The sequence below is a fragment of the Triticum urartu genome, chromosome 6A, assembly GCF_056163025.1.
Source record: "Triticum urartu cultivar PI428250 chromosome 6A, HENAU_Tu73, whole genome shotgun sequence".
Taxonomy (NCBI): domain Eukaryota; kingdom Viridiplantae; phylum Streptophyta; class Magnoliopsida; order Poales; family Poaceae; genus Triticum; species Triticum urartu.
In genome coordinates, this window is record NC_141878.1 from 190,332,576 (window position 1) to 190,404,664 (window position 72,089).

General features: G+C 44.4%; 2 protein-coding genes across 2 annotated transcripts; both read right to left on the reverse strand.

Moving 5' to 3' along the window:
- Window positions 1-27,696: 27,696 nt before the first annotated feature.
- On the reverse strand, window positions 27,697-37,511 carry LOC125517537 (cyclase-like protein 1). The gene is made up of 6 exons (XM_087527426.1): window positions 36,957-37,511; window positions 36,690-36,734; window positions 34,499-34,571; window positions 34,312-34,409; window positions 28,248-28,318; window positions 27,697-28,031 (listed from the first exon to the last, which is right to left on the reverse strand). Exons 1-6 carry the CDS (start codon window positions 37,411-37,413, stop codon window positions 27,906-27,908), a joined length of 870 nt encoding a protein of 289 aa, XP_087383552.1. The 5' UTR covers window positions 37,414-37,511; the 3' UTR covers window positions 27,697-27,905.
- Window positions 37,512-59,781: 22,270 nt separating this feature from the next.
- LOC125515832 (desmethyl-deoxy-podophyllotoxin synthase-like) lies at window positions 59,782-61,498 on the reverse strand. The gene is made up of 2 exons (XM_048681331.2): window positions 60,575-61,498; window positions 59,782-60,461 (listed from the first exon to the last, which is right to left on the reverse strand). The coding sequence occupies exons 1-2, from the start codon at window positions 61,496-61,498 to the stop codon at window positions 59,829-59,831; spliced, it is 1,557 nt and encodes a 518-aa protein (XP_048537288.1). The 3' UTR covers window positions 59,782-59,828.
- Between the last annotated feature and the right edge of the window lie 10,591 nt (window positions 61,499-72,089).

The window sequence follows — 72,089 nt, forward strand, 5'->3', positions numbered from 1 at the left end:
AACACTTAAACTAGATGGTCGTCTGCTACTTATTTGCCACCTTGTTTTGCGAAGATAAATTCCGCATGTGCGACGATAAATTCCGCACTTAGCTCATTCTGTAGACGTCCATTTTCCATTATGCATGTCATTATCTTCATATACTTTCACATGCATAGTGGATTGTCATCATAAGTTGAAGTGGATCTCCACAAGTACTTCCATGTGCATTTGCATTCCAAAAGCAAATTAACTCATATGCACATCTTCAGGGGGAGCCCTTGCAACTTATGAAGACAATTCCTTATTCTTTACAATTTCACAAATTATATTCCCCGTTGAAAACTTCAACTAGTTTGTCATCAATCACCAAAAAGGGGGAGATTGTAAGTGCATCTAGTGCCACCCCTAGTTGGTTTTGGAGTATTGACGACAAACCTAGTTGAGGGACTAATGTGTTTGTGAGAATTGCAGTATAACACAGGTAGAAGTCCCTCATTGATTCGGTTTTACTACCAGAGATGACCCCTAAAACTTTATGAAGACATTGAAGTCAAAGGTGGTATATGAAGATATTCACATTGAAGACTATGACAAGAGAAGACACGATATGAAGCCTATGGAGCTCGAAGACTTAGATCTTTCGTAGTTCTTTTTATTTTGTGTTGAGTCATAGGAACCACCGTACTGTTAAGTGGGGTCCAAGAGAACCAGTCAGAATGACTGAAGTGATGCCTAAACCAAAAACCTATGTCTTCGAGTGAAGACTATGAGAGCGAATCTTGTCCAGAGTCGGACAAGTCAGCTTTGCTTGTAGCCCAAGTAAAGTTGCCACGTGAGTTTGAAATCTGACCGTTGGGACACGTGTCAGTTCCTTAGTGACCCAGGGTCATTTCGGACAAATCAGGTCGGGTTGCCAAGTGGCTATAAATAGCCCACCCCCTACAACCATAAATGGTTGGCTGCTCAGATTGAAAGTACGGCTTTTGTCGTTTGAGAGAAACCCACCTCGAAGCCTTTGAGAGAGAATTCCCTGCGAGGATAAAGCCCTAACCACCAAAGCCAGAGAGAATTGGGCATCACTTAAGTCTTCTTGTCTGTGTGATCTGAAGACTTATTACACTTGAGGACTGTGCATCCTCCAGCCGGTTAGGCGTCACGCTCTGAGCATCCAAGAGACATTGTGGATTGCCGGTGAACGAAGTCTGTGAAGGTTTGGGAGTCTACCTTAAAGACTTACCAGAGTGATTGGGCGAGGTCTGTGTGACCTTATCTCAAGGAGAATACAGTGAGGACTGGGTGTCCTGAGCTGCGGGTTCAGGACTGGGTGTCCGGGACTGTGTGTCCTAAGGTTTAAATACCTAGCCGCTCCAACCAGACGTACAGTTGTCACAGCAACTGGAACTGGTCCAACAAATCATTGTCTTCAACGAGTCACTGGTTTCATCTTCACTTCCTTTTACTTACTGATTACTCATTGTGAAGTCATTGCATGTCTGTTCTATCTTTTGTCTTAACAACGTGAGTGTATGATCTGTTTGGCTTCATAATATCTTCCTACCTGATCCTTATTACACTGCAGCTATTTGTCACTGTGCTTTCACTCTGTTGATACTTGACCATGGCTTGCCTAGTGTAGTCTAACTTCCGCTGCATAGTAATAGGCATATCTCTACTGTTTGTCTTCATAACTTCCACGTTTTGAAGACTTTCATAAAAATCGCCGATTCACCCCCCTCTAGTCGATATAACGCACTTTCACTTCTCTTATGACTTCTCATCTTTTCTACTCTTTTAGGATGGCGGATGCAAGGAACAAGTTCACACAACCGGATGAAGATACACCCTTTGGACGTCACTTGAAGGAAGTCACTAGATACCTGAATATAGGAGTACCCAGCTTCACAGGAACCTACAATGCCACTTTACCTAAAGAAGAGCGTTGGATGATTCAAGTTCAAGTTCCAGGAAGAACGTTCATGCCAGTCACTGAGCCCATAGAGTTTTCTTTTGATGCACCAACTTGGAGTCTAGGAAAGAGCATGGCAGCACACTTCGCCATGGGACGCATTGGAGAAGTCTACCGCAATTATCTCAAGGATACTATCTACCAGATTTGTGGGTGCCGAGATGAACACTGGGAGATGATCAGCACCCGAAAGGATAGATCAATTGCAGCTTTTATCCAGGAGTTAAATCAGCACATTTGATGACAAGAGAACCAGATGTGCGCCGACATGATAGATCTGAAGAAGGCTAAGACAAGAATCAAGGAACTGGAGGAAGAACTCAAGGCTACACGTGAAGATTATGAAGAGGAAATTGAAGTATTGGTGGACAAGAATGCCGACTTAACAATGAAGATCGGGATATTTATGGGAGGCCCTACACCAGTAGATGAAGATAAAGAACCCAAGGAGATTCGCCCGGAAGACTACATCATCATCGACGACACCGATTCGGATCCAGATGATAGCGATGATGATTATGTTGATGAAGCTGGAGCAAATATCATGGAGTTTGCAACCGAAGAATATTTCTAGTAGACCACCTCATAAGTAGTAGTAGTCCACCATGTAAATATAGTAGTCCGAGCACTTTTGTGATAGTTAGATCGATTGTATGCCCTTGTTTGATTGAATGAAGTGAATTGTTTGCTTTTGCCTCATGTGCATATGGGTAGTGTTTTCTCTTTAGACCCCCTCTATTCTTACATCTCATCTTTTCTAAACCCTCAGATGCCTCCGAGACGTGACCCCGGATTTACCTTCCCACCGGAGCTCACCCAGTTGATCCAGCAGCAGAACACATTGATGCAGTTTCTAGTCCAGAATCAGAATCAGGGGAACAACAACAACAACCCACCACCACCACCACCACCTGTTGATCACTTAGCCCGTTTTCTTAGGCTGAATCTGCTGGTGTTTTCCAGTAGCACCGAGCCGATAGTAGCAGATGATTGGCTCCGCAAGACAGCTAGAGAGTTGACCACAGCAAGATGCACAGATGCGGAGAAGGTGAAGTTTGCCGCACATCAGCTTGAAGGACACGTAGCATCATGGTGGGAGAATTTCACAGCCACTTTCCCTGTCGACACTATCACATGGGACCAGTTTCAGCAGGCCTTTCGTACTGCCCATGTTTCAGCAGGAGCTATGGCCATGAAGAAGCGTGAGTTTCGCAACTTGCGCCAAGGAGGACGGACAGTTGGCCAGTATGTGGAGGACTTTAGTAAGTTAGCACGTTATGCCCCAGATGACGTCGCTACGGATGTAGCGAAGCAAGAGAAGTTTCTAGAAGGACTGAATGATGAGTTAAGCATGCAGTTGATGGTAGCAACCTTCAACAACTATCAGGAGTTGGTAGATCGAGCTCTTATGATTGAAGGCAAGCAGCAGCAAATTGAGAACCGCAAGAGGAAGTATGGACAAGGGAAGTATAATTCAGGAGCTCAGCAGAAGCCATGTTTTACCCCTAGACCGGGAGGACATTTTCAGCATACCCATGGAGGAGGTAGCTCGCACAATCACAATGGCACCAGAAATGGTAATGGGAATGGAGGAAGCAATGGCCAGAATCGCATCAACCCATCAACCCCAGCCAAGAAGGACCTGAGCCAAGTCACTTGCTTTAAGTGTTCGAAGACCGGACATTATGCCAATGAATGTCCTGAATTACAAAATGGAAATGGCAATGGAAGCTCTGGGAAGAATCCGAACCCTTTCAACAGGGGACAGGTGAACCACGTTAACGTGGAGGAGGTTGAAGCTCAGCCTGATGCGGTAATAGGTAAGTTTTTGGTTAAGTCATTTACTGCACTCGTTCTTTTTGATACTGGCGCATCGCATTCGTACATCTCAAGGGGATTTGTGGATAAGTATACCCATGTTAGTAACTCCGCCTGGAGCAGAGTATATGGCTAGTCGATGGTGTGATCGGTTACCATTAAGGATTGGTAACTATGTTTTTCCCTCAGACCTAATAGTATTGGAATCCCAAGGATTGGATGTGATATTAGGCATGGATTGGTTATCAAAGTATGAAGGGAATATTGAATGTGCTAGTAAGTCAATTTTGCTTACCACCCCAGAAGGGAGAAGGATCAAGTATGTATCCCGACATGTGCCAAAGAGGGCTCAAGTAAATTGCTTAACAGGAGTTGTGCAGGAGGAAGTACCAGTGGTAAGGGATTTCCCTGAAGTATTTCCAGAAGAGTTGCCAGGCATGCCACCGGATAGAGATATTGAGTTTTTGATTGAGCTATTGCCAGGCACCGGGCCAATATCAAAGAGACCATATAGGATGCCAGCAAAGTATTTGGTGGAAATTAAGAAGCAGATTAAGGAGTTACTAGATAAAGGATATATTCGCCCAAGTTCTTCGCCTTGGGGATCGCCAATACTTCTAGTGGAGAAGAAGGATGGATCGTTAAGGATGGTTGTTGATTATCGAGGATTGAATGAAGTAACGATCAAGAACAAGTACCCACTACCAATGATCAATGATCTGTTTGATCGATTGCAAGGAGCTAAGGTATTTTCCAAGATTGATTTGTGATCAGGGTACCACCAATTGAAGATTCGAGAACAGGATATTCCTAAGACAGCTTTTACCACCAGGTATGGGCTGTACGAGTATACCGTTATGTCATTTGGTCTGACTAACGCACCTGCTTATTTTATGAACATGATGAACAAAGTGTTTATGGAGTTCTTGGATAAGTTCGTCGTAGTGTTCATTGATGATATCCTGGTTTACTCGAAGAATGAAGAAGAGCATAAGGAACATTTGCGATTGGTACTTGAGAAGTTCAGAGAACATAAGTTGTATGCCAAGTTCAGCAAATGTGAGTTTTGGTTGAACGAAGTAGGATTCCTCGGACACGTTATATCCGGAGAAGGAATAGCAGTGGATCCCACTAAAGTTGATACCATGACCAAATGGGAAGCACCGACCACGGTGGGAGAGATACGGAGTTTTCTGGGACTCGCAGGATACTACCGGAGATTTATTGAGAATTTCTCAAAGAATGCGAAGCCTATGACTGAGTTGTTGAAGAAGGATACCAAGTTCAAATGGACTGAGGAATGTGAGGCTAGTTTCCAGGAGTTGAAGAAATGTTTGGTTACATCACCAGTGTTGATTCTGCCAGATCAAACCAAGGACTATGAGGTGTATTGCGACGCTTCACGTTGAGGACTTGGAGCAGTGCTTATGCAGGAAGGGAGAGTTGTTTCATATGCCTCAAGACAACTTAAGCCTCATGAGTTGAATTATGCTACGCATGATTTGGAGTTAGTTGCCGTAGTGCATGCATTGAAAACATGGAGACATTTCCTCATTGGAAATCATTGTGAGGTGTACACGGATCATAAGAGTTTGAAATACATTTTCACGTAGAAGGAGTTAAACCTCAGACAAAGGAGATGGTTGGAGCTCATCAAAGATTATGATATGAGATTGCATTATCATCCCGGAAAGGCTAATGTAGTAGCCGACGCATTAAGCCGTAAGAGCCATGTCAATACAATAATGACGGGAGAAATACCAAGGGAGTTAGCGGAAAATCTTCGTGAACTATGTTTGGAAATAGTTCCTAGAGGCTATGTAGCAGCATTGGAGATTCAGTCAACTTTGATGGATAGAATCAGAGAAGCTCAGAAGACTAACAAGGAGATTGCTTCTATTAGGGAGAAACTTAGCAAAGGAAAGGCTAAAGGATTTCGTGAGGATGAACACGACACCCTATGGTTTGAAGACCGTGTTTATGTGCCCAATGACCCGGAGATTAGGAAGTTGATTCTGCAAGAGGCACACGATTCACCATATTCGATTCACCCAGGAAATACCAAGATGTATTTGGATTTGAAAGACATTTTCTGGTGGACCGGAATGAAGAAGGATATTGCGGAGTATGTAGCAGTTTGTGATGTGTGTCAGAGAGTAAAGGCAGAGCATCAGAAGCCAGCAGGATTGTTACAACCATTGCCGATACCCGAATGGAAGTGGGATAAGTTAGGCATGGATTTTATCACGAGATTACCCAGAACTCGTTCAGGCTATGACTCGATTTGGGTTATAGTCGATCGGTTGACGAAGGTAGCTCATTTCATCCCGGTAAAGACCACTTACACCAGTGCTAAGTTGGCAAAGATATACATGACCAGGATCGTATGTTTGCATGGAGTTCCGAGGAGTATCGTATCAGATAGAGGAACCCAATTTACCTCAAAGTTCTGGAAGTAGTTGCATGAAACTTTGGGTACCAGGCTAGAATTCAGTACAACTTTTCATCCACAGACAGATGGACAGACCGAGAGGGTCAATCAGATTTTGGAGGATATGCTGAGAGCTTGTGCGCTAGATTATGGATCTAGTTGGGACGACAATTTGCCATATGCAGAGTTCTCTTACAACAACAGTTACCAAACCAGTTTAAAGATGGCCCCTTTCGAAGCTTTGTACGGAAGGAGATGCAGGACACCGTTGTCGTGGGACGAAGTTGGAGACCGCCAGTTGTTTGGACCTGACTTGATTAAAGAGTCTGAACAGAAGGTGAAATTGATTCATGATAGGCTCAAGATAGCCCAGTCCAGACAAAAGAGTTATGCAGATTCTAAACGGAAGGAGACAGTTTACGAAGTTGGAGATAGAGCTTATCTTCGAGTATCTCCACTTCGGGGAAACAAAGCGTTTTGGAGTTAAGGGAAAGTTAGCGCCACGATTTGTAGGACCATATCGAGTTTTGGAGCGTATGGGAGAAGTGGCCTACAAGTTGGAATTGCCTGAAGGATTGTCAGGAGTTCATGATGTGTTCCACGTTTCCCAGTTGAAGAAGTGTCACGCGGAGATGGCTGACATACCCTTAAGAGATACAGTGCCATTGGAAACAATTCAGTTGGATAACGATTTGACCTACGAGGAGAAACCAATTAAGATTCTCGAGGTTGCCAGCCGAGTCACCCGCAGCAAGGTTATCAAGTTTTGCAAAGTTCAGTGGAGCCACCACACAGAGGATGAAGCCACCTGGGAGCGAGAGGAAGATTTGCTCAAGGACCACCCTCACCTATTTTCTAGCCAACCCGAATCTCGAGGGCGAGATTCCTCTTAAGGGGGTAGGTTTGTAACATCTCAAATTTTCAATTTGGAATGTTATACTTTAGATCATCAGTGCATATCATATTTTATTTGCGTTTGGTTTTGATCCTAGAATTTCTACGCAACTCAAGGACCCACGGAGAGAGTTGGGGAATTCATTATTTTCATATTTGAGTTTTCTCAAATTTTGAGAATAGGATCATTTGATTTTATTTATTCTATCATCAATTATTTCTATTACAAAAATATGAGAGAGGGAATAAAATGACTTTCCCAAAATAATGAAATATTGAGGATTTAATAATAAAATCAAATAAGATTTTAATTCGGAGTTTTTCGTTATTTTATTTGAATTTAGGAAAAATGTGCGTTTTTCAAAATTGCATTTAGGCCCCAAATAAATGTTCACCTTGTGCGGCTTGATTTTAGAAGCCCGGGAAAATTTATTTCGGGATTTTTGGGGTCCGTTTACTATTTCTTTTTTTTCTTCTGCACGTAATTATTTAAAAAAATGAACCGACCTAGGGCCGTGTCCGACTAGGACTCCCGGCCCGCTAGGCTATATAAGCCGGGGAGAGGCCCAGCCGAAACCCTAAGCCGCCCCAGCCCCAGCCCCGCCGCCGCCATCGCCGCCCCGCCGCGCCGCCCTCGGACGCCGCCGCCGCCGCACGCCACCCGAGGTTCGCCGCCTCGTTTTTCGCGCTGTTTTTTTTAAGAACCGTTCGGTTTTTCCGTCGGTTTTCGTCGGGTTTTTTAGATTCGGTTTGTTTTTAAATAGATCGGTTTTCCTGTTTATTTAAATAGCGAGCGTTCGTCCGTTCGTTCGTTCTAGCGAACGTTCGTCGTTTTTCTTTTTCTCGGATTTAATCCGCGATTTTTCTGATCACGATTCCTGATCCGATTTTCTTTTTAGTATAACTTTTCGCTCGTTTATCGGAATCAGGCGATTCAAGCGCCTAGAGTTTCGTCTCGAAACCCTCTATCCGTTTAACCAACTTAAACAAGTTTTTGCTACTGTAAAAATTGCCCTAGATTCAGATTAGTAGAACGAAGTTATTTTCTTTCGTCGTTTGACTTTCGTTGCTTCGTTCGATTTGATTCTTTTTGCAAACCGGAGTTCTTAAGTTGAACCTTTTGGTTAGATCTCTTATTTGAGTTTTACCTGTGCATTAGATGAGTACTTATTGTATGCTTGTTTGTTTGTTTGCGATAGAGTACCCGGATTGCGTCGCTTGTTACTTCGAATCGCTAGGTTTCCCGGATCATCAGCAAGGCAAGTAACACTTTGATCATACCTTTCCTACTACCCAGTTTTACTGCATTAGATCAATCCTCACACATTGCATGATTAGGATCTAATTAAATTGTGGGATGGGAAGTAGTTGAGGTAGTACCTATTACCTGTTTATTATCAAACCTTTGGGAGTTACTTCTGCGTTTGCTTATTATGCCATGCTATGCTAGTAGACGTGGATTGGGTGAGTGATATCCATGACAGATGTGAGTTTATTAATTAATGGTTTATTTAAGGTGGCAACTTAAACACACATCTGGGTGGATTGAGGCACCTGGGTATTCTAGGACTTGCCTATTTTCTTTTGGACCACCACCCAGGCTCAAAGGGATTATGAGACTATTCATACTAGAAACTTCTGTGTGCAGCCACAAGCTATTATGGGCTCTAGCATAGTTGACTAAGTCGTGCGAACTCTTACAGTGGTAGACTAGCAGATGTAGGGGATGTAGGTGGTACGGTCTACCCGATCGTAAGGTGCTAGCGCTTTTGAAAGACTATGTCTCGGTCACCCGTCTTCTCAAACACCATGTAGTGCGAGAAACCAAACGGAGGCGATCGAGTCTTGTGGGGAAAAGTGCGCAAACCTCTGCAGAGTGTAATAAACTAATCATGGTTAGCCATGTCCCCGGTTATGGACATCTTGAGTATCCAGTAGCTGGATTATCATGTGAATATCAACATGTTACTCTAAATTAATTTTGTTGGGTTTTGTTTAATGATGATGCTTAATTGGGATTGAGAATGCTGTCAACCATTCTCAATGTTTAACAACCACCATGATAGTAATTAAATTTATTCCTTTGAAGTAGGGAAAAATTGGCTTTATGCAAAACTGTAATCATAGAGCTTTCCACCAGCCAAATATGCATATAGTATAGCTGTTTCATTCCATTATTCTCTATGTGTTACCTTGCTAGGATATTCCATGTGCTGACCCGTTTCGGGCTGCAACGTTAATGTTGCAGACTTTTTAGACGACGATTAAGGAGTTTTTAGGTCGTGGTTCTATACTCGGTGATGCCGTTGGAGTTGATGGACTCATTTATCTTCCAAGCCTTCCGCTGTTATCGTTATTAGATGGCCTTAAGCCATATTTTTTGTAATAAGTTCTCTATGGAGACACTCGATGTAATAAGTGTGTGATTGCTACTCTGTTATAAATCCTCCGAGTACTATGTGGTGTCAGCATTACTGATCCAGGGATGACACCGGAGCACAGAGATCAGACTGTTTGAGGTCTGGTCGCTACAGTTTCGTACCCTACCATAATCTCTTCGTTTGTTCTCCGCTATTAGTGACTTTGGAGTGACTCTTTGTTGCATGTTGAGGGATAGTTATGTGATCCAATTATGTTAGTATTGCTGAGGGAACTTACACTAGCGAAAGTATGAACCCTAGGCCTTGTTTCCTAGCATTGCAATACCGTTTACGCTCACTTTTATCATTATTTACCTTGCTGTTTTTATAATTTCAGATTACAAATATCTTTATCTACTATCCATATTGCACTTGTATCACCATCTCTTCGCCGAACTAGTGCACCTATACAATTTACCATTGTATTGGGTGTGTTGGGGACACAAGAGACTCTTTGTTATTTAGTTGCAGGGTTGCTTGAGAGAGACCATCTTCATCCTACGCCTCCTATGGATTGATAAACCTTAGGTCATCCACTTGAGGGAAATTTGCTACTGTCCTACAAACCTCTGCACTTGGAGGCCCAACAACGTCTACAAGAACAAGGTTGTGTAGTAGACATCAACAATCGCCATGTAATTTCTTTACTTTATCACTAAGCGGTAGCGATAGTCGTAGAAGCAATAGTTGGCGAGACGCCAACGATGCTACGATGGAGATCAAGGTGTGAAGCCGGTGACGATGGTGATCATAACGATGCTTTGGAGATGGAGATTAAAGGCACAATATGATGATGGCCATATCATATCACTTATATTGATTGCATATGATGTTTATCCTTTATGCATCTTATTTTGCTTAGTACGGCGGTAGCATTATAAGATGACCCCTCACTAAATTTCAAGGTATAAGTGTTCTCCCTGAGTATGCACCCTTGCGACAGTTCGTCGTGCTGAGACACCACGTGATGATCGGGTGTGATAAGCTCTACGTTCACATACAATGGGTGCAAGCCAGTTTTGCACATGCAGAATACTCGGGTTAAACTTGACGAGCCTACCATATGCAGATATGGCCTCGGAACACTGAGACCGAAAGGTCAAGCGTGAATCATATAGTAGATATGATGAACATAGTGATGTTCACCATTGAAAACTACTCCATCTCACGTGATGATCGAACATGATTTAGTTGATTTGGATCACGTGATCATTTAGATGACTAGAGGGATGTCTATCTAAGTGGGAGTTCTTAAGTAATATGATTAATTGAACTTTAATTTATCATGAACTTAGTCCTAATAGTTTATGCATATCTATGTTGTAGATCAATAGCTCGCGTATAGCTCCCCTATTTTATTTTTGATATGTTCCTAGAGAAAACTATGTTGAAAGATGTTAGTAGCAATGATGCGGACTGGCTCCGTGATATGAGGATTATCCTCATTGCTGCACAGAAGAATTATGTCCTTGATGCACCGCTAGGTGACAGACCTATTGCAGGAGTAGATGTAGACGTTCTGAACGTTTGGCAAACTCGGTATGATGACTACTTGATAGTTTAGTGCACCATACTTTACGGCTTAGAACCAGGACTTCAAAATGTTTTGAACGACAAGGAGCATATAAGATGTTCCAAGAGCTGAAATTGGTATTTCAGACTCATGCCCGAGTCAAGAGGTATGAGACCTCTAACAAGTACTTTGCCTACAAGATGGAGGAAAATAGCTCAACTAGTGAGCATGTGCTCAGAATGTCTGGGTACTACAATCACTTGAATCAAGTGGGAGTTAATCTTCTAGATAACATAGTGATTGACAGAGTTCTCTAGTCACTATCACCAAGTTACTGGAACTTTGTGATGAACTATAATATGCAAGGGATAACGAAAACGATTCCCGAGCTCTTCACGATGCTGAGGTAGAAATCAAGAAAAGCATCAAGTGTTGATGGTTGACAAGACCACTAGTGTCAAGTAAAAGGGCAAGGGAAAGAAAGGGAACTTCAAGAAGAATGGAAAGCAAGTTGCCACTCCCATGAAGAATCCCAAAAGCCTGAAACTGAGTGCTTCTACTGCAAAGGAAATGGTCACTGGAAGTGGAACTGCCCTAGATACTTGGCGGATAAGAAGGATGACAAAGTGAACAAAGGTATACTTGATATACATGTTATTGATGTGTACTTTACTAGTGTTTATAGAAACCCCTTAGTATTTGATACTGGTTCAGTTGCTAAGAGTAGTAACTTGAAACGGGAGTTGCAAAATAAACAGATACTAGTTAAGGGCGAGGCGATGATGCAAGTTGGAAGTGATTCCAAGGTTGATAAGATCACCATCGCACACTCCCTTTACCTTCAGGATTAGTGTTGAACCTAAAATAAATGTTATTTGGTGTTTGCGTTGAGCATAAATATGATTGGATCATGTTTATTGCAAATACGGTTATTCATTTAAGTCAAAGAATAATTGTTGCTCTATTTACATGAATAAAACCTTCTATGGTCATACACTCGATATAAATGGTTTATTGAATCTCGATCGTAGTGATACACATATTCATAATATTGAAGCCAAAAGATGCAAAGTTAATAATGATAGTGCAACTTATATGTGGCACTGCCGTTTAGGTTATATTGGTGTAAAGCGCATGAAGAAACTCCATGCTAATGGACTTTTGGAACCACTTGATTATGAATCACTTGATGCTTGCGAACCATGCTTCATGGGCAAGATGACTAAGAATCCGTTCTTCGGAACAATGGAGCGAGCAACAGACTTGTTGGAAATAATACATACCGATGTATGCGGCCCGATGAGTGTTGAGGCTCACGACAGGTATCGTTATTTTCTGACCTTCATAGATGATTTGAGCAGATATGAGTATATCTTCTTAATGAAACACAAGTCTGAAACATTTGAAAAAGTTCAAAGAATTTCAGAGTGAAGTGGAGAATCATCTTAACAAAAAAATAAAGTTTCTACGATCCGATCGTGGAGACGAAATATTTGAATTACGAGTTTGTCCTTCAGTTGAAACAATGTCGAATAGTTTCACAATTCACGCCACCTAGAACACCACAGCGTAATGGTGTGCCTGAATGTCGTAACCGTACTTTATTAGATATGGTGCGATCTATGATGTCTCTTACCGATTTACCACTATCGTTTTGGGGTTATGCATTAGAGACAGCTGCATTCACGTTAAATAGGGCACCGTCTAAAATCCGTTGAGATGACACTGTATGAACTGTGGTTTAGCAAGAAACTTAAGATGCCATTTCTTAAAGTTTGGGGTTGCGATGCTTATGTGAAAAAGTTTCGGGCTGATAAGCTCAAACCCAAATCGGAGAAGTGCATCTTCATAGGATACCCAAAATAAAATGTTGGGTACACCTTCTATCACAGATCCGAAGGCAGGATCTTTGTTGCTAAGACTGGATCCTTTCTAGAGAAGGAGTTTCTCTTGAAAGAAGTGAGTGGGAGAAAAGTAGAACTTGATGAGGTAATTGTACCTTCTCCCGAATTGGAAAGTAGTTCATCACAGAAATCAGTTCCAGTGATGCCTACACCAATTAGTGAGGAAGTTAATGATGATGATCATGAAACTTCAGATCAAGTTACTACTAAACCTCATAGGTCAACCAGAGTACGTTCCGCACCAGAGTGCTACGGTAATCCTATTCTGGAAGTCATGTTACTAGACCATGATGAACCTACAAACTATGAGGAAGCGATGATGAGACCAATTCCGCGAAATGGCTTAAGGCCATGAAATCTGAGATGGGATCCATGTATGAGAACAAAGTATGGACTTTGATTGACTTGCCCGATGATCGATGAGCCATTCAGAATAAATGGATCTTCAAGAGGAAGACGGACGCTGATAGTAGTGTTACTATCTACAAAGCTCGAATTGTCGCAAAAGGTTTTCGACAAGTTCAAGGTGTTGACTATGATGAGATTTTCTCACTCATATCGATGCTTAAAAGTCTATCTGAATCATGTTAGAAGTTGTCGCATTTTATGAAATCTAGAAAATGGATATCAAAACTACATTCCTTAATGGATTTATTAAAGAAGAGTTGTATATGATGCAACCAGAAGGTTTTGTTAATCCTAAAGATGCTGACAAAGTGTGCAAGCTCTAGCGATCCATCTATGGACTGGTGCAAGCATCCCAGAGTTGGAATGTACGCTTTGATGATTTGATCAAAGCATATAGTTTTATACAGACTTGCGATGAAGCCTGTATTTTCAAGAAAGTGAGTGGGAGCACTACAGCCTTTCTGATAAGTATATGCGAATGACATATTGTTGATCGGAAATGATGTAGAATTTTCTGGAAAGCATAAAGGAGTGTTTGAAAGGAGTTTTTCAAAGAAATACCTTGGTGAAGCTGCTTACATATTGGGCATCAAGATCTATAGAGATAGATCAAGACGCTTGATAAAGATTTTTTAATGATTACATACCTTGATAAGATTTTTGAAATAGTTCAAAGTGGAACAATCAAAGAAGGAGTTCTTGCCTGTATTGCAAGGTGTAAAGTTGAGTAAGACTCAAAACATGACCACAACAGAAAATAGAAAGAGAATGAAAGTCATTCCCTATGCCACAGCCATAGGTTCTATAAAGTATGCTATGTTGTGTACCAAACCTATTGTGTGTACCTTGACATGAGTTTGGCAAGGGGGTACGATATTGATCCAGGAGTGGATCACTTGACAGTGGTCAAAATTATCCTTAGAAGAGTAAGGAGATATTTCTCGGTTATGGAGGTGATAAAGAGTTCGTCGTAAGGAGTTACGCCGATGCAAGCTTTTACACCGATCTGGATGACTCTAAGTCTCGATCTAGATACATATTGAAAGTGGGAGCGATTAGCTAGAGTAGCTCCGTGCAGAGCATTGTAGACATAGAAAATTTGCAAAATACATACAGCTCTGAATGTGGCAGACCCGTTTACTAAACTTCTCTCACAAGCAAAACATGATCACTCTTTGGGTGTTAAACACATAGCGATGTGAACTAGATTATTGACTCTAGTAAAATCTTTGGGTATTAGTCACATGGAGAAGTGAACTAATCACATAAAGATGTGAACTATTGGTGTTAAATCACATGGCAATGCAAACTAGATTATTGACTCTAGTGCAAGTGGGACACTGAAGGAAATATGCCCTAGAGGCAATAATAAAGTTGTTATTTATATTTCCTTATATCATGATAAATGTTTATTATTCATGCTAGAATTGTATTAACCGGAAACTTAGTACATGTGTGAATACATAGACAAAACAGAGTGTCCCTAGTATGCCTCTACTTGACTAGCTCGTTAATCAATTTAAGTTTCCTGACCATAGACATGTGTTGTCATTTTACGAACGGGATCACATTATTAGAGAATTATGTGATGGACAAGACCCATCCGTTAGCTTAGCATAATTGATCGTTTAGTTTTATTGCTATTGCTTTCTTCATGACTTATACATGTTCCTATGACTATGAGATTATGCAACTCCCGAATACCGGAGGAACACTTAGTGTGCTATCAAACGTCACAACGTAACTGGGTGACTATAAAGATTCTCCACAGGTGTCTCCAATGGTGTTTGTTGAGTTGGCATAGATCGAGATTAGGATTTGTCACTCCGTGTATCGGAGAGCTATCTCTGGGCCCTCTTGGTAATGCACATCACTATAAGCCTTGCAAGCAATGTGACTAATGAGTTAGTTGCGGGATGTTGCATTACGGAACGAGTAAAGAGACTTGCCGGTAACGAGATTGAACTAGGTATTGAGATACCGACGATCGAATCTCGGTCAAGTAACATACCGATGACAAAGGTAACAACGTATGTTGTTATGCGGTTTGACCGATAAAGATCTTCGTAGAATATGTAGGAACCAATATGACCATCCAGGTTCCTCTATTGGTTATTGACCTCTCAGATGGCCTCCTGGTTAAATTCTTCCAGACCTTCTGGAATGTGATCAAGCCTGAGATCATGGCCATATTCGACGAATTCTACGTTGGGTCCATTGACCTCAGGTGCCTCAACTATGGGATCATTTCGCTCATCCCAAAGGTGCCTGGGGTGTCCGAAATCCGCCAGTTTGACCTGATCACGGTGATAAATGTGATATTATGGATCCTAGCAAAAGGGTACGCCAATAGGGTGACCCTCCTAGCTGACCTCATTACCCACCCCAACCAATCCACCTTCATTCGAGGCCGGTACATCCTGGATGGGGTGCTAGTCCTTCATGAAGTCCTGCATGAGGTCCGCTCTAAGCACCTCAGGGCAGTTTCCTGAAGATTGATTTCCATAAGGCTTATGACACTGTTAGCTGGCCTTTCCTTCGTGAAGTTTTGCTACGGAAGGGCTTCGACGAGCGATGGATCACCAGAGTGATGCAGATGGTCTCCTGCGGTCGCACTGCTGTGAACATCAATGTAGAGATTGACCCGTACTTCCCTACTCTTTGTGGGGTTAGACAAGGCGACCCTTTCTCTCCATTCTTGTTCAATATGGTGGTCGACGCGCTTGCCGCCATCCTGGACAAGGCCAAGGCGGCCGGCCACATTCATGGCATCACTCCCCATCTGGCCGGCAGCTCTAGAATCTCCATGCTCCAGTACGCCGACGACACCATCATCATGGTTGAAGGCTCGGACTCGGACATCGCTAATCTTAAGTTCCTCCTCCTATGCTTCCAACAAATGTCTGGCCTCAAGATCAACTTCGACTAGAGTGATGTGATGGTAATGTGCTACTCCCCGGAGGAGGCTCTCGACATTGCTAACCGCCTCAACTGCCGCCTGGGATCCTTTCCCACGACTTACTTGGGAATGCACATTAGTGATTCTCGGCTTACCGTTGTGGACTTGCATCCAACTGTGACCAAGCTGCAAATGCGCATTGAGCCGTGGCAGGGTAGGTGGCTGTTGAAGGCGGCTCGAACGATTCTCATCAACTCCTCCCTCTCCAGCCTCCTCTTGTTCCTCATGAGCTTCTATAGCCTTCATGAGACCCTTCACCATGAGATCGCCAAAATCCAATCCTGCTTCTACTGGGCTGGCGATAACAATAAGTAGAAATACCATATGGTTAGCTGGCCTGACATCTGCAAGCCCTGGGATCAAGGAGGCCTCGGTATCATGTGCTCTAAGCACATGAATATTGCCCTCCTTTCCCGCTGGCTTTGGCGCATTTCGCAGGGCACGACGGCCTTTGGTTAGACATCATCCGGAACAAGTATCTGCGCGGACAACCCATGGCCTTCTGTCAAAGGTCCGGCGGCTCCCAGTTTTAGCGGTCGGTCATCCAACTACTTCCTGTCCTCCGCATTGGGACCTCCATCTCGGTTGGATCAGGCGCTGCGACTTTGTTCTGGTTCGACCGTTAGGCGGGCGACACCCCCTTCGCGGGCCGCTTCCCCGGCCTCTTCTCCATCACCGTCGTCCCCCCGATCTCAGTAGAGAGGGACCTTATTGACTTAGGGAGCCTCGCTTTCTGGAGGCCATTTGGGCCTCCGGAGGCCATCGCTTGGCAGGAGCTCCTTGACTGCGTCGCTCTCCATGAGTCGGTAGTGGATACAGGCCCGGATGAGGTGCGGTGGCATCTTGAGCCCTCGGGTCAATTCTCCACCAAATCCCTCTACATGGCCATTGCCCCCTCCTCCATCCCCCTTTCGGCGGTTTGGTCCATCCGCCTGCCGCTGAAAATCCAGAGCTTCATGTGGCAATGGATTCGTGGACGGATCCCGTCTGGGGTGGAGGTTCGCAAGCGCAATGGTCTAGGTTCCGGCCTCTGCCAGCTGTGTGGTACCCCGGAAGATTCAAATCACATCTTCTTCTCCTGCGTTTCTGCTCAATTCGTATGGAGCTATGATACGTCTCCAACGTATCTATAATTTTTGATTGCTCCATGCTATTTTATCTACTGTTTTGGACTATATTGGGTTTTATTTTCCACTTTTATATTATTTTTGGGACTAACCTATTAACCGAAGGCCCAGCCCAGAATTGCTGTTTTTTGCCTATTTCAGCGTTTCGAAGAAACAGAATATCAAACGGAGTCCAAATAGAAAAATCCTTTTTGGAACGTGATTTTCTTCTCGGATAAGACCCAGGAGACTTGGACCCTACTCCAAGAAGTACTGGAGGCGGTCACGAGGGTAGGGGGCGCGCCCCCCCTACAGGGCACGCCCCCCTGCCTCATGGGCCCCTCGGTGCTCCACCGACGTACTCCTTCCTCCTATATATACCCACGTACCCCCAAACGATCAGAACAGGAGCCAAAAACCTAATTCCACCGCCGCAACTTTCTGTATCCACGAGATCCCATCTTGGGGCCTGTTCCAGAGCTCTTCCGGAGAGGGCCATCATCACGGAGGGCTTCTACATCATCATAGCCCTCCGATGAAGTGTGAGTAGTTTACCTCAGACCTTCGGGTCCATAGTTAGTAGCTAGATGGCTTCTTCTCTCTTTTTGGATCTCAATACAATGTTCTCCCCCTCTCTTGTGGAGATCTATCGATGTAATCTTGTTCTTTTGCGGTTTGTTTGTTGAGACCGATGAATTGTGGGTTTATGATCAAGTCTATCTATGAACAATATTTGAATCTTCTCTGAATTATTTTATGTATGATTGGTTATCTTTGCAATTGTGGGTTTATGATCAAGTCTATCTATGCTCAATTCTGTCAATTGCTCAACAGTAATTTGTTCACCCACCGTAGAAAACTTATGTTCTCGAGAGAAGCCACTAGTGAAACCTATGGCCCCGGGTCTATTCTCATCATATCAATCTCCATCACTTTAATCTTGTTTTTTTACTTTGCCTTTTACTTTTCACTTTGCATCTTTATATCAAAAATACAAAAAATATTATCTATCGGATCTCACTTCCGTAAGTGAGCGTGAAGGGATTGACAACCCCTAATCGCGCTGGTTGCGTTGAGCTCTTTGTGTTGTGTAGGTACGAGGGACTTGCGCGTGGCCTCCTACTGGATTGATACCTTGGTTCTCAAAAACTGAGGGAAATACTTACGCTACTCTGTTGCATCATCCCTTCCTCTTCGGCGAAAACCAACGCAAGCTCAAGACGTAGCAAGAAGGATTTCTGGCACCGTTGCCGGGGAGTCTACACAAAAAGTCAACATACCAAGTACCCATCACAATCCCTATCTCTCGCATTACATTATTTGCCATTTGTCTCTCGTTTTCCTCCCCCAATTCACCCTTGCTGTTTTATTCGCCCTCTCTCTCTCTATCCTCCCTCTCTATTTGCCCCCTTTTGCCCGCTTGCCTTTTGTTTGCTCGTATGGTTGGAATAATTGTTTATTTATTACTAAACAGAGAACTTAAGATCTATGGATCCTCATCGGCTTGCCAATCTTTTTAAGGGATCCAATTATGATGAACCAATTCCTAGTGATTTGGATGCACTAGATTATCTTTATAAGCTTTTGCCTGAAATCCGTAAATCTGAAAATCGTAATGAAGTGCTTTATGAAGTGACTCATGATAGATCTTTGAATAAAAAGCATGATTGCAATGGTTTAACTATAAACTCTCTTGATGTCAAATGTGCTAATAGTATGCAAAACCCTAAGCTTGGGGATGCTAGTTTTGCTATGTCCTCTACTTGTTGCAATGATCATGATTGGGGTGATTCTTCTTATGATATTGAAAATTTATTTAATCCCCATGATGAATATGAGATTGATAATAGTGTTTGCAATATTACTGAAAGTGGGTTTGGAAGAGTATCAACTTTAGATCCCACAAATTTGGAGAATGATCAATCTTATGAAATTTTTGATAAAAGTGGGTCTGGAAAGGTCATGACTTTAGTTAATGTTAATCCCACTATTTTGAAAGAGTGTCAACTTTGCATGCATGTGGATCGTGTTGAAAATATTTTATGTGATAGCTATTTTGTTGAATTTTCTTATGATCCTACATATAATTATTACGAGAGAAGAAAATATGGTGGTAGAAATTTTCATGTTACTAATTTACCTCTCGTTATGTTGAGATTGCTATTATTTCTTTCCACTTCCTTGCATATGCTAGTTTTTGCTTGCTGTGATAATTTGTTTTCCTTTAATATGCCTAAGCATAGGAAGTATGTTAGACTTAGATGTGTTTGTCACATGCTTTATGATGCTCCTTTTGTGCTTCAATTCTTATCTTTCTTGTGAGCATCATTAAAATTACCAATGCCTAGCTATAAGGTTTTAAAGAAAAGCGCTTGTTGGGAGACAACCCAATATTTTTCCTTGCTGTTATTCAATAAATAAATTATTTAGCCTCTGTTTTGGTTGTGTTTTTTGTGTTTAATTAGTGTTTGTGCCAAGTAGAACCGTTGGGAAGACTTGGGGAAAGTCTTGTTGAACTTGCTGTAAAAAAACAGAAACTTTAGCGCTCACGAGAACTGCTGTAATTTTTATTTGAAGAGTGATATTTAGTTAATTCTTTTTGAATTTGATTAATAGATAAATTCCTCACGTCTAGAAATTTATTTTAGAATTTTTTGGGTACCATATCTTGTGCTAGCTACAGATTACTATAGACTGTTCTGTTTTTGACAGATTCTGTTTTTCGTGTGTTGTTTGCTTATTTTGATGAATCTATGGCTAGAAAAATAGTTTATAATCCATAGAGAAGTTGGAATACAGTAGGTTTAACACCAATATAAATAAATAATGAGTTCATTACAGTACCTTGAAGTGGTCTTTTGTTTTCTTTCGCTAACTGAGCTCACGAGTTTTCTATTTTGAGTTTTGTGTTGTGAAGTTTTCAAGTTTTGGGTGAATTCTTTTGATGGATCATGGAACAAGGAGTGGCAAGAGCCTAAGCTTGGGGATGCCCATGGCACCCCCAAGATAATCCAAGGAAACCAAGAAGTCAAAGCTTGGGGATGCCCCGGAAGGCATCCCCTCTTTCGTCCACTTCCATCGGTAATTTACTTGGAACTATATTTTTATTCACCAACATGATATGTGTTTTGCTTGGAGCGTCTTGTATTATTTGTGTCTTTGTGTCTTAGTATGCCACAATCATCCTTGCTGTACACACCTTTTGAAAGAGCCATACATGAATTAAAATTTGATAGAATACTCTATGTGCTTCACTTATATCTTTTGAGCTATGTAGTTTTGCTCTACGTGCTTCACTTATATCTTTTGAGCATTATAATTTTGCTCTATGTGCTTCACTTAGATATTTTAGAGCACGGGGGTGGTTTGTTTTAAAGAAACTATTGATCTCTCATGCTTCACTTAAATTATTTTGAGAGTCTTAATAGCATGGTAATTTGCTTAATATAAATATGCTTGGTATTCAAGATTTGTGAAACTTTCTTTTGAGTGTGTTGAATACTAAGAAAAGATTGAAGCATGATAATTGTTTTGAGATATGGAGGTGATAATATTAAAGTCGTGATAGTTGAGTAGTTGTGAATTTAAGGAATACTTGTGTTAAAGTTTGTGATTCCCGTAGCATGCACGTATGGTGAACCGTTATGTGATGAAGTCGGAGCATAATTTATTTATTGATTGTCTTCCTTATGAGTGACGGTCGGGTACGAGCGATGGTCTTTTCCTACCAATCTATCCCCCTAGGAGCATGCGCGTAATACTTTGCTTTGATAACTTCTAGATTTTTGCAATAAGTATATGAGTTCTTTATGACTAATGTTGAGTCCATGGATTATATGCACTTTTTCCCATCCTTCCACCATTGCTAGCCTCTCTAATACCGCGCACCTTTCACCGGTATCATACACCCACCATATACCTTCCTCAAAACACCCACCATACCTACCTATCATGGCATTTCCATAGCCATTCCGAGATATATTGCCATGCAACTTTCCACCGTTCCGTTTTTTTATGACACGCTCCATCATTGTCATATAGCTAGCATGATCATGTAGTTGACATCGTATTTGTGGCAAAGCCACCATTCATAATTCTTTCATACATGTCACTCTTGATTCATTGCATATCCCGGTACACCGCCGGAGGCATTCATATAGAGTCATATTTGTTCTAAGTATCGAGTTGTAATTGTTGAGTTGTAAGAAAAATAGAAGTGTGATGATCATCATTTTCTAGAGCATTGTCCCAAGTGAGGAAAGGATGATGGAGACTATGGTTCCCCCATAAGTCGGGATGAGACTCCGGACGAAAAAAAAGAGGCCATAAAAAAAGAAAAGGCCCAAATAAAAAAATGAGAGAAAAAGAGAGAAGGGACAATGTTACTATCCTTTTACCACACTTGTGCTTCAAAGTAGCACCATGATCTTCATGATAGAGAGTCTCTCGTTATGTCACTTTCATATACTAGTGGGAATTTTTCATTGTAGAACTTGGCTTGTATATTCCAATGATGGGTTCCTCAAATTGCCCTAGGTCTTCGTGAGCAAGCGAGTTGGATGCACACCCACTTAGTTTCTTTTGATGAGCTTTCATATACTTATAGCTCTAGTGCATCCGTTGCATGGAAATCCCTACTCACTCACATTTATATCTATTGATGGGCCTCTCCATAGCCCGTTGATATGCCTAGTTGATGTGAGACTATCTTCCCCTCTTTTTGTCTTCTCCACAACCACCCTTATATTCCACATAGTGCTATGTCCATGGCACACGCTCATGTATTGTGTGAAGATTGAAAAAGTTTTGAAAAAGTTAGAGTATGAAACAATTGCTTGGCTTGTCATCGGGGTTGTGCATGATTTAAATACTTTGTGTGGTGAAGATAGAGCATAGCCAGACTATATGATTTTGTAGGGATAACTTTCTTTGGCCATGTTATTTTGAGAAGACATAATTACTTTATTAGTATGCTTGAAGTGTTATTATTCTTTATGTCAATATGAACTTTTGTCTTGAATCTTTCTAATCTGAATATCCATACCACAATTAAGAAATTTTGCATTGAAATTATGCCAAGTAGCACTCCGCATCAAAAATTCTCTTTTTATCATTTACCTACTCGAGGACGAGCAGGAATTAAGCTTGGGGATGCCTGATACGTCTCCAACGTATCTATAATTTTTTATTGCTCCATGCTATATTATCTATTGTTTTGGACTATATTGGGCTTTATTTTCCACTTTTATATTATTTTTGGGACTAACCTATTAACCGGAGGTCCAGCCCAGAATTGCTGTTTTTTGCCTATTTCAGTGTTTCGAAGAAACAGAATATCAAACGGAGTCCAAACAGAAAAATCCTTTTTGGAACGTGATTTTCTTCTCGGATAAGACCCAGGAGACTCGGACCCTACTCCAAGAAGTAGCGGAGGCGGTCACGAGGGTAGGGGGCGCCCCCCCTACAGGGCGCGCCCCCTGCCTCGTGGGCCCCTCGGTGCTCCACCGACATACTCCTTCCTCCTATATATACCCACGTACCCCCAAACGATCAGAACAGGAGCCAAAAACCTAATTCCACTGCCGCAACTTTCTGTATCCACGAGATCCCATCTTGGGGCCTGTTCTGGAGCTCCGACGGAGAGGGCCGTCATCACGGAGGGCTTCTACATCATCATAGCCCTCCGATGAAGTGTGAGTAGTTTACCTCAGACCTTCAGGTCCATAGTTAGTAGCTAGATGGCTTCTTCTCTCTTTTTGGATCTCAATACAATGTTCTCCCCCTCTCTTGTGGAGATCTATCGATGTAATCTTCTTCTTTTGCGGTGTGTTTGTTGAGACCAATGAATTGTGGGTTTATGATCAAGTCTATCTATGAACAATATTTGAATCTTCTCTGAATTCTTTTATGTATGATTGGTTATCTTTGCAAGTCTCTTCGAATTATCCGTTTGGTTTGGCCAACTAGATTGGTAGTTCTTGCCATGGGAGAAGTGCTTAGCTTTGGGTTCGATCTTGCGGTGTTCTTTCCCAGTGACAGAAGGGGCTGCAAGACATGTATTGTATCGTTGCCATCGAGGATAACAAGATGGGGTTTATTTCATATTGCATGAATTTATCTCTCTATATCATGTCATCTTGCTTAAAGTGTTACTCTGTTTTTAACTTAATACTCTAGATGCATGCTGGATAGCGGTCGATGAGTGGAGTAATAGTAGTAGATGCAGAATCGTTTCGATCTACTTGTCACGGACGTGATTCCTATATACATGATCATGCCTAGATATTCTCATAACTATGCTCAATTCTGTCAATTGCTCAACAGTAATTTGTTCACCCACCGTAGAAAACTTATGTTCTCGAGAGAAGCCACTAGTGAAACCTATGGCCCCCAGGTCTATTCTCATCATATCAATCTCCATCACTTTAATCTTGTTTTGTTTTTACTTTGCCTTTTACTTTTCACTTTGCATATTTATATCAAAAATACCAAAAATATTATCTATCGGATCTCACTTCCGTAAGTGACCGTGAAGGGATTAACAACCCCTAATCGCGTTGGTTGTGTTGAGCTCTTTGTGTTGTGTAGGTACGAGGGACTTGCGCGTGGCCTCCTACTGGATTGATACCTTGGTTCTCAAAAACTGAGGGAAATACTTATGCTACTCTGCTGCATCATCCCTTCCTCTTCGGGGAAAACCAACGCAAGCTCAAGACGTAGCAAGCTACTTTAGAGAGGTGGTGGGAGGGGTTTGGTGCACTCCAGAACCCCAGAACCCCTCCCCCCACCCTCGCTCCATTAGGTGGCTTGATATTGGGGCACTCGCGTGGACCCTCTGGACGATCCACAATAAGCTTGTGATTCAACACATTCCTCTTCGACGGGCTGCTGACGCTCTCTTCAAACTGTCTGGTTACTTGCAGCTTTGGCGGCAGCTTAGCCGCCCACAGGATCGGGACGCCATCTCCCCTTCATCGCCCACCTTCGCTCGATGGCCGTCCTTCTGTCGCCGCCGCCTCCACCGGAGCTAGATTAGACGCCTCCCTAGCTCTGCGGCTACGACTGGTTCCTTTTTTTATGTTTTGGGCTTGTCGAGCTGTGCCATCAGCAGAACCTTGTACTCTTTGTGGTGTGACTTGGGTGTGTGTGTTCTGGACTAGTCCGTGTATGTGTGCTCTTGGAGGTTTGCTTTATTTATAAAGCGGGGCGAAAGCCTTTTTCGCCATTGGTTATTGACCGGAAGTGAGTCTCGGTCATGTCTACATAGTTCTCGAACCCATTGGGTCCGCACGCTTAATGTTTGATGACGATCGATATTACAAGTTTATGTGTTTTTATGTACCGAAGGTAGTTCGGAGTCCCAGATGTGATCACGGACATGACGAGGAGTCTCGAAATGGTCGAGACATAAAGATTGATATATTGGAAGGCTATGTTTGGACACCAGAATGGTTTCGGATAATTTCGGGCAATTACCGGAGTACCAGGGGGTTACCGGAACCCCCCGGGGAATCAATGGGCCTTAATGGGCCATGGTAGGAGAGAGAAGGAGGTGGCCAAGTGGGGGGGGGGGGGCAAGCCCAATCCGAATTGGGGAGGGGGCCGACCCCACTTTTCTTCTCTCCTTCCCCCTTTCCTTCTTCTCCTACTCCAACTAGGGAAGGGGGGACCTAGTCCTACTAGGAGTAGGAATCCCTCTTGGGGCGCGCCATAGAGAGGGCCGGCCCTGCCCTCCTCCTCTCCTTTATATACGGGGGAGGGGGCACCCCATAGACACATAAGTTGATTGTTTAGCCAAGTGCGGTGCCCCCTCCATAAATTCCACCTCGGTCATATCGTTGTAGTGCTTAGGTGAAACCCTGCGTCAGTAACTTCATCATCACCGTCATCACGCCGTTGTGCTGACGAAAATCTCCCTTGGCCTCAACTGGATCAAGAGTACGAGGGACGTCACCGAGCTGAACGTGTGCAGATCGCGGAGGTGCCGTGCGTTCGGTACTTGATAGGTTGGATCGCGAAGACGTTCGACTACATCAACCGCGTTACTTAACGCTTCCGCTTTCGGTCTACGAGGGTACGTGGACACACTCTCCCCTCTCGTTTCTATGCATCTCCTAGATAGATCTTGCATGATCGTAGGAAAATTTTGAAATACTGCGTTCCCCAATAGGGATGCGGTCTCGCTGGGGAGGACTTGGAGTAGTTGGAGACCTGTCAGGACCGGTGTGAGGATGAGGATGATTGGCACCTTCTTCAAATATTCAACATGTCGCTCAAGTTGTAGGAGCTCTGGTCCTCAAATGCGCCAGGTTCAAGATGAGACCTGCTCCTCCCCCATAAGGATTTTTGCAAGAGGCTTGTCCATTCACCGAAACTTCCTCACGTATCGAAGCTGGGGGTGTCACTGGTCCATAGTGACATGATTACATGCTCCGCTCAAATTTGCTTTCAACGATGGTATGGAGGTCCAAGATTCTAGATCCCCTATAGGGAAGGGGATTTGCCCTTCTAGCGCATCATCAAGCCTGAACACCAGGGCCTTGATGACTTCACATCGCTCTTTCTCTAGTTGCTCCTCCTCATCTAATGTGTTCGAGTTCACCTCCAAAGACAATGTCCCATTTATGGATGCCATTGCCCCTTTTAACAAGTATAGCCTTGAGCATTTCTTCTTATTGCATCTCCCCTACTCCCCAGTTTTAGCCTTCTTCACCAAGAAGACCATCCAGGAGAAAGGCTCATCGGAGCCATAAAAGAGCTCAGTATGGGATATGGGGTTGATTTCCCCCCAGATCCAAGGTGGCAAGCCCCCTAGCGAGTTGCTTGCAACCACTTTCTCATGATTGAGGCTGAAGTTCAATTAGAAAACCTTCTGCATAAAGACAAAGGTGGTCAAGGTCAGGGGAGTTGGCATCATCTTCATGGACTTACTCCATGTGCCCCCATGGCGGGCACCAATTCTCAAAGAGTAATGGATCACTGATCTTACGATGTACTCATAGTCATGGGAAAAGGTAGAGGGGTAGTATCTCTGGAGGGGTCTCATCAGCGATCAAGGTGACATGGTGGTTTAACTCAGGTCCAGGCCGGTCCTAGGATGGGTAAAAAGCCTTACGTCCTACCACTAAAAAAAGACACTCTCGTGACATTATGGCCCGAGCAGAAACTTTTTCTGTCATGGATGTGATTCCATGACTATAATTGTGACAAAAACACGTATCATCATCGATGTGTGGTGGGCTCCTACTTCCGTGACAAAAAAATATGACAGAAAATGGGATTTTCCTCCTAGGCGGGCCGGAGGTGGACTTTCATGACATTCTTTGGGCCTTCCATGCCGTAAAAAATCATGGTAGAAGTGAGGCGAGGAATTTTTTTGGGAGTTCCCGATATACGGTGGGTGGTCGGGGCCAAGCGACGTAGTGGCTTGCGCGTTTCTCTCGTACGCGCGTGCGTGTGCGAGCCGTGTTCGCTAACTGAACCCAAGCGAGACATTCACTTCCTGAACGTGAGCGATTGATTGATCCCTCGCACTATGTACTGAACACGTGTGATTGACCCCACTACGTACTGAACATGAGCGGTTGGTCCCTTCGCTGCTAACTGAATCCGAGTGATTCCTTCGCCGCTAACGGAACCCAATCGATCCCTTCGCTGCTAACTGAACCCAATCGATCCCTTCGCTGCTATAACTAAACCCGAGCGATCGATCCCCTTCGCTGCTTACCGAATCCGGTTGATCGATGCGTTGCATCGAGCACCCGCCCGAGACATGAATTGACCGACCTAGCCGGTTTGTTGCCTCTCAATGAACAATGCTCGTTGCCGCCGCACACGTGCTACGTAGTAGATGGAGCTGATACTTGCATCGATCAAGCCCCTTGGGCGGGACGTGGTGAGTTGACATAGCCGGTTGGTTGACTGTGGATGAATAGTTCCTGTTGCTACCGCCCGCACGTACTCCCCACCCCAGCTGGTGGGGGTTGGTTCAAATGTAGCCATTGTTTGGTAACAAAATTTATTATCATAATTTCCCTTGCTATATGTAGTAAGATTTGATCAAGTCAACTCCTAGTTGCTTATTTTCATTGGGTTCTAAGTATTATAAGGTTACATCGAGAGACACACAATATTCACCATTGTGGCTACAATAATTTTACTAGTTTCTATACTAGCTTGGTTAAATTTACATTAAGGTTATGCCAAATTAAGAAGAATACAACATATGCAGCCATTTTATCCCATGAACTTATTTCATAATTTGGCATAGCGTAATGTAAGTTTAGCTGTGCAACTATAGAAATAAAGAGAATTATTGTACCGTGCAACGTTTGTGTTGCACCTGTGACTTGTCTGTAGTGATGCTACACTTTTGTTGTGGTTTGAAATACTTTATTGATAGTACAAAACATATTTACATGATATGCAACATTTAAATTACATAGGTCGAGTATATATGTAGCATCAGCGGGCATGATAGATTGCGGCCTTCGAGAGGATGTGATCACTTAATAAGAATGCACCTGATTGGTGAACCGTCAGATCCAACCAATCTTAGATGTAAGCAGTGCAACATGTATAACCCGGTCTCGACGTATTCTAGCTTCAGATGTTCAACTAAGATGATATCCTGACAGAACAAAGTAAGTGAGTCAACCAATGAGTTCAATCAATAACACAATCTCTTGCAAAGTAAGTTCATTGAGAATGTATTTTTGTCAGTGGATTAGGGGAATAGGCCGCATATGGCTACATGACTCAGACTAAAGGACAACAAGGTTAACTGATGCCAGCCACTATTTACTTCTTTTTGCACTTGGGTAAGGGAAGCAAGCTAACATCTTACCGCATTTTTTAGGAAGACCACATGGGCAGAGCGCGCGTGATCAAATGATGCAACAGATAAATAGTCCAGACCTGCAGATTTGCTACATTAATTTTTATGCTAAATAAGGTAAGGGAATATGTTTATTTGATACACCAAGCGAAAAGGTTATACAACTGATAAAATATAACTAGCAAACATGCCCGTGCGTTGCAACGGGAGATCAAACAATAACACAAGTCTCTAATGTGATAAGTATTCTCATGATCCTTCATGTATAAGTCCACTCCCTCTACTTTAAAATCACAGCCAATAGTCATTCGACATGAACGACAGCTTCAAAACAACGAACAACATGTCAAACAATGAATCAATTGAAGGTATGCTTTTCCAGGATGTCTATTTGGAACATGAGATGTGGTCCCGAGTCAAATTAATTCAACTTATTAGTTCCTTCTCAAATTTAAAATAAAATTTAAAGGAATAACATTATTAATAATTTTGGACCTGATGTCATGAGCTAAATTTAATAAAAAATGGGAAGAAATACTATTATGAACAAATTTAGAAATAACAATAACATCAAGTAGAATAATCTGTAAAACATGCTTGTTTGTGTTAGGTGAGGTCGGGATAGTCTGGTCGAGACCTCCTCCCCTCCCAATCGCCGCCTAATATGGCGATTCATGCGAATTCCAGACCATAGCTGTGACGCCCGGATAATTAAGCTACAGTGATCCTCTGCTAATGATACCACGTCACCTCGTTTATAGTTGCTTATCTCGAGTTAGTTCGAAACCGACTCAAATTCAAATTCAAAAATAGACAAACAATAAAAGTTTTCAAATATTAAAACTAAAATGTTCGGACTGAACTAAATATTGCATAGATAATTATGGGGAAAAAACCACATATGTATAAAATGTTTAAATACTATGAGATGAATAAAACAGTAGTAAAAATGATTATTTGAATAACTTTTATAATTAATAAAATGACAAACTAAGTTATTTGGGGTCTAGACTTTTTGTGACTATGGACTAGGTTGTAATACTAATTTAGATACTAAGTGTATGTTTTACTAAAATAGAATGCAACTACAATAAAGCAGGAAAGAATAAATAAAAGGAAAAGAAAACACAAAAATAGAAAAGGAAACTAACCAAAAAAAGGTAAAAGGAGACCCCCCACTGGACCCCTTGGCCCAACTGGGCCGGCCCATCCCGCACCTCCCTGGCCTATATGGCCCTATCCCCCGAAACCCTAAACCGCTACCCACCCCCACTACCCACTCCCCCCCACTACCCACTCCCCCCACTCCCTCTCCCCCGATCCAATCGGGATCAGGCCCGACGCCGGCGCCGCCCCTCCCACTCTCCTCCGTGCCCCCCCTTCGCCAACTGCCGCCGCCCGGAGTGCCCTCCCCGCCGGTGCCCCGTCGCCCTACGCCGTCGCCACCTCGACCCGGACGCCGCCCCGTCGCACACCGTCCTCCTCGACGTATCCTTCCTCCACCCCGCGCCCATTGCCCGTGCCCTGCAATCCCGGTGAGGACCCCGGTCCTCCTCCTTCCCGTGCCCTCACGCCGGCGCTCGCCCGCGACTGCCCCGGCCGCGCTCACGGCGGCCCGCGCTCACCGTGGCCTCGCCCGCTTCGGCCCCTCCTGCTTCTTGTGCCCGCGCACACACGCGCCGCCCCCGTCGCGGCCCCTGCGGGCCGCGCTCGGCCATCGCCGCTGGCGCATCGCCCCCCCACCCCGCGCGTGTATGCTACTGCGCTGCTGCCGCGCTCGCTCGCCTCTGACCTCGCCTTGCCTCGCCTCTGGCCGGCGCTTGACCGCACCTCCCGCGCCGCTCGCGCAAGTCCCGCTCGCACACCTCCTCCCGCGTCCGTCGTCGACGCTCGCCTTAGCTCCGCTCCGGCGCCGATCGCCGCACGTCCTCCCGCATCCCTCCACTCGTCGGTGGCTGCTGCTGCCCGCCTCCACTCGTCGGCGGCTGCGGCGCCACACTGCTGCCCCGGATGCCTCCCCTGTCGGGCGCCCGACGCCCGTCGCCCGGGCTCGCCCCATCGGGCGCCCGTGCCCGTAACCCGTGTGCCCGCCCTGCTAAGGCCCTTTGGGCCACTGCCAAACGGGGCCCACGCCCCGCCCACAGAACGTTTTTTTAGAAGTTATTAATAAACAAAAAATATATATAATTAAATTAATAAAAAGAATTAATTAAATAAATAAAACTTAATTAATTATGTAATTAATTAATTAACTTAATTAACACTGTTTAGTTAACTAATTAACTCTAATTAAACCTGCTAATTAAATGTTAACAAATAATTAGATAGTAGTCTATGACAATCAGGACCCACACGTCAGTTGACCCAGTCAAACACACTGTTGACTGCTGACATCATGATGTTGTCATGCTGATGCAGTAAACCTGTTTTTATTTAAATTAAATCTGTTAATTCCAAAAATGAATTAAAACTTTAGAAAATTAATATAAAATAAACCGTATATCGGATGAAAATACTTTGTACATGAAAGTTGCTCAGAACGACGAGACGAATCCGGATACGCAGCCCGTTCGTCCGCCACGCATCCCTAGCATAGCGAACACGCAACTTTCCCCCTCCGGCTCATCTGTCCGAAAACGCGAAACACTGGGAATACTTTCCGGATGTTTTCCCCCTTCACCGGTACCACCTCGTACCGCGTTAGGGCACACCTAGCATCACGTTTTGTCATGTCATGCATCATTATGCAGCTGTTTGCATTATATTTATTGTTTCTTCCCCCTCTTCTCTCGCTAGACACCGAGACCGACGCCGCTGCTACCCAGTACGACTACAGTGTTGACGACCCCTCTCTCTTGCCAGAGCAACCAGGCAAGCCCCCCCCTTTGATCACCAGATATCGCCTACTCTTCTCTATACTGCTTGCATTAGAGTAGTGTAGCATGTTACTGCTTTCCGTTATTCCTATCCTGATGCATAGCCTATCCTTGCTAATACTGTTGTTACCATTACCTGCTATCCTACTGCTTAGTATAGGATGCTAGTGTTCCATCAGTGGCCCTACACTCTTGTCCGTCTGCCATGCTATACTACTGGGCCGTGATCACTTCGGGAGGTGACCACGGGCATATACAATATACTTTACACAGTTACCTTACCTGTGATACTGTTCGGAGATGGGGGCTGAAGGGGCAGGTGGCTCCATCCTGGTAGAGGTGGGCCTGGGTTCCCGACGGCCCCCGACTGTTACTTTGAGGCGGAGCGACAGGGCAGGTTGAGACCACCTAGGAGAGAGGTGGGCCTGGCCCTGGTCGGCGTTCGCAGATACTTAACACGTTTAACGAGATCTTAGTATTTGATCTGAGTCTGGCTACTGGCCTATACGCACTAACCATCTACGCGGGGACAGTTATGGGCACTCGACGTCGTGGTATCAGCCGAAGCCTTCGTGACGTCAGCGACTGAGTGGCGCGCGCCGGATTGGACTGGAACGCCTACTAGGCTAGGTCTGCTTCCGGCCGCGTTCGCAACGTGCAGGTGTGCAAAGGGCGATGGGCCCAGATCCCTGCGCCATAGGATTTAGACCGGCGTGCTGACCTCTCTGTTGTGCCTAGGTAGGGCTGCGACATGTTGATCTTCCGAGGCCGGGCATGACCCAGGAAAGTGTGTCCGGCCAAATGGGATCGAGCGTGTTGGGTTATGTGGTGCACCCCTGCAGGGAAGTTAATCTATTCGAATAGCCGTGATCTTCGGTAACAGGACGACTTTGAGTTGTACCTTGACCTTATGACAACTAGAACCGGATACTTAATAAAACACACCCTTTCAAGTGCCAGATACAACCGGTGATCGCTCTCTCACAGGGCGACGAGGGGAGGATCATCAGTTAGGATTATGCTATGCGATGCTACTTGGAGGACTTTAGTCTACTCTCTTCTACATGCTGCAAGACGGAGGCTGCCAGAAGCGTAGTCTTCGAAAGGACTAGCTATCCCCCCTTATCCCGGCTTTCTGCAGTTCAGTCCACATATAATAGCCTTATTCCAGTTGATACCAATGCATACATATGTAGTATAGCTCCTTGCTTGCGAGTACTTTGGATGAGTACTCACGGTTGCTTTCTCCCTCTTTCCCCCTATCCCTTCTACCTGGTTGTCGCAACCAGATGTTGGAGCCCAGGAGCCAGACGCCACCTTCGACGACGACTCCTACTACACCGGAGGTGCCTACTACTACGTGCTGCCCGCTGACGACGACCAGGAGTAGTTAGGAGGATCCCAGGCAGGAGGCCTGCGCCTCCTTCGATCTGTATCCCAGTTTGTGCTAGCCTTCTTAAGGCAAACTTGTTTATCTTATGTCTGTACTCAGAAATTGTTGCTTCCGCTGACTCGTCTATGATCGAGCTCTTGTATTCGAGCCTTCGAGGCCCCTGGCTTGTAATATGATGCTTGTATGACTTATTTTATTTGTAGAGTTGTGTTGTGATATCTTCCCGTGAGTCCTTGATCTTGATCATACACATTTGCGTGCCTGATTAGTGTACGGTCAAATCGGGGGCGTCACAATAGCTCCCTTGCCCCCCCCCCCCAAATCCAAAATTGCTCCTTTTCAGTCCACGTCATTTGTAGCCGACCATCAACTGATTCATATTAGTGGGCGCTAGATGCAAAGGTGGCAGCCAACCCACTGTACACAACGACATGTAGACATATGTTTTTACACGTACATATATAGCACTAAGCTAGCTAGTAGTTTTTCTTTGAAAAAGAACAAAAGATGGCTAGTAGGTTTTTTCTCAAAAAAAAAGGTTGATTAGGAATTCTAAATTGGTAGAAATGAACTTCCCCTATTGAACCAGTAATAGATCTTTTAAAACATATATAATAGACATTTTTGAAATACCCCATATAAATAAAAGTATTTTTTAGAAATGATTAACATGCAGGGTAATAGCATATTTGGAATCTAAACATTTTTCTAAGCGTTTTCCATTTATAACATGTTAAGTTTTATGTTAATATTTAAAAGATATGAATATTTTAAAAAGTACTTGAATCTGCAAAAAAAAAGTTAGAGTAGCTGAACCGTATTACAACACTATGCAGCCCTTGAGCAAGATAGTTCTATCTTACGCCAACAGGAATTCAGGGAGTGATAAAAGGCAAAAAATTGCTCCTTTTCAGTCCACGTCATTTGTAGCCGACCATCAACTGATTCATATTAGTGGGCGCTGGATGCAAAGGTGGCAGCCAACCCACTGTACACAACGACATGTAGACATATGTTTTTACACATACATATATAGCACTAAGCTAGCTAGTAGTTTTTCTTTGAAAAAGAACAAAAGATGGCTAGTAGTTTTTTTCTCAAAAAAAAGGTTGATTAGGAATTCTAAATTGGTAGAGATGAACTTCCCCTATTGAACCAGTAATAGATCTTTTAAAACATATATAATAGACATTTTTGAAATACCCCATATAAATAAAAGTATTTTTTAGAAATGATTAACATGCAGGGTAATAGCATATTTAGAATCTAAACATTTTTCTAAGCGTTTTCCATTTATAACATGTTAAGTTTTATGTTAATATTTAAAAGATATGAATATTTTAAAAAGTACTTGAATCTGCAAAAAAAAAGTTAGAGTAGCTGAACCGTATTACAACACTATGCAGCCCTTGAGCAAGATAGTTCTATCTTACGCCAACAGGAATTCAGGGAGTGATAAAAGGCAAAAAAAAAGGATAACTGGGATTCAAACTTGGGTGTCCCAAGTAGAAGAGCATGGCACCAACCAGTCAAGCTATTGTAGACTTGTTATACAACATGGCAGTATTTTATTTGAACTAAACACGATGGGCAACGACGTAAGGGAAAAACGAATCGTTTTTTCCACTTACGGGTGACATTGATGGGTAATTTTTGCTAACTTCAAGGGTAATTTGAATGACGTACGACCAGAAGCAATATCTGCTTTATTATTAGAGAAAGATAAAAAATATACACCAAATCATGAATAAAAAATATATAAATACCACCGTGTCATATGTAATTCCAAAAAGAAGCTACTTACCAACCAACTTGATGTCGGTGTTGTCAACAAGCCACTTGGCACCATCCTCTGTAAATCCAACGTAACTCATATCACCTCCTTCCTTCCACATGAGTCCTCTATAAATCATTTGCTTAGATGCATGTAGTATGATGTGGTAAAAAAATACATTATCTACTTGAGTATGTGCCCTTAAAAGAGGCCATACCTGTCTGTGTTCAATGTCCTGAAGAGAACTCGACGAACACCTTTCGGTATATTTAGGGATTCCATTGCTTCAGCTGCATAGAATTAGTGCGGAATCATCTACCGGATGCTAGGTGGCATCCATGGTAACTATAATATAATTAGTTAGCCCAAATATCAACAGTTGTTTTTCTATTGAAAAGGCAAATGGCGAACACTAGAATCATATCCTATTATATATTTGAGAGCGAACCACACTAATTCTTTTTATCTTAACATGCAACTATGCCACCTCAATATGAAAGAGAAAAGAGCCACCATGACATGCTAACATGTATGGGAAAAGATTCACCACGACATGCACATGCGTTGAAAATGATTCACCAGAATGTGCAACCATGCATGTGAAAACTATTACAGTACTTGTATTTCACAGATATCTTATATCTATATAATGATCAAATATTCATGTTCCAACTTTAATAAAATATATAGCCAACAATTTTCATAATAATGTGCCGGGTATCATCTAGTACAACTAAGCACATGATTCTCCCTTAACATATTTATCACAACATGCAGCAATGTCACATCAACATGCAAGCGTGGATGCGAAAAGACTTAGCTAAAAATCCAACCACGAATGCAGAAATGCTCAAATGTTTTAGTTATACTATACTACTTATATTCAAAAAACATTTCGTAATTATACAACAATCATATGTTTTTAGATTTTTAGTTCGTATATTATTAATCAAAATATTTATGTTCATATAACCAAATCTCATTGAAATTTATTGTAAAATATCCCAAAGCAACCCACATGGGGTATCATCTAGTAATCTTAGTGTGCAATGGTTCATATGGAACAACTGCAAAATTCATGTATCTAAAAAAGGAACTCTCTTCCTCGCTTTGCTCTTTGTTTGAGTGGGGGGGGGGGGGGTCCAAGTCTACCCATTGCCCTCTTTCCCCTCCTCTCTCTCTCTCTCTCTCCACCCACCTCTTTGCCGCATCCGAATGAGGCAGAGTGGCGGAGAACATCGGCAGAAGGCAAGGTGGCGGCCCTAGGTCGTGGATCTGGTGAAGGCTCTTCTCATCGGCATGACAAGGGAAGCTAGGCCACAATGGGCTACAAGGCGGCTTGGTGCATAGGGGGTCTAGGTCCCAGTGCCCAGATATATATGGCGGTTGCGATGGCAATGTCGGTGCATGTGGTGCCAGTGGTTGCCATGCATATTCAAGGGGGTGTGCGCTGGGCTTTGCTCTAGCGTGGTTCCCAAAAGTCGTGGAGGAAGCAGATGGCGGTTGGTGTTGCGTGGAGCCACAAGATGGTCTGACTTGCTGTGGATCTGGGTCTCGGCATCTTGTTCCAGTGATGACTATGGCTACTTATTGTGCATGGGGTCAGCGTTCGCGGGCCTGTGGCAGCAACAGTGGTGGTCCGACCGGACTCTTTCAAAGCCTAGGGGTCTGGCAGGTGGTGCAGTGCCAAGTGAAGACCATGCTTCCGCTCATTGACCGGGACATACAACGACGATGCCCACAGGAGCCGCTTCATTCTTGAAGGCATCATAGGCGCCATGCTTACTCCACTGTCCGGGGCAACTCCGAGGGAAACCCCAAACCCTCTAGGAGATCATAAAATGATGCTGCTAGGCGTCACACCCATTGGGGGTCTTTTTTGAAGTTCGATACCAGCCGGAGGGACTACTAGTAAGTAGTATTTGGTGGTTGTCGTTGGTGTTGCTCAGCCGATGTGATTTGGATTTGATCAAATGGAGGCTAGGCCTGATGTTATCATCTGAAGGTTGTTAGTTTAGCAAGTTTTGATACTCCTCGGATCACCTTGGTTCGGTATGACACTCCTCCCTTTTTTTAGGGGTGTTTTCAGATGGCAACCAGCCGGCCAACGCCTATAGTTGAGTTTATGTTTTCCCCTCTCCATGCATCAAGTTGAGCTGTTGGTGTGCTCATCCCAAGCATTTAAACTGATCTCATACTTTTGACGAATGACAAGCAAAGCAGATCATGATTCTAATAAACCAACAATTGAATACACCATACGAGTAAAATACTTGTATCTCATATTCTCGTGTCATGTTAAATTAATATCTAACACTATATAAGAAGTTTGCTAGCAAGGTGATTCACCAATGATATGATGGAGGAGCTGGAGTTCCATGGAAGGAGTGAAAAACTTGCATGCCTACCTGTTATATTTGTGTGTCTCGGAACATCGACCAGTAATGCAGGACCTGTCCAGCAATAAAAACAAATCATTCTCTCTCTAAGAAAAGTACAAATAATTTACAAGCCATCTCTTTTTTCTTAACATAATGCAACCGCAGATGCTCACGTATATTTGTGTGTACTCGCCAACCATTTTAGCCAAGATGATTGTACCGTGTGCGCACATATGGCAGGCCGGAGAGTGGCAAGATCATCAAAGCTTGGTCGGAGAAAACCGGGGAGCTCACCGTTGAGGACTTCGAGGTCGAGCGTGTCGACGTCGAGGCCGGCGGCGAAGTGGGCCTGGTTAAAGTGGCCCGGCGCGTCGACGTGGGTTCCTATGTGGCACTCCATGCTGAGCTCCGACAAGTTGTAGTCTGACCCGTTCTCCATCGACTCCTTGAGCCGCACGATGGGCCCCACCGTCGCGCCCGGCGCGTACGCCGGCATGCCGGGCCGGAACGCGTGCGTGATGTCCACGATGCGCCCGCCGCCGTACTCCTCCAGCCCCGGGCCGTAGCGCCGGCCGGCCGCGCCTGCGGCAGAGGAGGAGGAGGAGGAGCCGCCCAGGTCCAGCGCCGGCCCACAGGTGTCGGTCTCCGCGTCCGCGTAGCCTGGTTGCGCGTCGCCGGCCGACGTGGCGAGAGCATGGTGCGCTGGGAGGAGGATCAGCAGGAAGATGGTGAGAGCCACCGGGGCCGCCATGGTCGCGTACTTGATGTGCCGAGCGCTCTTGCTCTTGAGTATGTGGATCCTGGGGAGTGATCGCTCTGCTTCTCACGTCGTCTGATAGTGTTAAGACGCGGTAGCTGAAACCACATATAATTTCTAGTTTGTCCAAACAGTCTCCGGCAAAATATCCACTTGTGCGGTCGTGGCCATCTCTCGGAAATGCGACGATACGTTCATTCCTTTGATAGGTTTATATGGTTTGGCAATTTTGTCATCAAATATTATATATAATCGATATGTATTTTTGTTTTATTCATATATCACCAATTCAAACATTCATGCTTCACACAATCAAACCTCTTGAAATATTGCAACCGATGCCCGCGGCAACGCACAAGGTATCATCATCTTAGTATGTGATAAATAGCAAAAAAGTTAAATCAGAGGAAGAAGACTTCCATGTCCTCGTGCGCGCCTGTGGTGCCGAACTGATCTCCTTCCTCCGGTATCCCCTGCACGTGCCGCGATCAGATCTAGGACCTCCACCACCCCTCCTTCGAGCTCCTCCACCTCCCCGGCCAATGCAATCGAGCTCGCGTGCCTCCCGACTGACGGCCGCTCCGACCTCACCGCTCAACTTGGCATGGCAGCCCTCGCCCTCCGTAGGGCGGGCCCAACCATCCGAGGCCACCTCCGGAAGCCCGCGATGAGGTGGCCATTTCGGCACCACCGGTTGCCGCTCCGACATTACCGCCCGCCGCCCCAGCTCCTGCCGCTTAGCTTGTAGCGGCGGTCCTCGCCTCGGCCATCTGAGGCCACCTCCACAAGCCCACATGACGTAGGCCACTTCGGCACCACCGGCTTGCTGCTGCCGCCCCCAGTGTCAGGCCCTGTTCAGACTGTTCTGGTAGCAGAAGCTCCGCTGCGCCCCTCCTAAGGGCAGATACACGATCCTGCCCAGATGGATGGGGGGCTGGAGACTGTCGTCGCTGCTAGTGCGGGATCCGAGCCGGACCTTTAAACATTGTTGCCTTCACCGCTGAGTAAGGTCCCTGTAGCCCCTCCTGGGTTCGTGTGGGTTGGGATGTCCGCTGATGCCACTGACTATGACACCGATGAGTAGGAGTTGGCATCATAGACGCCGCGGGATGCCTCAGTGACGTGTGTGGAGCGTGAGGCGGAGGTGTGCGGGGACCGGCAAAAGGTGGTGCCTCCCGTGCGTCCAGATTTGGGAGATTGGCGAGAATGTTTCGACCGTGAGGCGTCGCCGCAATTCCTGAGTGTCACGCTCCGTGTGGGAATGCGTTAGGAGCTGGCAGCTTGTCTCGAGAGGGCGCCGCCCGACCCTCGCTGCTTTTCCGCCGCCCTGCTGTCAATGTGCGGTCCCCGCATCCGACATGCCTAAGAGATAGGAGATTTCGGTGCTTCTGTCGAAGTCACCGCACACACTCCTGCTGGGATCCTATCTGATGCATGGACCGCCTTCGATCTAGTCACATCGTCCGCTTTTGCCGTGCAAAGAAGCTTGCACACCAAACTTTGGCGCACCAATGTCCGGCTCCATCGCCTGCACCCACCAGTGAAGTAACCACAACAGATTTGCAGTTCCAGACTGCCTTGACTATGCAAGTCAGGTTGGTGGAGGAGGCCCAAGTTGCTTCACACTGAGCTTCGTGACTGCCTTGCGCAAGTTGGGAGTGTTTTGGGGAGAGCGGAAGCCACCTTCGCCAAACTAGAGGTTGTGCTAGATGTGTCTTCGCTGCCTGAAATTTAGACTGGATCTTCAGTTAGGGGTGGAAGCAAACCTCTTTGGACATCCCCCCCTTGCTGCAGCATGTCCATCCTTGAGGCCCGTGCTGCTGACTGCCTCTTGGAGTGTAGTCATTGACGGGGTCGTGACTCCAGTGCTGCAGATTATGAGGAGCGTTGCGGCAAGCCTACTTCACCTCTTTCAATGGTGCTTCCGAAGAAGATGGGCAGGTGATGTCTGTGCGTGACGAGGTTGATAAGGTAGGTGCTTTGGCACTAATTTCGATGTGTAACTATAGGGTTTGCCTCTGCCATGTGGGCAACTCGAGGCGCCAAAGTGAAGGAAATATGCCCTACAGGCAATAATAAAGTTATTACTTATTTCCTTATATCATGATAAATGTTTATTATTCATGCTAGAATTGTATTAACCGGAAACATAATACATGTGTGAATACATAGACAAACAGAGTGTCACTAGTATGCCTCTACTAGACTAGCTTGTTGATCAAAGATGGTTATGTTTCCTAACCATAGACAAAGAGTTGTTACTTGATTAACGGGATCACATCATTAGGTGAACGATCTGATTGACATGACCCATTCCATTAGTTTAGCACCCGATCGTTTAGTATGTTGCTATTGCTTTCTTCATGACTTATACATGTTCCTATGACTATGAGATTATGCAACTCCCGTTTGCCGGAGGAACACTTTGTGTGCTACCAAACGTCACAACGTAAATGGGTGATTATAAAGGTGCTCTACAGGTGTCTCCAAAGGTACATGTTGGGTTGGCGTATTTCGAGATTAGGATTTGTCACTCCGATTGTCGGAGAGGTATCTCTGGGCCCTCTCGGTAATGCACATCACATAAGCCTTGCAAGCATTGCAACTAATGAGTTAGTTGTGAGATGATGTATTACGGAACGAGTAAAGAGACTTGCCGATAACGAGATTGAACTAGGTATTGAGATACCAACAATCGAATCTCGGGCAAGTAACATACCGATGACAAAAGGAACAACGTATGTTGTTATGCAGTCTGACCGATAAAAGATCTTTGTAGAATATTTAGGAGCCAATATGAGCATCCAGGTTCCGCTATTGGTTATTGACCGGAGACGTGTCTCGGTCATGTCTACATTGTTCTCGAACCCGTAGGGTCCGCACGCTTAAGGTTTCGATGACAGTTATATTATGAGTTTGTGAGTTTTGATGTACCGAAGTTTGTTCGGAGTCCCGGATGTGATCACGGACATGACGAGGAGTCTCGAAATGGTCGAGACACAAAGATTAATATATTGGAAGCCTATATTTGGATATCGGAAGTGTTCCGGGTGAAATCGGGATTTTACCGGAGTACCGGGAGGTTACCGGAACCCCCCGGGAGGTATATGGGCCTTAGTGGGCTTTAGTGGAAGAGAGGAGAAGTGGCCAGGACTGGGCCGCGTGCCCCTCCCCCCCTAGTCCGAATAGGACAGGGAGAGGGGGCCGGCGCCCCCCTTCCTTCTCTCTCTCCTCTTTCCCCCCTTCCCGAATCCTATTCCAACTAGGAAAGGGGGGGATCCTACTCCCGGAGGGAGTAGGACTCCTCCTGGCGCGCCCTCCCTGGCCGGCCGCACCCCCCCTCTTGATCCTTTATATACGGAGGCAGGAGGCACCCCTAGACACACAAGTTGATCCACGTGATCATATTCTTAGCCGTGTGCGGTGCCCCCTTCCACCATAGTCCTCGATAATATTGTAGCGGTGCTTAGGCGAAGCCCTGCGACGGTAGTACATCAAGATCGTCACCACGCCGTCGTGCTGACGGAACTCTTCCCCGACAGTTTGCTGGATCGGAGTCCGGGGATCGTCATCGAGCTGAACGTGTGCTAGAACTCGGAGGTGCCGTAGTTTCGGTGCTTGATCGGTCGGGCCGTGAAGACGTACGACTACATCAACCACGTTGTGCTAACGCTTCCGTTGTCTATCTACAAGGGTACGTAGATCACACTCTCCCCTCTCGTTGCTATGTATCACCATGATCTTGCGTGTGCGTAGGAATTTTTTTGAAATTACTACGAAACCCAACAGTGGCATACGAGCCTAGGTTTTATGTGTTGATGTTATATGCACGAGTAGAACACAAGTGAGTTGTGGGCGATATAAGTCATACTGCTTACCAGCATGTCATACTTTGGTTCGGCAGTATTGTTGGATGAAGCGGCCTGGACCGACATTACGCGTACGCTTACGCGAGACCGGTTCTCCCGACGTGCTTTGCACAAAGGTGGCTAGCGGGTGACAGTTTCTCCAACTTTAGTTGAACCAAGTGTGGCTACGCCCGGTCCTTGCGAAGGTTAAAACAGCACCAACTTGACAAACTATCGTTGTGGTTTTGATGCGTAGGTAAGATTGGTTCTTGCTTAAGCCCGTAGCAGCCACATAAAACATGCAACAACAAAGTAGAGGACGTCTAACTTGTTTTTGCAGGGCATGTTGTGATGTGATATGGTCAAGACATGATGCTAAATTTTATTGTATGAGATGATCATGTTTTGTAACCGAGTTATCGGCAACTGGCAGGAGCCATATGGTTGTCTCTTTATTGTATGCAATGCAATCGCGCTGTAATGCTTTACTTTATCACTAAGCGGTAGCGATAGTCGTGGAAGCATAAGATTGGTGAGACGACAATGATGCTACGATGGAGATCAAGGTGTCGCGCCGGTGACGATGGTGATCACGACGGTGCTTCGAAGATGGAGATCACAAGCACAAGATGATGATGGCCATATCATATCACTTATATTGATTGCATGTGATGTTTATCTTTTATGCATCTTATCTTGCTTTGATTGACGGTAGCATTATAAGATGATCTCTCACTAATTATCAAGAAGTGTTCTCCCTGAGTATGCACCGTTGCGAAAGTTCTTCGTGCTGAGACACCACGTGATGATCGGGTGTGATAGGCTCTACGTTCAAATACAATGGGTGCAAAACAGTTGCACACGCGGAATACTCAGGTTATACTTGACGAGCCAAGCATATACATATATGGCCTCGGAACACGGAGACCGAAAGGTCGAGCGTGAATCATATAGCAGATATGATCAACATAGCGATGTTTACCAATGAAACTACTCCATCTCACGTGATGATCAGACATGGTTTAGTTGATTTGGATCACGTAATCACTTAGAGGATTAGAGGGATGTCTATCTAAGTGGGAGTTCTTAAGTAATATGATTAATTGAACCTAAATTTATCATGAACTTAGTACCTGATAGTATCTTGCTTATTTATGTTTTATTGTAGATAGATGGCCCGTGCTGTTGTTCCGTTGAATTTTAATGCGTTCCTTGAGAAAGCAAAGTTGAAAGATGATGGTAGCAATTACACGGACTGGGTCCGTAACTTGAGGATTATCCTCATTGCTGCACAGAAGAATTACGTCCTGGAAGCACCGCTGGGTGCCAGGCCTGCTGCTGGAGCAACACCAGATGTTATGAACGTCTGGCAGAGCAAAGCTGATGACTACTCGATAGTTCAGTGTGCCATGCTTTACGGCTTAGAATCGGGACTTCAACGACGTTTTGAACGTCATGGAGCATATGAGATGTTCCAGGAGTTGAAGTTAATATTTCAAGCAAATGCCCGGATTGAGAGATATGAAGTCTCCAATAAGTTCTATAGCTGCAAGATGGAGGAGAACAGTTCTGTCAGTGAGCATATACTCAAAATGTCTGGGTATAATAATCACTTGATTCAATTGGGAGTTAATCTTCCAGATGATTGCGTCATTGACAGAATTCTCCAATCACTGCCACCAAGCTACAAGAGCTTCGTGATGAACTATAATATGCAAGGGGTGAATAAGACTATTCCCGAGCTCTTCGCAATGCTAAAAGCTGCGGAGGTAGAAATCAAGAAGGAGCATCAAGTGTTGATGGTCAACAAGACCACTAGTTTCAAGAAAAAGGGCAAAGGGAAGAAGAAGGGGAACTTCAAAAAGAACAGCAAGCAAGTTGCTGCTCAAGAGAAGAAACCCAAACCTGAACCTAAGCCTGAAACTGAGTGCTTCTACTGCAAGCAGACTGGTCACTGGAAGTGGAACTGCCTCAAGTATTTGGCGAATAAGAAGGATGGCAAGGTGAACAAAGGTATATGTGATATACATGTTATTGATGTGTACCTTACTAATGCTCGCAGTAGCACCTGGGTATTTGATACTGGTTCTGTTGCTAATATTTGCAACTCGAAACAGGGGCTACGGATTAAGCGAAGGTTGGCTAAGGACGAGGTGACGATGCGCGTGGGAAATGGTTCCAAAGTCGATGTGATCGCAGTCGGCACGCTACCTCTACATCTACCTTCGGGATTAATATTAGACCTAAATAATTGTTATTTGGTGCCAGCGTTAAGCATGAACATTATATCTGGATCTTGTTTGATGCGAGACGGTTTTTCATTTAAATCAGAGAATAATGGTTGTTCTATTTACATGAGTAATATCTTTTATGGTCATGCACCCTTAAAGAGTGGTCTATTCTTATTAAATCTCGATAGTAGTGACACACATATTCATAGTGTTGAAACCAAAATATGCAAAGTTGATAATGATAGTGCAACTTATTTGTGGCACTGCCGTTTAGGTCATATCGGTATAAAGCGCATGAAGAAACTCCATAATGATGCCTTTTTGGAACCACTTGATTATGAATCACTTGGTACTTGCGAACCGTGCCTTATGGGTAAGATGACAAAAACACCGTTCTCCGGTACTATGGAGAGAGCAACAGATTTGTTGGAAATCATACATACAGATGTATGTGGACCGATGAATGTTGAGGCTCGTGGCGGATATCATTATTCTCTCACCTTCACAGATGACTTAAGCAGATATGGGTATATCTACTTAATGAAACACAAGTCTGAAACATTTGAAAAGTTCAAAGAATTTCAAAGTGAAGTTGAAAATCATCGTAACAAGAAAATAAAATTCCTACGATCTGATCGTGGAGGAGAATATTTGAGTTACGAGTTTGGTGTACATTTGAAACAGTGTGGAATAGTTTCGCAACTCACGCCACCCGGAACACCACAACGTAATGGTGTATCCGAACGTCGTAATCATACTTTACTAGATATGGTACGATCTATGATGTCTCTTACTGATTTACCGCTATCGTTTTGGGGATACGCTCTAGAGACGGCCGCATTCATGTTAAATAGGGCACCATCAAAATCCGTTGAGACGATGTCTTATGAACTGTGGTTTGGCAAGAAACCAAAGTTGTCGTTTCTGAAAGTTTGGGGCTGCGATGCTTATGTGAAAAAGCTTCAACCTGATAAGCTCGAACCCAAATCGGAGAAATGTGTCTTCATATGATATCCAAAGGAAACTATTGGATACACCTTCTATCACAGATCCGAAGGCAAGACTTTTGTTGCTAAATTCGGAAACTTTCTGGAGAAGGAGTTTCTCTCGAAAGAAGTGAGTGGGAGGAAAGTAGAACTTGACGAGGTAACTGTACCTACTCCCTTATTGGAAAGTAGTACATCACAGAAACCTGTTTCTGTGACACCTACACCAATTAGTGAGGAAGCTAATGATAATGATCATTGAACTTCAGAACAAGATACTACTGAACCTCGTAGATCAACCAGAGTGAGATCCGCGCCAGAGTGGTACGGTAATCCTGTTCTGGAAGTCATGCTACTAGATCATGATGAACCTACGAACTATGAAGAAGCGATGGTGAGCCCAGATTCCGCAAAATGGCTTGAAGCCATGAAATCTGAGATGGGATCCATGTATGAGAACAAAGTATGGACTTTGGTTGACTTGCCCAATGATCGGCAAGCAATTGAGAATAAATGGATCTTCAAGAAGAAGACTGACGCTGACGGTAATATTACTGTCTACAAAGCTCGACTTGTCGCAAAAGGTTTTCCGCAAGTTCAAGGGGTTGACTACGATGAGACCTTCTCACCCGTAGCGATGCTTAAGTCTGTCCGAATCATGTTAGCAATTGCCGCATTTTATGATTATGAAATTTGGCAGATGGATGTCAAAACTGCATTCCTGAATGGATTTCTGGAAGAAGAGTTGTATATGATGCAACCAGAAGGTTTTTTCGATCCAAAGGGAGCTAACAAAGTGTGCAAGCTCCAGCGATCCATTTATGGACTGGTGCAAGCCTCTCGGAGTTGGAATAAACGCTTTGATAGTGTGATCAAAGCATTTGGTTTTATACAGACTTTTGGAGAAGCCTGTATTTACAAGAAAGTGAGTGGGAGCTCTGTAGCATTTCTGATATTATATGTGGATGACATATTACTAATTGGAAATGATATAGAATTTCTGGATAGCATAAAGGGATACTTGAATAAGAGTTTTTCAATGAAAGACCTCGGTGAAGCTGCTTACATATTAGGCATAAAGATCTATAGAGATAGATCAAGACGCTTAATTGGACTTTCACAAAGCACATACCTTGACAAAGTTTTGAAGAAGTTCAAAATGGATCAAGCAAAGAAAGGGTTCTTGCCTGTGTTACAAGGTGTGAAGTTGAGTCAGACTCAATGCCCGACCACTGCAGAAGATAGAGAGAAAATGAAAGATGTTCCCTATGCTTCAGCCATAGGCTCTGTCATGTATGCAATGCTGTGTACCAGACCTGATGTGTGCCTTGCTATAAGTCTAGCAGGGAGGTACCAAAGTAAACCAGGAGTGGATCACTGGACAGCGGTCAAGAGCATCCTGAAATACCTGAAAAGGACTAAGGATATGTTTCTCGTTTATGGAGGTGACAAAGAGCTAATCGTAAATGGTTACGTCGATGCAAGCTTTGACACTGATCCGGACGATTCTAAATCGCAAACCGGATACGTGTTTACATTAAACGGTGGAGCTGTCAGTTGGTGCAGGTCTAAACAAAGCGTCGTGGCAGGATCTACGTGTGAAGCGGAATACATAGCTGCTTCGGAAGCAGCAAATGAAGGAGTCGGGATGAAGGAGTTCATATCCGATCTAGGTGTCATACCTAGTGCATCGGGTCCAATGAAAATCTTTTGTGACAATACTGGTGCAATTGCCTTGGCAAAGGAATCCAAATTTCACAAGAGAACCAAGCACATCAAGAGACGCTTCAATTCCATCCGGGATCTAGTCCAGGTGGGAGACATAGAGATTTGCAAGATACATACGGATCTGAATGTAGCAGACCCGTTGACTAAACCTCTTCCACGAGCAAAACATGATCAGCACCAAGGCTCCATGGGTGTTAGAATCATTACTGTGTAATCTAGATTATTGACTCTACTGCAAGTGGGAGACTGAAGGAAATATGCCCTAGAGGCAATAATAAAGTTATTACTTATTTCCTTATATCATGATAAATGTTTATTATTCATGCTAGAATTGTATTAACCGGAAACATAATACATGTGTGAATACATAGACAAACAGAGTGTCACTAGTATGCCTCTACTAGACTAGCTCGTTGATCAAAGATGGTTATGTTTCCTAACCATAGACAAAGAGTTGTTATTTGATTAACGGGATCACATCATTAGGTGAATGATCTGATTGACATGACCCATTCCATTAGCTTAGCACCCGATCGTTTAGTATGTTGCTATTGCTTTCTTCATGACTTATACATGTTCCTATGACTATGAGATTATGCAACTCCCGTTTGCCGGAGGAACACTTTGTGTGCTACCAAACGTCACAACGTAAATGGGTGATTATAAAGGTGCTCTACATGTGTCTCCAAAGGTACATGTTGGGTTGGCGTATTTCGAGATTAGGATTTGTCACTCCGATTGTCGGAGAGGCATCTCTGGGCCCTCTCGGTAATGCACATCACATAAGCCTTGCAAGCATTGCAACTAATGAGTTAGTTGTGAGATGATGTATTACGGAACGAGTAAAGAGACTTGCCGGTAACGAGATTGAACTAGGTATTGAGATACCGACGATCGAATCTCGGGCAAGTAACATACCGATGACAAAAGGAACAACGTATGTTGTTATGCGGTCTGACCGATAAAAGATCTTCGTAGAATATGTAGGAGCCAATATGGGCATCCAGGTTCCGCTATTGGTTATTGACCGGAGACGTGTCTCGGTCATGTCTACATTGTTCTCGAACCCGTAGGGTCCGCACGCTTAAGGTTTCGATGACAGTTATATTATGAGTTTATGATTTTTGATGTACCGAAGTTTGTTCGGAGTCCCGGATGTGATCACGGACATGACGAGGAGTCTCGAAATGGTCGAGACATAAAGGTTGATATATTGGAAGCCTATATTTGGATATCGGAAGTGTTCCGGGTGAAATCGGGATTTTACCGGAGTACCGGGAGGTTACCGGAACCCCCCAGGAGGTATATGGGCCTTAGTGGGCTTTAGTGGAAGAGAGGAGAAGTGGCCAGGACTGGGCCACGCGCCCCTCCCCCCCTAGTCCGAATAGGACAGGGAGAGGGGGCCGGCGCCCCCCTTCCTTCTCTTTCTCCTCTTTCCCCCCTTCCCGAATCCTATTCCAACTAGGAAGGGGGGGGGAATCCTACTCCCGGAGGGAGTAGGACTCCTCCTGGCGCGCCCTCCCTGGCCGGCCGCACCCCCCCTCTTGATCCTTTATATACGGAGGCAGGAGGCACCCCTAGACACACAAGTTGATCCACGCGATCATATTCTTAGCCGTGTGCGGTGCCCCCTTCCACCATAGTCCTCGATAATATTGTAGCGGTGCTTAGGCGAAGCCCTGCGACGGTAGTACATCAAGATCGTCACCACGCCGTCGTGCTGACGAAACTCTTCCCCGACACTTTGCTGGATCGGAGTCCGGGGATCGTCATCGAGCTGAACGTGTGCTAGAACTCGGAGGTGTCGTGGTTTCGATGCTTGATCGGTCGGGCCGTGAAGACGTACGACTACATCAACCACGTTGTGCTAACGCTTCCGTTGTTGATCCACAAGGGTACGTAGATCACACTCTCCCCTCTCGTTGCTATGCATCACCATGATCTTGCGTGTGCGTAGGATTTTTTTTTTGAAATTACTATGAAACCCAACACAGAGTTCATCATGTCGGTGGTACCCATGGCTGGCGATGTTCTTGCGGTGGTGTCTATGAGGGACAAGGTGGCGTCTGTGGGTCCCGAGGTTGATGAGGTAGGTGTTTTGTGTAGCGACCCGACCTCAGATGGCCAAGTCTCTGTGCTTCAGTGTCATCCCTGGATCAGTAATGCTGACACACACAGTACTTGAAGGATTTATAACAGAGTGGCAATCACACACTTATTACATCGAATGTCTCCAAAGAGAACTTATTACAATAATATGGCTTAAGGCCATCTAATACGATAACAACGGAAGGCTTGGAAGATAAAGTGAGTCCATCAACTCCAACGGCATAGCTGAGCTGCACGGCAACGACCTAACGAACCTTACTCCTCGTCTGAAAAGTCTGCAACATAACACGTTGCAGCCCGAAAATGGGTCAACACATGGAATATGCTGGCAAAGTAACACAGTAGAGCAGGAACAGAATAATGCTATCACTACATGCATATTTGGCTGGTGGAAAGCTCTATGGTTATAGTTTTTGTGAAAAGCCAAATTTTCCCTACAACAAAGGAATTACTTTTAATTTTAACTATCATGGTAGTTGAAACAACATTGAGAAGGTTCCTCCAACTCAATCCCAATTAAAGTGATTAACATCCCAACAATATTATTTAAGAATGATGAGATACATGTGATAACCCAAATACTAGATACTCAAGAATTGTCCATAACCGGGGACACGGCTAACCATGATTAGATTATACACTCTGTAGAGGTTTGTGCACTTTTCCCCACAAGACTCGATCGCCTCCTTGGATTTCTCGCACTACAAGGTGTTTGAGAAACGGATGACCGAGACACAGTCTTTCAGAAACATTAAGTCTCTACTCCGGACAGACCATACCAAACCTACTTCCCACTACCTGCTGATCTGCCTCTTCAAGAGCTTCACGTAACTTACTCAACTATGCTAGAGCCCATAATAGCCTGTGGCTGCACACGGAAGTTTCTAGCATGAATCATCTCAGTTCCCTTTGAGCCTGGGTGGCAGTCCATAGGAAGATCACACGGGTACTCCGGGATTTCCAAAAATATAGACAACACTGGGTACTCCAGGTGCCTCAATCCACCCAGATGTTAATTTAAGTTGCCATCTTAAGTTGAACCATTAATTAACAAACTCACATCTGTCATGGATTTCACTCAAACCCAAACCACGTCTACGAGCATAGCATAGCATAGCAATATAAGCAACGCGTGGAAGTAACTCCCAAGGGTTTGAATGTAACAGGGTAATAGGTTCTACCTCATCAACTACTTCCCAATCCACATGTTAATGACATCCTAATCATGCAATGTTTGAGGATTGGAACTAATGCATAAAAACTGGGTGATAAAAGGAATATGATCAAAGTGTTACTTGCCTTGCTGACGGTCTGCGAAACCTAGGGACTCGTAGTAGCACGCTTCACACTCCGGGTGTTCTATCGCAAACAAACAATAACATGCATAAGCAACAAGCGAAGATGCGCAAACAAAACTCAAATAAAAGAGGTTGACCAGAAGGTTCAACTTAATAAGTCCGGTTCGCAAAAAGAATCAAATCAAACGGAGCAACGAAACTCAAACGGCGAAAAAAGGAAGCTTCATTTACTAATTTGAACCTAGGTCAAATTTTACAGCATCAAAAACTTATTTAAGTTGGTTAAACGGAAAGAGGGTTTCGAGACGAAACTCTAGGCTCTTGAATCGCCTGATTCCGACTAACGAGCGAAAAGATAAACAGAAACTAAGATCGGATCAGAAATCGCGATCAGAAAACTCGCGGAATAAATCCGATAAAATAAAACTGACGGACAGACTAACAAACGAGCATTCGTTAGCTGTAACTAACGGACGAAAACCATTCATTAAAACAACGTACGGGTGAACGTCCGCTAACTAGAAAAACCGAGAAAAACTGGCGATCCGAAAAAAAACGAATCTAGGGTTATCTAAAAAAACCGAACGGTTCTTAAAAAAACAGGCGGCTCGAATCCGGCAGCTACCTCCGGCAAGGCGAGGTGGCGGGGCGGCGGCTTGCGGGGCGGCGGCGGCAAGCGGCGGCGGCGGCTAGCGCGGGCGGCGGTGGCTGTGGGGGTGGGGGGGGGCTCGGGCGGCGCGTATATAAAGGGGCGGGGCAGGGCGGCTTGGAGGAGGGGCCAAGGCGGCGACGGTGGAGTCCAGCTCGGACTCCTCGTCCGAGTCGGCGGCGGCGGCGCGCGTGCGCGGGGAAGGCGGCGGCGGCCTGGCTCGGCTGGGCCCTAGGCCCAGTCGAGCGCGGGAACTTTTTTTAAATAATTTCGCCGACCGAAAAAAAAATCCTAGAAAAATAAATAAAAATCTAAAAATGCCAAAATAAATTTTCACCGTCTAAATAAAATATTTAGAACGAGATGAACATTTTCTTGGCCCTAAAATGCAATTTTGAAAACGTGCAATTTTTCTAATGCAAACAAAATTGCAATAAAATCCAAATAAAACAAATATTTGATTTTAATATTTTTCTCCAATATTTCAATTATCTTGGAGAAGTCATATTATTTCCTCTCATATATTTTGATATGAAATATTTTCAGAGAGAAAAATAATTAAAACCAAAATCCTCGTTTCATAATTTGATAAAATCAAATTTGAAAACCGGGAAAAATCCCCAACTCTCTCCGAGGGTCCTTGAGTTGCTTAGGATTTCGAGGATCGCGAGACGGAATGCAAATAAAATATGATATGCATGGATGACTATGTATATCATTCCAAATTGAAAATTTGGGATGTTACAAACCTACCCCCCTTAAGATGAATCTCGCCCTCGAGATTCGGGTTGGCTAGAAAATAGGTGTGGGTGGTCTTTGCGAAGGTCATCCTCTCGTTCCCAGGTGGCTTCGTCCTCGGTATGGTGGCTCCACTGAACTTTGCAGAACTTGATAACCTTACTGCGAGTGACTCTGCTAGCAAACTCAAGAATCTTTACTGGCTTCTCCTCGTAAGTCAAATCACTGTCCAACTGAATTGCCTCCAAGGATACTGTATCTCTTAACGGTATATCGGCCATCTCAGCATGACACTTCTTCAGCTGTGAAACGTGAAATACATCATGAACTCCTGACAATCCCTCGGGTAATTCCAACTTGTAGGCAACTTCTCCCATCCGTTCCAAAACATGATACGGTCCTACAAATCTTGGAGCTAATTTCCCCTTAAATCCAAAACATTTCACTCCTCGCAAGGGAGATACTCGCAGATATACTCTATCTCCAATTTCATAGGTTACTTCTTTGCGTTTTGAGTCCGCATAACTCTTCTGACTGGACTGAGCAATCTTCAATCTATCACGAATCAATTTAACCTTCTCCTCAGACTCCTTGATCAAGTTTGGTCCAAACAACTGCCGGTCTCCTACCTCATCCCACATCAAGGGTGTTCTGCACCTGCGTCCATACAGGGCTTCAAACGGTGCCATATTCAAACTGGCTTGGTAGCTATTGTTGTACGAGAACTCCGTGTAAGGCAAATTGTCATCCCAACTAGATCCATAATCTAGCGCACAGGCTCTCAACATGTCCTCCAAAATTTGGTTCACTCTCTCGGTCTGTCCATCTGTCTGTGGGTGAAAAGTTGTACTGAACTCTAACCTCGTCCCCAAAGTCTGGTGTACTTGATGCCAAAACTTTGAAGTAAACTGTGTTCCTCTATCTGATACGATGGTCCTCGGAACTCCATGCAGACATACGATCCTGGACATATAAATCTTGGCCAACTTTGCACCGGTATAAGTGGTTTTCACTGGGATGAAGTGAGCCACTTTGGTCAAGCGATCAACTACTACCCATATGGAATCATATCCCGGTGATAAAATCCATGCCAACTTTATCCCACTTCCATTCGGGTATCGGCATAGGCTGTAATAATCCTGCTGGCTTCTGATGTTCTGCCTTCACTCGCTGACATACATCACATACGACTACATACTCGGCAATATCCTTCTTCATACCGGTCCACCAGAAATGTTCCTTCAAATCCAGATACATCTTGGTGTTTCCGGGGTGTATCGAGTATGGTGAGTCATGAGCCTCTTGAAGTATTAACGTTCTGATCTCCTAGTTATTAGGAACATAAACTCGGTCCTCAAACCATAGGGTATCGTGCTCATCTTCACGAAAACCTTTGGCCTTTCCTTTGCTCATCTTCTCCTTTATCTCGGCAATCTCCTTGTCATCCTTCTGAGCTTCCCGAATCTTGTCCAGCAATGTCGACTGGACCTCCATTGTTGCAACGCATCCTCTAGGAACAATCTCCAATCGAAGTTCCATGATATTCTCTGCTAACTCTTCGGCAATCCCTTACTTTCAAGGATATTAGCATAACTCTTCCTGCTCAAGGCGTCTGCTACAACATTGGCCTTTCCTGGGTGATAGTGTAGCTTCATATCATAATCCTTTATAAGCTCCAACCATCTCCTCTGTCTAAGGTTCAGTTCCTTCTGGGTGAAGATGTACTTCAAACTCTTATGGTCCGTGTATACATCACATCGGTTTCCAATAAGGTAATGCCTCCAGGTCTTCAATGCATGCACTACGGCTGCTAACTCCAAATCATGCGTGGCATAGTTCAACTCATGAGGTTTTAGTTGTCGCGAGGCATACGAAATAACTCTTCCATCCTGCATAAGTACACATCCAAGTCCTAAGCGTGAGGCGTCGCAATACACTTGGAATTCCTTATGTATATCCGACAGTGTTAGCACTGGTGCTATAGTCAACCGTTCCTTCAACTCCTGGAAACTTGCCTCGCAATCTTCTGTCCATTTAAACTTAGTATCCTTCTTTAATAGTTCAGTCATTGGCTTCGCAATCTTGGAAAAGTTCTCAATGAATCTCCGATAGTAACATGTGAGTCCAAGGAAACTGCGGATCTCGCTAACTGAGGTGGGTGCCAACCATTCAGTGACTGACTGAATTTTGCTGGGGTCTATTGCTATACCTTCTCCCGATATAACATGTCCAAGGAACCCGACTTCCTTCAACCAAAACTCGCATTTGCTAAACTTAGCATACAACTGGTGTTCCCTGAGTTTCTCGAGAACTAAGCGCAAATGCTCCTTGTGCTCCTCCTCGTTCCTCAAGTATACCATAATATCATCAATAAACACCACAACAAACTTGTCCAAATACTCCATGAACACCTTGTTCATCATGCTCATGAAATAAGTAGGGGCATTAGTCAGTCCAAATGACATGACCGTGTACTCGTATAATCCATACCACGCCGTGAACGCTGTCTTTGGTATATCCTTCTCACGTATCTTCAATTGATGGTATCCTGATCGCAGATCGATCTTCGAAAACACCTTAGCTCCTTGCAACTGATCAAACAGATCGTTGATCATCGGCAGTGGGTACTTGTTCTTAATCATCACCTCATTCAAGGCTCGATAATCAACAAGCATCCTTAGGGATTTGTCCTTCTTCTCAACCAAAAGCACAGGGGCTCCCCAAGGTGATGAACTTCTTCGAATGTATCCTTTTTTCAATAACTCTTTGATCTGTTTCTTGATTTCCTCCAGATCATTTGCGGGCATCCGATAGGGTCTCTTGGATATTGGTCCTGTTCCTGGCAACAGCTCTATCAAAAACTCAATGTCTCTATCTGGTGGCATGCCTGGTAACTCCTCGGAAAAAACATCCGGATAATCCTTCACTACAGGCACTTCCTCCTGAACAACTCCCGTAAGGGCATTCACTTGGCTCCTCCTAGGCACATGCCTAGACACATACTTAATCCTTTTTCCCTCCGGGGTGGTAAGATAAATCGACTTACTAGCACAGTCAATACTCCCTCCAAACTTTGACATCCAGTCCATACCTAATATCACATCCAATCCTTGTGACTCCAAGATAATTAGGTCGGACGGAAAAACATGTGTGCCAATGGTTAAGGGTACCTGGTCGCACCATCGGCTAGCCATGTATTCTGCTCCGGGTGAGCTTACTAATAGATTGGTCCTAAGGGTTTGGGTTGGTAGTTTAAACTTATCCACAAATCCCCTTGATATGTATGAATGCGATGCACCAGTATCGAAAAGAACAAGAGCGGTAAATGACTTAACCAAAAACTTACCTATTACCGCGCCCGGCTGCTCTTCAACCTCCTCCACATTAACGTGGTTCACTTGTCCTTTGTTGAATGGATTGGGTTTCTTCCCAGTGCTCCCATTTCTGTTTCCTTTCTTTCCTTCAGGGCAATCCGTGGCGTAGTGTCCAGTCTTCCTACACTTGAAGCAAGTAACGTGACTTAGATCTCTTTTGGCGGGTGTGGTTGGATTGGGGCGGTTCTGATTATTGTTGGTTCCGTTCCCATTCCCATTCTTAGAACCATTGTGGTTATGCGATCCTCCTCCAGTGTGGTTGTGACCTCCATGGTTATGAACAAGTCCTCCGAATTCGGGGTTAGGCGTGGCTTCTGCTGTGCTCCTGAGTTATACTTCCCTTGTCCGTACTTTCTCTTGCAGCTCTCAATCTGATGCTGCTTCCCTTCAATCATAAGAGCCTTATCTACCAACTCCTGGTAGTTGTTGAAGGTTGCTACCATCAACTACATGCTCATCTCATCGTTCAGCCCTTCCATAAACTTCTCCCGCTTCGCGACATCTGTGGCCACATCATCAGGGGCATAGCGTGATAACTTGCTAAAATCATCCACGTACCGAGCCACAGTACGGTTCCCCTGGCGTAGGTTGCAGAACTCCCGCTTCTTCATCTGCATAGCCCCAGTTGAGACATGGGCCGTGCGGAAAGCTTGCTGAAACTGGTCCCAAGTGACGTTGGCTATGGGGAAAGTGGCTGTGTAATTCTCCCACCATGAGGCTGCAGGTCCATCCAATTGATGTGCGGCAAAGCGCACCCTCTCAGCATCTGTGCAACCTGCAGTGGTTAACTCCCTTCCAATACGGCGTAGCCAATCATCAGCAACTATTGGCTCGGTGCTACTGGAAAACACCGGTGGTTGTAACCTTAGAAAACGGGCTAGGTTGTCCACTGGCGGCGGGTTGTTGTTGTTGCCCTGGTTCTGAACTAGCAATTGCATCAAAGTATTCTGCTGCTGGATCAACTAGGTGAGCTCCGGTGGGAAAGCAAAACCGGTGTCACGTCTCGGAGGCATCTGATGGGTTTAGATGGAAGAGATCAGAATAGAAAAGGGGTCTAATGAGAAAACACTACCCATATGCACATGAGACAAACACAAACATTTCACTCAATCAATCAAGCAAGGGCATACAAACGGTCTAGGACTATCGCAAAGTGCTCATCTACTACTAATTACATGGGGAAATACTACTAATATTTGGTGGTCATCTAGAAAATTTGATCGGTGAAAGACTCCATGATGTCTGCTCCAGCTTCGTCTTCAAAGTCATCATCACTAGGATCCGAATCGGTGTCGTCGATGATGATGTAGTCCTCGGGGCATATCTCCTTGGGTTCTTCTTCTTATTCTTCTATTGGTGCCGGTCCTCCCATGAATACTCTGATCTTCTTGACTAGGTCGTCATTCTTCTCCAGTAGTGTCTTGATTTCCTCCTCATGTCCATCACGTGTAAACTTGAGTTCTTCCTCCAGCTCGATGATTCTAATCTTCGCCTTTTTCAAGTCCATCATGTCCGCGCACATCTGGTTCTCCTGACATCGAGTGTGCTGGTTTAACTCCTGGATGAAAGCTGCAATGGATCTATCCTTCCTAGTGCTGATTACTTCCCATTGCTCGTCTCGGCGCCCACATATTTGGTAGATAGTGTCCTTAAGCTCCCTATTGTAGACCTCTCCAATGCGTACCATGGTAATGTGGGCTGCCGTGCTCTTGCCTAGACTCTAGGTGGGTGCTTCAAAAGAAAACTCTATGGGTTTAGAAGTTGGCGAGAACTTCCTTCCTGGAACTTGTACTTGAACCATCCAGCACTCCTCTTCAGGTAAAGTGGCGTTGTACGTTCTGGTGAAGCTTGGTATTCCAATGTTCAAGTACCTAGTGACTTCCTTCAAGTGGCGTTCAAAAGGTGTGTCTTCATCTGGTTGCGCAAACTTGTTCTTCATCTCCGCCATCCTAAAGAGTAGAAAATGGAGAGAAGTCAAAAATGAGTAGAGAAGTGTGACCTAGGGTTTATATTAGTGGTCGTGTCCTACACTCAGCTTGTGCTCTGATACCATCTTGTAGCGACCCGACCTCAGATGGCCAAGTCTCTGTGCTTCAGTGTCATCCCTGGATCGGTAGTGCTGACACACAGTACTCGAAGGATTTATAACAGAGTGGCAATCACACACTTATTACATCGAATGTCTCCAAAGAGAACTTATTACAATAATATGGCTTAAGCCCATCTAATACGATAACAACAGAAGGCTTGGAAGATAAAGTGAGTCCATCAACTCCAACGGCATAGCTGAGCTGCATGGCAACGACCTAACGAACCTTACTCCTCGTCTGAAAAGTCTGCAACATAACACGTTGCAGCCCGAAAATGGGTCAACACATGGAATATGCTGGCAAAGTAACACGTAGAGCAGGAACAGAATAATGCTATCACTACATGCATATTTGGCTGGTGGAAAGCTCTATGGTTATAGTTTTTGCGAAAAGCCAATTTTTTCCTACAACAAAGGAATAGCTTTTAATTTAACTATCATGGTAGTTGAAACAACATTGAGAAGGTTCCTCCAACTCAATCCCAATTAAAGTGATTATCATCCCAACAATATTATTTAAGAATGATGAAATACATGTGATAACCCAAATACTAGATACTCAAGAATTGTCTATAACCGGGGACACGGCTAACCATGATTAGATTATACACTCTGTAGAGGTTTGTGCACTTTTCCCCACAAGACTCGATCGTCTCCGTTGGATTTCTCGCACTACAAGGTGTTTGAGAAACGGATGACCGAGACACAGTCTTTCAGAAACATTAACTCTCTACTCCGGACAGACCATACCAAACCTACTTCCCACTACCTGCTGATCTGCCTCTTCAAGAGCTTCACGTAACTTAATCAACTATGCTAGAGCCCATAATAGCCTGTGGCTGCACACAGAAGTTTCTAGCATGAATCATCTTAGTTCCCTTTGAGCCTGGGTGGCGGTCCATAGGAAGATCACACGGGTACTCCGGGATTTCCAAAAATACAGACAACACTGGGTACTCCAGGTGCCTCAATCCACCCAGATGTCAGTTTAAGTTGCCACCTTAAGTTGAACCAGTAATTAACAAACTCACATCTGTCATGTATTTCACTCAAACCCAAACCACGTCTACGAGCATAGCATATCATAGCAATATAAGCAACGCGTGGAAGTAACTCCCAAGGGTTTGAATGTAACAGGGTAATAGGTTCTACCTCATCAACTACTTCCCAACCCACATGTTAATGATATCCTAATCATGCAATGTTTGAGGATTGGAACTAATGCATAAAAACTGGGTGATAAAAGGAATATGATCAAAGTGTTACTTGCCTTGCTGACGGTCTGCGAAACCTAGGGACTCGTAGTAGCACGCTTCGCACTCCAGGTGTTCTATCACAAACAAACAATAACATACATAAGCAACAAGCGAAGATGCGCAAGCAAAACTCAAATAAAAGAGGTTGACCAGAAGGTTCAACTTAAGAACTCCGGTTCGCAAAAAGAATCAAATCAAACGGAGCAACGACACTCAAATGGCGAAAAAAGGAAGCTCTGTTTACTAATCTGAACCTAGGTCAAATTTTACAGTAGCAAAAACTTATTTAAGTTGGTTAAACGGAAAAAGGGTTTTGAGATGAAACTCTAGGCGCTTGAATCGCCTGATTCCGACTAACGAGCAAAAAGATAAACAGAAACTAAGATCGGATCAGAAATCGCGATCAGAAAACTCACGGAATAAATCCGATAAAAGAAAACTGACGAACAGACTAACGAACGAGCGTTCGTTAGCTGTAACTAACGGGCGAAAACCGTTCGTTAAAACGAACGTACAGACGAACGTCTGCTAACTAGAAAAACCGAAAAAATCGGCGATCCGAAAAAAACGAATCTAGGATTTTCTAAAAATCCCGTATGGTTCTTAAAAAAACGGCGGCTCGGATCCGGCGGCTACCTCCGGCGAGGCGTGGTGGCGGGGCTGCGGCTTGCAGGGCGGCGGCCGCAAGCGGCGGCGGCGGCTAGCGCGGGCGGCGGGGTTGGCGCGGGGCGGCGGTGGCTGTGGGGGTGGGGGGGGGGCTCGGGCGGCGCGTATATAAAGGGGCGGGGCGGGGCGGCTTGGAGGAGGGGCCAAGGCGGCGGCGGTGGAGTCCTGCTCGGACTCCTCGTCCGAGTCGGCGGCGGCGGCGGCTTGGCTCGGCTGGGCCTTAGGCCCAGTCGGACGCGGAAACTTTTTTTAATATAATTTCGCCGACCCGAAAAAAAATTCTAGAAAATGCCAAAATAAATTTTCACCGTCTAAATAAAATATTTAAACGAGATGAACATTTTCTTGGCCCTAAAATGCAATTTTGAAAACGTGCAATTTTTCTAGTGCAAACAAAATTACAATAAAATCCAAATAAAACAAAGATTTGATTTTAATATTTTCCTCCAATATTTCAATTATCCTGGAGAAGTCATATTATCTCCTCTCATATATTTTGATATGAAATATTTCCAGAGAGAAAAATAATGAAAACCAAAATCCTCGTTTCATAATTTGATAAAGTCAAATTTGAAAACCGCGAAAAATCCCCAACTCTCTTCGAGGGTCCTTGAGTTGCTTAGGATTTCGAGGATCGTGAGATGGAATGCAAATAAAATATGATATGCATGGATGACTATGTATAACATTCCAAATTGAAAATTTGGGATGTTACATTTTGGCACCTCATTCTAAGGCGTCGAAGTCCATTCGGTCTCCTATCTTTGACCGTGAAGGTATGTTGGCACGTATTGACGAGGCGATCTTCAAGAAAAAGCTTTCCGGCTTGCTCGCCTCCTTGAGGTAGCTAGCCCCGGGTCTGGCAAGGTTATTGCTTGCCTCCTAGCGAAGGAAGGAGGCTTCTACGAGCAAAATCAAGGAGGTGAAGAAGGCACTTCAGAGCATAGACAAGAAAAGGGGCGCCATTGGCGAGGCATCCGCGGCTGCTTAATGGATAATACTCGGTCTCTTCGACCACCATCTCCGATTGACTCGTCTCAGTACATTTGGTGGTGTTCGTTGTCTTCAACCATGATTTTGTTGGGGGTTTCTTACTGACGTAGAAGTGCGAGGGATTGTGGTTGTTGCGTGTTATTTATATTTGTCGGGTTGACCGTGGGGTCATGAAGTATCTTTCTTAGTGAGTAGTCCGAATGTGATCTATTTGTATCGGTCTTTATCCTGTTTTCCATTAATTAATTGGGTAATTATCTTCTTAATTATTAATCGATGCGGCAGTTATTTACCCTCCGTTTTGTTTCTTTTAGCAAAAACGTTTTTTTAAAGCCAGCAACCACAAAGCAATTTCATCAGATGATTTTATACTGTGTATGTTTGTATAGATCTCCTTGTTTAATCGTCGTTATTGCTGGCATAGTAGTGATAACTGATATCTACTTACTCTGGTACAGGAACAAGCGTGGTGGCCACCACGAGAAGCTCGGACCTCCTCCGTGTGGTGATGCCAGCCTCCTCCGTCATGTCCAACCCCGCCGCGTCCACGTCTGCAGGCAGCTCCAGGTCGAAGTGGAACAGCAGCGCGGCGAGCGCGAGCTCGATGTGCGCCAGCCCGAACGTCATCCCCGGGCACATCCTCCGTCCTGCTCCGAACGGTATGAACTCGAAGTCTGTGCCCTTGAAGTCCCTCCCGGCGCCGCCTTGCTCCTGGTCAAACCTCTCCGGCAGAAACTCCTCCGGCGCGTCCCAGTGCGCGGGGTCCCTGGCGATCGCCCACGAGTTCACGAGCACCGTGGCGCCCGGGGGCACGTCGTACCCTAGCACCTGGCACGGGCTCCTGCACTGGCGGAGCGTCAGCAGCGGGCCCGGCACGTGCAGCCGGAGAGACTCCTTCACGACCATGTGTACGTAGTGGAGGCTGCCGAGGACGTCCTCCGTCACCCTGCGGTGGGCAGCCAGTGCTCGCCGGACCTCCTCCTGCGCCTTATGCCGAACCCTCGGGTTCCGCATCAGCTCCGCCATTACCCACTGCAGCGCCGTCGTTGCCGTCTCGCTGCCCGCGGCGAACATGTCCTGCACGTGAGAGAAACAGAGTAGCTAAAGATTAGTAATTCCGTGGCGCGCATGCATGGCGTGGCGTGGAGATCGCAGCTAGATTGTCGCGCCGGATCACCGGAAGACCTTACAATCATAACGAATTTTATGTTCTCGGTGGTCAGCGGGTGCTGGGAGCCCACTTCTTCCTGGAGTCCGAGGAGCACGTCGACCAGGTCTTCGTCTTCGGCCTCTCCCTCGCCGGCGGCTTTCCTCTCCCGGTGCTCCTGGATGACGGCGTCCATGATCTGCAGCATCTCGCGGCGGCAGCGCTTGATCCGGCCGGGCTCACGGCTGACGAGCATGGCGAGGCGCGATGACGGAAACAGGTCCGGCAGGCTCAGCCCGGGCCTCATGCGGAACATGTCCTCGAACAGCTTCAGGCACGCGTCGCGGCCCTTGAACGGCCTGCTGCCGATGATGGCGCGCACGGTGGAGTCCGCGATGTACGCCGCGATAATCCCTGTCAGGTTCACCGGCCGACGCTCGGACGGCGACGGCGAGGACGAGGCGACGGCGCGGAGGAGGCGGCCGAGCTCGTCCTGGCGGACGGGGCGGAAGTAGTGGACGCGGCGGGCGCTGAGGAGCTCCTGGGTGCAGATCTTGCGGAGCTGGCGCCACGCGTCGCCGAAGGGCGCGAAGACGAGGCCCTCGGAGCCCTGGAACCAGAGGCGCGACATGGGTCCGACGGGCCGAGACGCGAAGGCCGGGTCGTGGGTCTTGAGGATCTCGCGCGCCGCGTCCGGGGACGAGGCCACCACGGCCGTCACCTCGCCGAAACGGAGCAGCATCAGTGGGCCGTGGCGCCGCGCCAGGTCGCGCAACGCTTGGTGCGGGATCGCGCCCGCGAGGTGGTGCAGGTGGCCGATCACCGGCAGCGCCCACGGCCCTGGCGGGAGCCGCGCGACGCCGGACGACTCGGGCGGCGTCAATCTTCTTGAGGCGAAGAGAATGAGGGGTATGATGGCAAGGAGAGGCACGAGCAGCAGCAGGTGGAGCGGGACGTCGGCGTCCATGGCAGCTCGATGGCTGGTGCGCGGGAGGAGCAACAGTTCTCAAAGATACAAGCTGTATCAGCGTGCAGTAGTGTCAATCCTTGTCCGATCTTTTTTTTTTTTGCGAATCTGGTATGCATAATGCATCACACAATTGTTATGCATCCCAGATCTGTGGCTTTATGCAGCTCACGTCAAACACGTTTAAAGGGCTGTCAAAGTTTATTGCAGTTGAGCGGTTTATCAAATGATCTACTAGAATCTTTTACAGTTTTATTAAAGTACATCTAGATGTGTCATAAATATTATACATCTAAGTTTTATGTCATTAATCGTATGCAGATATTCATGTGGAAATTTCTTTTTGCCTTTTTCTTTTCGGGTCCGTCTATGTCACATACATGTGAGATAATACATCAAGTATAATGTCAATGTCACCTTATTTCTTTTCTATTTGTTTGATTTTAATTTGTCAAAGCCCAAAACTAAAGCCTACCTCGTCGTGCGCCTTGATGACCGGCCTATATGCAAATCTGATAACTAGCTCCCCTCATAAAAAAAATCTGGTTGCTAGCTACCCGTACAAAGAAACCTGATCGCTAGCTTTTTCTGGAAAACAAAACGATCGCTAGTGCTAAATCGACTCGTTGGCTTTTCTATTTGTTATACATTTACAGGGACATCTCCTATAGCTAGCTTCTAGGCTACCAACGATTTATTTTATTTTATGCCTTTTGATTTTTGCGTTTTTCACTATTATATTCTATAATTAATTTCCAGTAAAGAACAAAACTTCATCAACACATATTTCAAAAACATGTTCACGAATTTACATAAGTTTTTTCAAATTATAAAAAATGTCAACGAATACCAAAATTGTTCTAATATATGGTGAACAATGCTTTAATATATAATGATCATTTTCTGAGTACACACTAATTTTTTTCCAATACACACTGAACATTGTTTTTGATATACATGAACATTTTTATATATGATGAACTTAAAGCGATTTTTTTATATACATTGAACTAAAAGCGAACAGGAAAAACAAAAATAGAGAAAATAGATAAATCAGAAGAGAACAAGAAAAAACACATTTTGATTTTCTTTTAAAAAATTGATCAACGTGAACAATTTTAGAAAAATGAACTAATTTAAAAAATTTGAAACATGTATAGAAACTTGTGAATTTATGAACAAACAAAAAATTATCAGAATATGAAAAAATAAGATGAACTTTTGAAAAATAGAAAAATTAAAAGGAGAGGAAAAAATGAAGAAAATGGTAAATAAAAAAGCAGAAAACATGAAGAAAATGAAACAAAACAAAAAAGTGTATCCTACCTACTTGGGCCGGCTCGTCTGCAGTTTGTTCGTTAACGAGGGTGGACATGAAACTAGGAAAGAAAATGTTGGACCCCCAATGGCAAGTCGAGGGTGGACTCTCAATTGGGAATAAAAAAAGGTCTGGCCCTAGTTGCGAGTCGAGTTTGGACTTGCAACTGGGACAAAAGTGGTTGGACCCTAGTTGCGAGTCAAAGGTGGACTTTCAGCTGGACAAGAAAAGGTCGGGCCCCGGTTGCGAGTCGGCGGTGGACTTGCAAGTGGGGAAAAAGGTCGGCCCTAGTTGCGAATCGAGGGTGGACTCACAATTGGGATTAAAAAATGTCAGCCCCCAGTTGCGAGTCGAGAGTGAACTTGCAACTCGGACAAAAAAGGTTGAGCCCTAGTTGCGAGCCGAGGATGGACTGGCAACTCGGACAAAAAAGGTTGGACCCTAGTTGCGAGTCGAGGACGAACATGCAACTCGAACAAAAAAGGTTGGACCCTAGTTGCAAGTCAAGGATGGACTTGCAACTCAGGCAAAAAAAGGTTGGGCTCCAGTTGTGAGTCGAGAACGAACTTGCAACTTAGACAAAAAGGGTTGGACCCTAGTTGCGAGTCGAGGATGGGGTTCCAACTCGGACAAAAAAGGTTAGACCCTAGTTGCGAGTCGAGGACGCACTTGCAACTCGGACAAAAAAGGTTGGGCCCTAGTTACGAGTCAAGGATGGACTTGCAACTCGGACAAAAAAGGTTAGGCCCTAGTTGCGAGTCGAGGGTGGACTTGCAACTTGGAAACAAAAGTCAATCCCCATTTGTGTCGTGAGTGGACTTGCAACTAGGACAAAAAAGGATGGACCCTAGTTACGAGTGGAGGATGTAATTGCAACTCGGACAAAAAAAATTGGGCCCGAGTTGCGAGTCGAGGATGGACTTGCAACTGGACAAAAAAATCGAGTCCCAATTGCAAGTCGAGGATGGACTTGCAACTAGGACAAAAAAAATTCAAGCCCGAGTTGCGAGTCAGGGCGGACTTGCAAATAGGACAAAAAAGAACGGGCCCAGTTGTAAGTAGAGTGTGAACTTGCAACTAGGACAAAAAAAGATCTCACCTCAGTTATGAGTCGAGGGCCAACAAAAACAGAGTCGAACATGCCTATGCCAACAGCAGGATACACAATAAAGAAACAACAATAAAGGAGGCGGAAGGTAGAGCTTGCACAAAAATTATGAATCCTACACTTTCGAGCTTGCACAATACTTATAAAATTTTAAAAATCATGAATTTAAAAAAGACTAAAAAAGAGAAAAAAAGTTTAAAAAGATGGGACCTCTATTGTAGGTCAGTGTGTGGTTGGACTTGCATGTAGAATAAAAAATGGATTGGGCCTCAGTTAGAGGACAAGTAGACAAAACATAACAAGGAGACACGGGAATACATCATCCAAGGCCAGGAGATCAGAAGTTTACGCGAAAATTACAACAACAAGATGCAATGGACAACAACTTAATGAGACTGCTAAATCTCATCTTGATGATGAAGGGTGGAAGAAATGTAAGACAATGTCAAAATGAACTAGGAAGGCAATGACCGCAATAAAGCTCTTATTTTCTTATCTCTTTCAATTCTAGTCGTGGTCTAGAAACAACGAAACGAAACAGGCTGCCAACACGTGTGATAATGGGCTGATAAAAAGTGAAGACAAACAGGCCAACAAAACGATATTTGGCAAACAAACAATGACCAGCGAGGCGGGGATCCAATGCTCACACGAAAATGGCAAAACTAAGTCACAGTAGCAAACATAGAAGAGACATCGCTAAAAATCATTTAGATACAATTTCAGAATTACATATAAAAATCATTCATGAATTCTCACAAAAAAATAAAAATTATTACCAAAATTTACAAAAATATTCAAAAAAGTCATGTTCACGAATTTGAAAAAAATGGAAAAAATAAAATACAAAATAAAAATAAACAAAAAATGGATCAAAAGAAAAACCGGATAGAGAAAATAAAGAAAGTTGAAGAAAAAACATCAAGGAAGATCGATCTTCACGTTCCCATGTTGTGCATCTCAAAACCACTCTACGACTCCTCTGAACAATAAAAACAAATAAAAATGCTCTAGACATCTCCACAAGCAACAACCTATGTATACAAACTCGCACAGCCCACACAAATAACGAGCTAGCTTATACAACAAGAAGGTTGCTAGAAGAAAAAACGAGGAACTGTTGCCCACGCTAGGTGAAGGAAATATGCCCTAGAGGCAATAATAAAGTTATTATTTATATTACCTTATATCATGATAAATGTTTATTATTTATGCTAGAATTATATTAACCGGAAACTTAGTACATGTGTGAATACATAGACAAACAGAATGTCACTAGTATGCCTCTACTTGACTAGCTCGTTGAACCAATGATGGTTATGTTTCCTAACCATAGACATGTGTTGTTATTTGATTAACGGGATCACATCATTAGAGAATGATGTGATTGACTTGACCCATCCATTAGCTTAGCACGATGATTGTTTAGTTTGTTGCTATTGCTTTCTCCATAACTTATACATCACTACAAACAAAATATACTTCCGTGATGATACGTGTTTGTCACAGTAGGTCACGTTTTCCGTCATGCATGTACATCCTTGACAAATTTATGACAGAATGAAGATAGTCATACCTGTGCTGTTGTAGAAGTGTTTCATGACATTACCAAAATTATCATCACAGAAGTGTCCACTTCCATGACGATAAATCGCGCGTCATAGAAGTGCTTTCGTCAAGGGTGACCGACACGTGGCATCCATCGTAACGGGACGTCGTTAAGCTATCGGGTCTGATTTTGGATCCGATAACCCGCTAACAACCATGACCAATGCCGATTTTCCACGTGTAAAATTCTCATAGGCCGACGGAACCACACGTCAACTCCGCGTTGGCACAGGTGTCACTCATCCAACGGTCGAGATGGGCCTATGATATGTTGACACGTGGACAGGCCCAAAAGTGACCCATAAAGTTTAAATGGGCCGGCCCAACTAAAGGCCCACAAGATTTTGCAGACCATAATGGGCCGGCCCAGCTGAAGGCCCAAGATTTTGCGGACCACAATGGGTCAGCCCAGCTAAAGGCCCACAAGATTTTGCAAACCATAATGGCTGGCCCAGCTAAAGGCCCAACATTCTCAGTTAAGGCCCGTACGGCTAGTGTCAAATCAGCCCGTCAACGGCCTGTCCTAAACTTGTCATCATCACGGTCCATGGTCACTTCTGGCCCGTTAACAGTCCGCTAAGTATATGGGCCGAATTACGGCCTGATGTATTTCCGGCCTGTTAAAGGTCCTGCTTTATTTGGGCCCATTTACAGGCCATTGAAACTTTTGGCCCATAAACAACCGTGAAGGATTTGGGTCATATTCGGCCATGTCTGACATTCGGCCTGTTAGAGGCCCACTATAGATTTGGGCCACTTTTCGGCCTGTTGTCATTTTCGGCGTGTTAACGTCAGACGAAATCCATGGGCCATATGTGGCCCAATGTCACATCGAGCCCATTAACGACCCATATAAAAATGATGATAATTTAGCCCGACCGAACTTCCGGCCTGTTAAAGGCCCATGTATTAGGCCGACGCATTTACGGCCCGTCCGAATTTTGGCCTGTGAAAGATCTGCATCGTAAATGGGCCACCATTTCGGCCTGCTAAGACCAGTGGGTTATTTGGCACAATCAGGGCCCAATCTCACTTTCGGTCTATTAAAGGCCCATGTTTTTATGGGCTCGAGATATTTACACTTGTAAACGGCCTATTGTTACTAAGGGCCCAAATTATGTTTAGGCCTGTTAAAAGCCCACTATGGACACATGCCTACTAGAAAAATATGAAAGCTTATGTTGATTTAGGCCCAGATATTTTTAGTGGGCTACATGCAAATTTCAGCCCATAATCGTTTTTAGCCCAATTGGAATGGACCCGACGAATGTTGGCATGTTGGGCTCCTACGAAGCTTTCGGCTGAATACATTACTAAGATAAACCTACACTATACAAAAATAGCGTCGTAATTACTGCAGCCTTTGGCAGCATCATAAATACTGTATCACAACAAAATAAATTCCAACCATACAACAAAAGGCCTGTTGGCATAAAGTTTACAGTCCTTGCAGATAAAAGCACCATCAGATGTATAGAAGCACATATCATTTGATCTGAGTGCTAATGTTTCAGGCTGTAGAATCTGATGGAGCAGCACGATCTTCACCTTTTTTTGCAATTGCTCTTGAACAACGAAGCGAATGTCTGATAGTCTGGTTTCAAAACCATTCATATCTTGACGACATTTGTCAACCACCATTCTTGTTTCCAAAACGACGTCCATTATGGATTGGACTTGTGTCTGGAGCACAGATATATCACTCTTTCTAGCAGGAAGATTTTGTTCAGTAGGCGATTTGGACGAGGTTACCTTGACAACCAACCCAAAATTACGCAGGAAGGTTGTAAGTGCATCTAGTGCCCCTTAGTGATTTTGGTGTATCAAAGACTTATAGGTTAAGGGACTGATGTGTTTGTGAGTGTACACATGTATATAAGTCTATGAGGAGTTTGATATTTACAGAGAAAGTCGACCCTAAAAATGAAGTTCTTCGACTGAAGACTTTGGATTCCTGACCACTTTCTGAAGACTTTGAAAGTGAAGAAATTGGTGTGATCCTGAAGACTTGGTATTCATTCAAGGAACATGAAGCATGCAGACTTTTGTTTTCGTAGTTTCATTTTCTCTTTCTTGAGTCATAGGAAACACCGTACTGTTAAAGGGGGTCGAGGAAATACTAAGGAAAAATTTCCAAGTGATGCTCAACTCAAATCCTACATCTACCAATCCCTTCGAGTGAAGCCATTGGAAATCTCATACAGTTCAGTCAAATTTCTTTAGTGACAGAGAGGAAGTTCTTCTAGTCTTTGAGGAATTTTTTCTGAGTGAGGAGTTAGGAATTCGCCAGTGCGGATTGCCTACACAGTGAGGAACATGATAGCCTTGAGGAATTTGATACTCAAAATTCCGACCGTTGTTGTACTATGCGCCAGCTGTCCCAAAATGTCTACCCACCTAATGGTCATATCATTGAAGGGCATTTATGTCTTATCATGTCGGGCTGCTCCCTAGGCTATAAATAGCCGCCCCCTACAACCACTAGCTGGCTGACTACTCCGAGAGAAACTGGCACTTGTCATTTGAGAGCATCCCTTCCTCCGAGGACTTTGAGCGAAAATCATCAAGTGAGGAAAACCCAAACCCAAAGTGATTGAGCATCACTGAAGAGATCGATCCCGCGTGGATCTGACGCTTGTTACCTTTGAAGACTGTGCATATTCCAGACGGTTAGGCGTTATGGTCTAGAGCATCCAAGAGGAAATTGTGGATCGCCGAGTGACCGAGTCTGTGAAGGTTTGGAAGTCACCTGAAGACTTACCACGAGTGATTGGGCGAGGTCTGTGTGACCTTAGCTCAAGGGGAATACGGTGAGGACTAAGTATCCTGAGCTGCGTGTTCAAGACTGGGTGTCCGGGACTGTGTGTCCTCAGGTTTAAATACCTAGCTTCCCTAACCAGACGTACAACTGTCACAATAGTTGAAACTGGTCTACCAAATCATTGTCTTCACTGAGCTAACTGGTTCCAATTCCTCAACCCTTCTATTTCCTCATCTCTGTGTTGTGTGCTTGTTCATATCTTTTTGAAGACTTTGACAGAAGACTATCTCTATTTCCTCAGCTCAATTTCTCCAGTCTGTTTGCCTTCATTCTGTTTATCCAGTGTTTTACGCTTTCTGTACTCTGTGCTTGTTTTCATTTCATCATGAAGACCATGCTCATGTTCTGTTATGTTTACTTCTGAGTAATTATTCCGCTGCAAGTAGTTCTTCACTCAGGAATTTCCTCACCCGCAAATTCCTTAGTGAAGAATTCATAATAATCGCCTATTTACCCCCCTCTAGTCGATATAATGCACTTTCAATTGGTATCAGCGCGAGGTACTCCCTTGTTTTGTGTGATTTTGGTTTAACCACCTGGAGTTTTAGTTATGTCGATCACATGAATGAAGACTGTGACATGCCCCATCTTTGACGGTCATGATTATCCCAAGTGGAAGGCCATGATGAAGAAGCGCCTCACGGCGATGAACAGTGAACTCTGGACCGTCACCGAAATTGGTCTTACTGACCTATGCAAGATATCGGAGGTTGATGATATTCGCAAGTACACGCTACTCAACCTCACAGCGAAGGACATCATCTGCTCCAGCTTGTCACAAAACCAATACAGGAACGTTATGCATCTCAGCCATGCGAAACTCATCTGGGACCGACTCTCTGAGGTCAATGAAAGTCATCGATCTCACCATGAACCCTGGTTCGAGGACTTCATGGACTCGCGCAAGGCTATGACTTTCAATCCAGAATCATCATCCTCTGCACCATGCCTTATGGAAAAAGGTGCCAAGGTAACTTAATGCTACTTATCTAAGTCAAGTGATGATAGATCTGGTGATGAATTTGGACCCAGTTATGTCAAACTTGCTTCTCTTGCCACTAAACAACACAGAGCTTTGGAAAAAGTTCAAAACATGCTAAATGAGGGCGACGATATGTTGGGTGAAGAAATGGATCGTTCCAAAGCTTTGGCTGAAAGTCTTCAGGGACTCCAGTCCAAGTTTGATAATCTTCAGAGTCATCATAACACTCTCTTATCTGGTCATGAGAAGCTTTCTTATGAATTTCTTCAAAGAAAGCAAGACCTTGAGCAGTTAAGAGTGAGTTATGAAGATCTTCAGAAGGAGCGTGATTCATTACTTGCTCAATAGATCAGCGCTACTCAGGAAGAGTTTGTTTGCTCAAATACTTCAATTGCTGCAAATTCTTCAACTGCCTCTGCTATCACTAATTCCTCATCTAAGGACATTGCTAGTATCACTAATGATGCAGGACTGAAGGAATTGTATATGACAGGCATGTACAAAAGCCTCAAAGGGCATCAGGCTCTTTGTGACGTGCTTAAAAAGCAGATCCTCAACAGGAACCCTAGGAAAGAGGGTCTTTGAGAGGAAACTTAATGCTGATGGGACCTACTGGAAACCTGAGAAGTATCCCAAAACCTCTTGGGTTGCTGCAAAGGGACCTTCAGTGGACCCATCTACTTTATCTGGCTTTACATGTGAATCTTCATATTCTTCTGATTAGTCAATTGACTCCAACTATAAACTGTTCAAAAATCAGAATGGTGAAGTATTTGCTAGTATGTTGGCTCTAACTGCAGGAACGGTTCTCCTATGAAGAAAATCTGGGTTCCCAAAAGGTGCCTTGAAAATCTTCAGGTGAATGCCATCATGACACCACCTGTGAAGAATAGGAACCCCAGATCAGATTCTTCATATGGACCAAATTCTTCATATGGATCCAAGTCCTCATATGGACCAAACTCCTCACGTGGATCAAATTCCTCAAAAGGATCAAAGTCCTCATGTGAACATCATCGTGCTAACCCGTCTGTTTCGCAGGGAAGATCTAAGGATTATGGATACATGCATTATTATTCAAACCATTATGTTCATAAGTCCTCGAAGAATTTCTCTGCTTACTCTTATGCTTACCCTAATCCCTCTTATGTGAAATGAAGCGGATTGGCATCTATCCCACCTTTCTCTTATGGAGCTCGCAGAATGATGAACTCTTTGCCACCCCTTCAGATGTGGGTGGTGGATAAAAAGAACTAATCTCTTATGCAGGGTTAGGTCTCCAGACGAACTTAATCGTCTGAAGAATTTGCTGGAGACCTGAATATGCTTGAAAGGACGCAAGCTAATCATGAAGAAATGAATTTTCATTTCTCACGTCCTCATACTGCTTTATCTGTTCTATTGCTTGATGAAATTGATCTGATGAAATTGATATCATATTCTTCATTGATGAAGTATATGAGTTCGTAAGTTGCACTAATTCATCTGCAGGATGATCAACCCAAAGCCACTGAGTGGGTCCTCGATAGTGGATGTACAAATCACATGACTGGTGACAGGAGCTTATTGATGGACTTTGCTTTATCTCCATCACATTTGAAGCATATCACCTACGCTGACAAAGGCAAAAGCAAGGTATTAGGTCAAGGTAAGATTGCAATCTCAAAGGATCGACACATGGACAAAGTCATGCTTCTCGAGTCCTTAGGGTTCAACCTCATGTCTGTCTCAATGCTTTGTGATCTTGATATGGTTGTTGTCTTTCGCAAGTATCGTTGTGTTGTGATCATGGAAGCTGACAATTCCAAAGTCTTCGAAGGCTTTAGGAGAGGAGATTTGTATATTGTTGATTTCTCTACAGGACCACAACCTGCTACATGTCTACTTGCAAAAGCTTCAGAAGGCTGGCTATGGCATCGACGACTTGGTCATGTTGGCATGAGGAATCTGCACACGCTCGCGAAGAAGAAGCATTTCATTGGCATTGAAAATTTCAAATTCCCCAAGGATCACTTATGCGGAGCCTGTGAAGCTGGAAAGATGACCAAGGCCAAGCATCCAGCGAAGACTATCATGACTACTACTCGACCATTTGAATTGCTTCACATGGATCTCTTTGGCCCTACTCACTATGCCACATTTACTAATGCTGCATCTTTATATGGCTTTGTCATTGTTGATGATTATTATCGATATACATGGGTGCATATCATCACTTACAAAACTGAAGTGCAGGAAGTCTTCAAACGATTTTCCTCGAGGGCTTCAACCAACTTTGGTGTGAAGATCAAGCACATCATAAGTGATAATGGAACTGAGTTCAAGAACACTGGTATTGATAACTATCTTGATGAACTTGGTATTACTCATGAGTTATCTGCTCCTTATACTCCTCAGCAAAATGGCGTCGTGGAGCGCAATAACAGGACTCTTGTTGAGATGGCTCGCACTATGCTTGATGAGTACAAGACGCCTACTCGCTTCTGGCCTGAGGCAATTGATACTGCTTGCCACATCATCAACAGGGTATATCTTCACAAATTCTTGAAGAAGACTGCATATGAACTCCTCACTAACAAGAAACCCAATGTGAGTTATTTCAAAGTCTTCGGTGCTAAATGCTGGATTAGAGATCCTCATCACAGTTCTAAATTTGCACTGAAAGCACATGAAGGTTTTATGCTCTGTTATGGTAAGGACTCGCACACCTACAGAGTCTTCAACACCTATCACCACAAGGTTGTTGAAACTGTA

Bases quoted from the DNA above. Each gene is read 5' to 3' on its own strand.
- LOC125515832 (XM_048681331.2), bottom strand. From the start codon at position 61,498: ATGGACGCCGACGTCCCGCTCCACCTGCTGCTGCTCGTGCCTCTCCTT. The intron at 60,462-60,574 runs GTAAGGTCTTCC...TCTCACGTGCAG, and splicing joins ACATAAAATTCGTTATGATT to GACATGTTCGCCGCGGGCAG.
- LOC125517537 (XM_087527426.1), bottom strand. From the start codon at position 37,413: ATGGCGGCCCCGGTGGCTCTCACCATCTTCCTGCTGATCCTCCTCCCA. The intron at 28,319-34,311 runs GTAAGTAGCTTC...GCAAATCTGCAG, and splicing joins CACCGACATCAAGTTGGTTG to GTCTGGACTATTTATCTGTT. The intron at 28,032-28,247 runs GTAAGATGTTAG...TTGTTCTGTCAG, and splicing joins TGGTCTTCCTAAAAAATGCG to GATATCATCTTAGTTGAACA.